This window comes from Chlorocebus sabaeus, chromosome 11 (genome assembly GCF_047675955.1).
Source record: "Chlorocebus sabaeus isolate Y175 chromosome 11, mChlSab1.0.hap1, whole genome shotgun sequence".
Classification (NCBI taxonomy): domain Eukaryota; kingdom Metazoa; phylum Chordata; class Mammalia; order Primates; family Cercopithecidae; genus Chlorocebus; species Chlorocebus sabaeus.
This window is the reverse complement of record NC_132914.1, coordinates 68,494,885-68,566,973: the sequence shown is the minus strand read 5'-3', so window position 1 is coordinate 68,566,973 and position 72,089 is coordinate 68,494,885. Positions and strand designations below refer to the sequence as shown.

The 72,089-nt window shown below is 37.0% G+C and overlaps 1 protein-coding gene, 1 long non-coding RNA gene and 1 pseudogene across 3 annotated transcripts; 2 read left to right on the top strand and 1 right to left on the bottom strand.

Moving 5' to 3' along the window:
- Positions 1-19,043: 19,043 nt before the first annotated feature.
- LOC103238722 (60 kDa heat shock protein, mitochondrial pseudogene) lies at positions 19,044-21,291 on the top strand (annotated as a pseudogene).
- A 612-nt stretch (positions 21,292-21,903) lies between these two features.
- Positions 21,904-23,572, bottom strand: LOC103238721 (protein C1orf43-like). 2 transcript variants are annotated; one of them, XM_008004026.3, is made up of 2 exons: positions 23,347-23,572; positions 21,904-23,244 (listed from the first exon to the last, which is right to left on the bottom strand). In XM_008004026.3, exons 1-2 carry the CDS (start codon positions 23,410-23,412, stop codon positions 22,651-22,653), a joined length of 660 nt encoding a protein of 219 aa, XP_008002217.3. In that variant the 5' UTR covers positions 23,413-23,572; the 3' UTR covers positions 21,904-22,650. The 2 variants fall into 2 exon arrangements, with proteins under 2 accessions (XP_008002217.3, XP_008002216.3); XM_008004025.3 differs by having other exon boundaries at positions 21,918-23,566.
- Positions 23,573-36,086: 12,514 nt separating this feature from the next.
- LOC140712864 (uncharacterized) lies at positions 36,087-62,417 on the top strand. Its single transcript, XR_012094669.1, has 3 exons — positions 36,087-36,318; positions 36,476-36,596; positions 62,332-62,417. It is a non-coding gene; the product is annotated as an uncharacterized lncRNA (long non-coding RNA).
- The last annotated feature ends 9,672 nt before the right edge of the window (positions 62,418-72,089 follow it).

Below are 72,089 nucleotides of genomic sequence, written 5' to 3'. Positions count from 1 at the left end.
GTGAATTAATATGTTCTGAGTTTTTCACATCTTTTAAGTTTATCTTTAAAGTGGTGGAGTTACCTGCTGTTCTTTCAACATGCCAAGATCCCGTGCTGAGCCTCAGGGCTTTGCATTGGTTGTTCTTTCTGCCAAGAATGCCCCTTTCCCAGTCCCATATTAGCTTTTCCCCTTTCTTTATTTCAGTCTTAGCTCAAATATCTTCTCAGAGGCCCTGCCTTGTAGATCACACTATCTGATTTGGTGTTTTCATTAGAGCACTTAGACATAGAATTTGAGATTGAACATCTTTCATTCATTTATTATTTGTTCCTGCCAGTAGAATGTAAGCTCCGTGTAGGCAGGGAATTTGTTCAGCTTAAGACTGTACCACAATCTTGTACACATCATGAGCATGATAAATGCTTGTTAGCAAATCAGTGACTGATTTACAGTAAAGCCAAAATGGTATATGGCTGTTTTACTATAAGAAGGAATCATTTCTTTTCCAAGTTAGAAGCACAAATAATCTGCTTCATTATAATATATGCCAAAATCAGGTGAGAAACTGAAATTGCTTTTAAGTGACACCTGATGATGAGTTGTATGGGAACAAAGACCCAACTGGGGAAAAAAGTTAATCTGTTCCCAAACTCCTGAGATAGAAATTGAAGCAGTTTCTGGATTTAATGCTTCTCATGCAGCCAATCCAGATATTTATCATTACCATATGAACACATATCTATTGCATAGCAAAACTGTACCTTTCTTCTGAGGATACCTACAGGCAACAAGGAAGAAGCAGGTAGTGCCTGCACATGAAAACCAGCACAAAAAAACTGCACAAAGAATACAGGGATATTGGCTCTGAGCCTCATCTCAGTCCCATTTTTGTTAATCCCCCAAGAGCATATGGTGCTGATCACTCACTACTTAAAAATACTCCCCACTCTTTCAAAAAAGTCTAATGTTTATCTATTGCACTGTTTTCTTTAGCAGCTCTTCTTCCTTGTTCTTCTCTTTAAGAATGGATGTTCACTAGAATGCTACCATTTTTTTCTTCTTACTCACACTCTACTTGGCAGCCTCCCTTATCATCTTTATATTTATCATGATGCCTTAACATATGCCTCTAACACTGACCTTTATCCCATTTCCCAGGCTTGAATTTCCAACAGCTCCTGGACATCTTTGCATAGGTTTTCCCCTAGGCACCTCAAGAATATTATGTCACAAACTAAATCTGTTCTACCATTTCTTCTCCTGCTTTCACTATTTTAGTTTTGATTGATCTAAGAAACTATCTTCTGCTTCTTAGGTCACATCTCACTAGCTGTCTTTTTGTTTTTCTCCTCCCTACCATTTCTCTGTCACTGCTCTGTTCAGACCCTCATTGTTTTCCATGTTGGCTGTTGTCATAACTGAAATGGTTTCTTGCCTTGTGTCTCTGGTGTCATCAGTTTATTTCCCTCTTTTACAAACTCCTCAACCTAATTATCATTTCCATAATCACTTCCAGAAGAAATATAATGATTTATTTTCAGAAAAAATTTCCAATTATTTTAATAAAGGCCTAGAAGTTCTGCTGAAATCTGGCCCCCAGATATCTTTCTAGTTTCCTTTGCCTCTACAGTCTTGACACAGCCAGCCCTGTTAGACTGTTTGTTCCCATTGGACACTCCCTGGGCCTCTTCTCTGTGCCCTTAATCATGCTCTGCTGTAAGTCTGTGTTCCTTTTCTCGATTATTCCCATTAAGAAATCCCATTCACCATTTTATTTATTTATGTGTTAATAATATTTAAGAGGAAGGGCAATGCAAATGAGGAAGTCTTTATACACTGAGGTTTGGAGACTATTAATCTTGTCACCCAAATAGTAAACATAGTACCCAATAGGTAGTTTTTCAGCCTTTGCCCACCTCTCTCTCTCCCTTCTCTGGTAGTCATCAGTGTCTAGTATTCCCATCTTTATGTCCATGTGTACCCAATATTTAGCTCCCACTTATAACTGAGGACATGTGATGTTTGGTTTTCTGTGTTTTACATTAATTTTCTTAGGATAATGGTCTCCAACTGCACCCATGTTGCTGCAAAGACCATGATTTCATTCTTTTTTATGGCTGTGTAGTGTTCCATGTTGTAAATGTACCACATTTTCTTTATCCAATCCACCATTGATAGGCACCTAGGTTAATTCCATGTCTTTGGTATTGTGGATAGTGCTGTGATAAACATACAAATGTGTGTGTCTTTTTGGTAGTGCCAAGACCAGCTCGGTCGCTGAGACCCTAACTTAGCAGGGCTAGAGGAATTAAAGACACATACACAGAAATATAGAGGTGTAAAGTGGGAAATCAGGGGTCCCACAGCCTTCAGAGCTGAGAGCCCCAAACAGGGATTTACCCACATATTTCTTAACAGCAAACTAGTCATTAGCATTGTTTCTATAGATATTAAATTAACTAAAAGTATCCCTTATGGGAAACGAAGGGATGGCCAAATTAAGGAGTAGGTTGGGCTAGTTAACTGCAGCAGGAACTTGCCCTTAAGGCATAAATTGCTCATGCTATTGTTTGTGGCTTAAGAATGCCTTTAAGTGGTTTTCCGCCCTGGGCAGGCTGGGTATTCCTTGCCCTTATTCCCATAAACCCACAATCTTCCAGTGTGGGCATTAGGGTCATTATGAATATGTTATGGTGCTGCAGAGATTTTGTTTATGGCCAGTCTTGGGGCCAGTTTGTGGCCAGATTTTGGGGGGACCTGCTCCCAACATGTCCCCCTTCTCTGATTTGCAAATTGATAAAAGCAAAGGCAGCTTTGTCACAGTGAGCTACTTCTCACAGGAGTCAGGATCCGCATTTGCAGACTATACTAGACAAGCAACATAGATTAAAAGCACAATCATCATTGAAATCACAGAACTTCCAAGTGTTTTTATCCATTTTAATGGGTTACTAGCTGTTAATTTGTCTGCCGCTCCTTTAAGCACTTCAGTTCCTGGCATTAAGGTCAGGTGTGCCTGGGATGCTTTAAATATTTGTTCTTTTAATTTTAAATTCTTATGTTCAGCTCCTAGAGCAGGTCATATCATTTGAGGTTGAGGTGCCACTATACTGCCATGGTTCCAGATAATAGGAACTTTTGCCGTACTTCTTATCATTTCTACCATCTGACCATTTTGTTCAGATCAGCTGAACATAGTGTGGCCATGGCATGCAGACTGAGAGGTGCAATTCAAGCTAAACATCCCCTTAGGGGACCAAATAATAATGATTCCATAGGAATTGTTGCACAGCACCTCTGCCTGTTCTGCAAAGCAATCTTCCTAAACAAGTGTGTTCATTTTTTCTAACTGGATCCAATCTTGTTTACAAATAGGTTTTTGAGGGTGGTATGCCTCAATTATAGGAGCAGATTTATTACGGTAAATATTGAGATCAGAAAGCATGTGTAAATGTGTCAGAGTGATTGCATCTAGGCATTATTACCAGCCCTTATTGAAGGAATACTCATGGCAGTGGTGATAACCACTATCATAGCTACCATTAAATTATTCATTGTGACTGGTTGTCCCGCTTTCCTCAGGTTTTCTTCCGCCATCTGTGACAACTTCTTGATCTGTCCCCAAGTGGGTGGCTGTGTTCGACGGGTGTTGCTCGTGACAGTTGGGGTCCTCCTCAGCATCAGTCTCGACATGGCTGCAACCAGCGGGGCAGGGTGTCCTTGGGATCCTCTCAGAGTCTCTTCCTCGTCATCTAGCTCATGATAAGGTTTCAGGTATCTTGATGATATCCAAATCGGCTGTTGATTTTGGCCTGGAGAAACACAAGCATAACCTCTACCCCAAGTTATTATTTTATCTATTTCCCAACTTTTTGTTATCGGATTTCTCCACCAAAGCGGTTGTTCTGTTTTTGTCTTTGCAGCTGGTTTCTGTAGATGCTGTTCAGCTGCTGATAACATCTGGCCTTTGGGCAGGCTCAAAAACTTTAAAGTTAAAAATGCTAGGTTCAGTTGTATCTGTGGGGTGCCGCATTCTCTGTCTCCCTTCTGCTTTTGCAACTGCTGTTTTAGGGAGAGATTCATTCTTTCCACTAGGGCTTGTCCTTGAGAGTTGTATGGGATACGAGTAATGTGTTTAATATTACACATAGACAAAAACATAGCTAGAGCTTGGCTAGTATAGCCTGGGGCATTATCTGTTTTAATAGAAACTGGAATGCCCATCGCCGCAAAACACTGCAAAAGGTGACGTTTAACATAGGCTGAAGACTCCTGTTTGGCATGTAGCCCAGAAGAAGTGAGAAAAGGTATCCACACATACATGTACATAAGCTGGTCTCCTAAACGAGGGAACATGTGTGACATCCATTTGCCAAAGAGAGTTAGGCTCCAATCCTTGAGGATTAACTCCTCCTGTAGAAGATGAGGAATGTACCATTTGGCAAGTTGGGTATTGCTGGATAATAGCTTTAGCTTCTTTCCAGGTAATGCTGTATCTGTGTTTGAGACCAGACGCATTAACATGGGTTAAATTGTGAAAGTGTCTAGCATTAGATATTGCATTAGCAACTAGGTGATCAGCCATTTGATTTCCTTCAGTCAAAGGTCCTGGAAGAGGTGTATGAACTTTAACGTGAGTGATATAAAAAGGATGCATTCGACTTCTAACTGCTGTTTGCAATTGGGTAAGTAAGTCATCAGTTGTTCATCTGTATAAAATTGTAACCGAGCATTTTCAATTTACTGTGTGGAATGAACCATGTATGAAGAATCAGAAATCCCATTAATAGGCATATCAAAAGCGGTCAATACCTCAATTACAGCTACAAGCTCTGCTTTTTGAGCTGAAGTATAGGGCGTCTGGAAAACTTTACTTTTCGAGCCAGAATAAGAAACTTTACCATTACTAGACCCATCTGTGAAACAATGAAAATGCTTAGCAGGCTGCAGGTTGTTTACTGCAGGAGTTGTAAATGCAAACCTTTCACAGTCTTGCTCAACTAAAGGGATAGTAAATAAACAGTCTTTTAAATCTATGACTATTAAAGGCCAGATTTTGGAATTATAGCAGGAGAAGGCAATCCTGGCTGTAATGCTCCCATAGGTTGTATAACTGAATCGATGGCTCTTAAGTCAGTTAACATTCTCCATTTATCTGATTTTTTCTTAATTACGAAAACTGGAGAATTCCAAGGGGAAAATGTTGGAGCTATGTGCTCATTTTCTAATTGTTCAGCAACTAATTTCTCTAAAGCCTCCAGTTCTTCTTTACCTAGCGGCCATTGTTCTATCCAAATTGGTTTATCTGTTAACCATTTTAAAGGTATAGGTTCTGGAAGCTTAACAATGGCCGCCATCAAAAATTATTTCCTAATCTTTGGCAGGAACTTTGTTTTTCTGCTTGAAGTGGTTCTTTCAAACCTTGCAAATATTTTCTAGTCCCATACCAGGGACATACCCCTTTTCATGCATTGTATGTTGACTTTGAGGGCTATATAATTGTTCTGGAATTAGAACTTGTGCTCCCCATTGTTGTAATAAATCTCTTCCCCATAAATTTATAGGTACAGAAGTTATAATTGGTTGAATAGTCCCAGGTTGTCCGTTGGGCCCCTCACAATGCAAAATATAACTACTTTGATATACTTCAGGGGCTTTACCAACTCCAACTATGTTAAATTGAGCAGGTTGAATTGGCCACATGGACAGCCAGTGCTGTAGAGAAATGATTGAAATGTCCACTCCTATATCTACCAAACCTTTAAATTTGTTTCCTTGAATAGATATTTCACAGGTAGGATGTTTATCAGTAATTTCATTTACCCAGTAAGCTGCTTTGCCTTGTTTGTTCGTGCTTCCCAATCCTCCTGTTTGTTTAATTTCACTTTTTCCCATTCCCACATATGGCACAATCAGGAGCTGTGCTATGCGCTCTCCTGGCTCTGCTTTCCAGGGAACAGAGGTAAATATAACAGTTTGAATTTCCCCATTGTAATCTGAATCAATGACTCCTGTATGTATTTGTATGCCTTTTAAACTTACACTAGGCCTTCCTAAAAGTAATCCTATTGTCCCCACTGGCAAGGGTCCACATACTCCTGTTGGGACCTTTTGTGGGGGTTCCCCAGGCAGAAGGTTCACAGCTTTTGTGCAGCATAAATCGTCTGTGGCACTACTGGCTGTGGCAGGGGACAGACATTGTTCAGGGGTGAGGGAATGGCCTGAGCTGAAAATGCCCCAGTTTAGAACGGGGCCTGGGACAGGCCCCTCATGGCATTTCCTGAAATCAGGTTCCCTTCTTTATCAAACTTAGAGTGCCACTGACTAGCCCAGTGTTTTCCTTTTTTACATTTTGGACATTTCAGGCTCAACAGTTTTCTTTTTTCCCCTATCTGGCGGCCTGACTCACTGATTTTTTTTATATTCTTTTTTAGTATGACCATGCTTCCCACAGTTAAAACAAGCTCTGGGAAATGGAGTATTTCCTTTATCCACTCTCAGTCCTGCCATTGCCTATGCCAACAAGGTAGCTTTATGCAGATTACCTCCGATACCATCACAGGCCTTGATATAATCAACTAAATGTGCTTTCCCTCTGATAGGTCACAGAGCAGCCTGGCAATCGGGATTAGCATTGTCAAAAGCTAATAACTGAAGCACTATATCCTGAGCAGCCGAATCTGCAATCATCTTTTTAAGAGACTCCTGTAACTGAGCTATAAAATCAATGTATGGTTCTCTGGGTCCCTGTTTTATAGCTCTAAAGGAAGAGTATTGTTCTCCATCTGACGTGATTTTTTCCCAAGCTCTAATGCACACTCCTCTAGGCTGTTCTGTGGCATCATCCTGCATGACAAGTTGTGCATCTAAACCAGCCCAGCTGCCAACCCCCAAAAGTTGGGCAGTTATATTAATTTGAGGTTGGGCCTGGGCATTGCGAGCAGCCTGAATCGAAGCTTCATCTGCCCACCAAGTTTTAAATTGTAAGAACTGAGCAGGAGTTAGACAAGCTCGAGTAAGAGCGTCCCAGTCAGTAGGAATCATCAGACTGGAAACAGTAACATTCTTTAGCAGTCCCATTTCAAAAGGAGAACCTGGTCCATACTGGCTTATTGCTTGTTTTAATTCTTTGAGTAATTTAAAAGGAAAAGGCTCAAATGTAGTTATAATATTTTCCTCTTGATCTGGGGGGTGTATTCTAACAGGCAACTGCCAAGCCTCTAAATCACCCTCTTGTCTAGCTTACCTAATGCCTGCCTGAATAAAATAGAGCTGTCGCTCGAGGGGCTGCTCGAACAGTCACTGGGGCAACTGCTTTTCGCCCAGTGTCCTCTGGAAAAGAAAGATCTGGGGGGTCATTTTCTTCAAAATAATAAGGAGGGGGTGCAAAAGGGTAGGGATGAACCTCTCCTTCCTTTGCCACTTTAGCTTTAACTGGCAAGTAAACATGCTCTGTAACCTCTTCTGTTACTTCTCTATACTCTTGTTCCTCCTCATTAACGTGTGAAAAAGTTCCAAGGTGAAACGAACCAGACCCCATACCTGTCCCATTGTTACCCTGATGCTTCCGAGCTCCCCTTCTTACTCACCACGGGGATTGCTTTAAGAGTACTTGGGTGTCCTCCAGCTAGTTTTCTGTTCCAACTGTCACTCCGGGGACCCTTCGACCTGGATTTGAACCTCCATGAATGGACACCACTTGCCAAGACCAGCTCTGTCAGGGAGACCCTAACCCAGTGGCACCAGAGGAGTTAAAGACACACACACAGAAATATAGAGGTGTGAAGTGGGAAATCAGGGGTCTCACAGCCTTTAGAGTTGAGAGCCCCGAATAGAGATTTACCCACATATTTCTTAACAGCAAACCAGTCATTAGCATTGTTTCTATAGATATTAAATTAACTAAAAGTATCCCTTATGGGAAGCGAAAGGATGGGCCAAATTAAAGGAATAGGTTGGGCTAGTTAACTGCAGTAGGAACATGCCCTTAAGGCATAAATTGCTCATGCTATTGTTTGTGGCTTAAGAATGCCTTTAAGCGGTTTTCTGCCCTGGGTGGGCCGGGTATTCCTTGCCCTCATTCCGGTAAACCCACAACCTTCCAGTGCGGACATTAGGGCCATTATGAATATGTTACAGTGCTGCAGAGATTTTGTTTATGGGGGCCAGTTTGTGGCCAGAATTTGGGGGGCCTGCTTCCGACATGGTAGAATGATTTATCCTCCTTGCGTATATACCCAGTAAATGGGATTGTTGGGTCGAATGACAATTTTACTTTTAGTTCTTTGTGAAATCTTCAAAATTCTTTCCATGGGGGCTAAAATAATTTACATTCCCCTCACACCCCAACAGTGAATAAGCATTCCTTTTCTCTGCAACCTTTCCAACATCTGTTGCTTTTTGACTTTTTAATAGCCATTCTGTCTGGTGTGAGATGGTATCTCATTGTGGTTTTGATTTGCATCTCTGTGACCATTCGCCATATTAGATCTAGCTTAATGTCTACTGTGAAGCCTCTGCATTCCGAGAACTCATGCTTCTTTCTCCATTTATTTAATTCTACCTGTGTTAGAATGACTTTCTCCCTCACTGACTGCAAACTCTGTTCAGATTGGCTGCTTTACCTGTCCTCTTCATAGTCTCTGTTAGCACCTCCAAGTGTACTGTCTTGAAGGAATACAATAAATATTCCTTAAAATAACTTATGTTGTATGTCTTGGGTTCAGAGAAAACTGACCATTCTACATAATAGATGATAAACAATTGTAAGAGTCACTCTTCTCCTATTCATAGTTTGCCATTCATATGCTATTTATATTTAGAAAAGTGGTTAAGACTTGGGCTTTGATGTGAAGCAGATACAGGTTTAAGTCCTGTCTTTGCAATATACTAATTAGGAAACTTTGGGTAAGTTACAAAATTTCTCTAAGCTTCAATTTATTTGTATATCAATCGGGGAATAATACTTCTTGTGTAATGTAGGATGATTGTGAGGACTGATGAGTTATGAATGTAAGGTGCTTAGCACGGTGCCTGGCATATAGTAGGTTCTCAATTAAAGCTATCTATTATTATACTTATCATTGTTATTCTGATCCTCTATGTAGTCAAGTGCAGTCCTAAGATACCTTCATAACAAATATTAGGTGGAGAGCAAACTTTCCATGTAACTCCTTTATGTCTTTGGAGATAAAGTAGATATGTCTTATGACACAAAGTCTTTGGTTATATAATTTTTCAGTATTCCTATTATCAGTCTTGCCTTTTGTCTATGGAATTTTAAAAAAGAAAGACAAATAACTATAAACATGAATTATGCTACAAAAATTTCTCCTTGTTACTGATATAAAAACAAAACAATTGTAACCTGATGTGAATTAGAAAGATAACACAGTAAAGTCATCAATATTATCCTCTTTACTTTCCTTTTGAACAACCATTGAAAGCTAAATTAATTTAGATTGCTGAAATATAATCTTGGCTATGGTTTTTGTTATCTTAAAGCCAAGAGTAAAATTGCAATTTAATTGGCTTCTCTGATTTTGGCAATAAATGGTATAATAGATTTTACTTAGGAAATTTTGACCTTTTCAAAAGAATCAAGATTTGTTGTTTTACCACTTCTAAGAGTATTTAAAGCCCAAAAGGGGGTGAGGCGAGAAAAAAGAGAGAGAAAGAGAAAATGATAAAAAAAAATATATATCGTGGCCAAGTATAATTTTTGAATAAGAAATTGGACACTAAAGTGATGTTCGTGAGGTAATTTAAGCTTTATGAAAGAAAATTGGCATCACAAATACAGCATTATTATCTGCATGTGTGTTTACGTGACATCCATCAATATGCTAGAAAAATTTAGAAACAGATCTTTAGATAGATGTTATTAAACATGAGGGGTATCAGGTTAATACTCAGAAGAATACTGTATCCTGAAGTTTCTAAGGAAATCACAAAATTGTCTACCCAAAACCTTTCCATTGCCCAGAAATATAACTAAAATATTCAAAGATTGCTTATTTGGTTTCATTTAAAGTCTTTCCGCAGGTAGAACCTGTTACTTGATCTCAATGATCTTTTCTGGGCAAAGAGCTTCTGCTTTCTGAAGATTTTTGCTCTTTTTTGGTCATCATTGCTACGTAGTTGCTATTTTTGCACCTCCTTTATCTAAGCAGCCTGGTCTACTGTTTCTTCTTTGTATGTGCATCTAGAATTTGCTATTCTAAAAATAATGTATGTACATGAAAATAGTTAAAGCTATATATATGAAAGTAAAGTTTTTCTTTTTTTCATCTGGATCTAGCCCCTCAGAGAAAATTTTCTGGTCTCAGGAAGCAAGCTTTATTTTACTTTATTTTTTGTTATTTTATTTTATTATAATACTTTGAATTTATTTTTTGAGGTATGATTGACATACAAAAAGCTGTTATATATGTTTAATGCGTAGTTCATGAATTTGGGGATGAGTATACACTTGTGACAGCATCACTATCATGAAGGCCTTAAGCATAGATAGTAATATTATTTCCCAAAGTTTCTTCCACTCCCTTTATTATTACTATTGTTTTCGTTCTTCATTTTGATAAAAACACTCACCATAAGATTTATTATCTTAGCAAATTTTAAGTATACAATACAATACAATATTGTTAGATATATAGCCACTGTGTTGTATAGATTTCCACAACTAATCATGCATAACTGAAACTTTGTACCTTTTAACCATTACGTCCCTATTTCCCTCACCCCCAAGTCCCACACAATGACCATTCTACACTCTACTTCTATGATTCTATTTCAGAATAGTGGCGGAATATGGCATATATATACAACAGAATATTATTAACCTTAGAAAAGAAGGAAATCCTGGCTTTGTGACAACATGGATGGACCTATAGGGAATTATATTAAGTGACATAAGCCAGACCAAAAAGATAAATACTGTACTTTTTCACATACATGTGAAATCTAAAATATGTTTCCATTTCTTGGCTATTGTGAATAATGCAGTAATGAACATGGGAGTGCACATATCTCATTGGGATCTTGATTTCAATTTCTCTGGCTATAACACTCAAAAATGGGGTTGCTAAATCATATAATAGTTATACTTTAACTTTTTGAGTAACATCCATCCTATTTTCCATAATGTCTGTACCAACTTACATTCTCACCAACAGTGTACAAGGATTTCCTTTTTTTCCACATCTTTTCTAACACTTGTTGTTTTATGTTTTTGACAATAGCCATCCTAACAGGTGTGAGGCGATATCTTACTGTGGTTTTGATTTGCATTTCCTTGATGCTTAGTGATGTTGAGCATCTTTTCATATACCTATTGCCCATTTGTATGTCTTTTTTGGAGAAATGTTTGTTCAGGTCCTTTGTGAATTATAAAAATTGGGTTGTTTGGTTTTCTGCTATGGAGTTGAAGGAGTTCCTTATATATTTTGGATATTAACTCCTCAGATGTATGGCTTGCAAATATCTCCCCCTTCATAGATAGCTTTTTCCTTTTGCCACTTCTTTTGCTGTGCAGAACCTTTTTAGTTTGATGTAATCTCACTTGTTTATCTTTGCTTTCATTGCCTGTGCTTTTCGGGACACATCTTAAAAAATTCATTGCTAATACTAGTGTCTAGGAGCTTTACCCCTATGTTTTCTTTTAGGAGTTTTGTGCTTTCAGGTCTTTTATTTAAGTGTTTAATAGAGTTTTGTTTGTGGCATAAGATAAGGGTTCAATTTTATTTTATTTTTTTTCATGTGGATATCCAGTTTTCCCTACACTATTTTTGGAAGAGGTTATCCTTTTCCCATGGTATATTCTTGGTGTTCTTATGAAAAATTTCTTAACTGTATATGTGTAGGTTTATTTCTGAGCTTTCTATTCTGTTCCATTGGTCTATGTGCCTGTTTTTATATCAGTATCAAACTGTTTTGACTATGATGGCTTTGCAATATAATTTGAAATAAAGAAGTGTGATGCCTCTAGCTTTATTCTTTTTGCTTAAGATTCCCATGGCCATTTGGTGCTTTTTGGTATTCCATATAAATTTTAGGATTGTTTTTTCTATTTCTGTGAAATGCATTGAATCTGTAGATTGGAATTATGATAGAGATCGCATTAAATCTATGGGATCACTTTGGGAAGTAGAGACATTTTAATAACATTAATTCTTCTAATCCATGAAAATGGAATATCTTTCTATTTATTTGTGCCTACTTTTATTAATGTTTTATAGATTTTAATGTACCAGTTTTCATCTCCTTGGTTAAATTTATTCCTAAAATTTTAATTCTTTTGATACTTATGTAAATAGAACATTTTTGTCAATTTGTTTTTTGGATAATTTATTAGCAGGTATAGAAACAACAGATTTTTGTATGTTGATTTTGTATCCTGTAACTTTACTGAATTCATTTATTAGTTCTAACAGTTTTTTAATGGACACTTACAGTTTTCCATATATAAGATTGTGTCAACTGTCAATAGAGACAATTTTACTTCTTCCTTTCTGATTTGAGTGTCTTTTGTTCACTTTTTTTGCCTAGTTGCTCTGACTAGAATTTCCAGTCCTATCTTGAATAGAAGTGCCAAGAGTGGGCAACCTTGTCATGTGCCTGATCTTGAAGGAAACACTTTCAGTTTTTACTATTGAGTATGGCATTTGATGTGGACTTCTCATCTATAGCTGTGATTTTGTTTTGCTAATTTCCTTCTATTCCTGGATTTTGTTTTGTTAATTTCTCTTCTATTCACTCTATTCCTTGTTCTATTCCTGGTGAATTTCCTTCTATTGGAGAGATTTTGTCAAGAACATTTTAAAAATCTTGTCCAACACTTTTTCTGCATCTTTTAAGACAATTGTGATTTTTAAATCCTTTGTTCTGTTAATGTAGTATGCTACATTAGTTGATTTTCATATGTTGAACCATCTTTTAATCCAAGGGATAAGTGCCACTTGATCATAATGTATTATCTTGTTAATGTGCAGTTGAAATTAGTTTGCTAGTATTTAGTGAGGATTTTTGCATCTATGTTCATCAAGGATATTAGGCCCTAATTTTCTTTTCTAGTCTACTTATCTGGCTTTGGTATCAGGGTAATGCTGGCCTCATAAAATGAGTTTGGAAGTATTCCCTCCTCTTCAGTACTTTAGAAGAGTGTGAGAGGGATTGGCATTGATTTTTTAAAACAAATGTTTGGTAGAAGTCATTAGTGAACTTATTTGGTCCTAGGTTTTTCTTTTTTGGGAGATGTTTGATTACTGATTTAATCTCTTTGCTCATTATTGGTTTATTCACATTTTCTGCTTCTTCAGATTTCAGTCTCAGTAGGTTCTTTATGTCTAGGATTTTGTCCATTTCTTCTAATTAACCACCTTGTTGGCATTTAATTGTTCTTAGTAGTCTCATATGAATCTTTTATTTCTATAATATCAATTGTAATGCCTTCTGTTTTACTTGTAATTTTATGTATTTGATTTTTCTCTTCTTTTTTTTTAATTTGGCTAAAGATGTGTCAATTTTATCTTTTCTGTCAGTTAACTCTTTCACTGATTTTTTTTCTATTTTGTTTCTAGTTTGTATTTTATTTTTTTTCCTGCTTTATTTGCTTCTTTCTGCTAACTTTGGTCTTAGTTTGTTCTCTTTCTGGGTCCTTGAGAAGTAAAGTCTTTTTATATTTATTTTTTTCTTAAGGGAGAAGTTTATCACTATAAACTTTCCTCTTAGAACTGCTTTTGCTACCTCCCATATATTTTGGTAGGTTGCATTTCCATTTTCCTTTGCTTCAATATTTTTTTTGTGTTTCTCTTTTTTATTTCTTCTTTGACCCATTTGTTGTTCAAGAGTCTGTTGCTTAGTTTCCACATATTTGTAATTTTTCCAAATTTTCTCCTGTTATTGATTTCTAATTTCATATCTGTGTGGTCAGAAAAGATACTTGATATGATTGATATGATTTCAGTGTTCTTAAATTTGTTAACACTTATTTTTTGGCCTAATATATGGCCTATTCTGGAAAATGTTTCATGTGCACTTGAAAATAATGTGTATTCTGTTGCCATTGGATAGAATGTTCTTATGTATATGTTAGCTCCATTTGGCCTAAAATGTAGCTTATGTCCAATGTTTTTCTATTGATTTTTCTGTCTGGATGATGCATCTGTTGTTGAAAGTGGCTTATTGATGTCCTATATACAATTATTGTATTGCTGTCTATTTCTCTCTTCAGATCTGCTAGTGTTTGCTTTATATATTTGTGTGCCCTGATGTTGGTGGTGTATATATATACACCAATAAATATATATATGTGTATATTTACAATGCCATACCTCTTGATGAATTGATTTCTTTATCATTATATAGTGGCTATTATTTGTCTCTTGTTACAGCTTTTGACTTCAGGTCTATTTTGTCTAATGTAAGTATAGCTACCCCGGCTCTCATTTGGTTACCATTTGCAAGAAATATACATTTTAATCTCTTCATTTCAGCATATGGTGTCCTTAAAAGTAAAGTGAGCCTTTTTTAAGGCAGCATATAGTTTGATATTTTAAAAAAAGTTAACCTATTCAGTTACTCTATTTCTTTAGATTGGTCAATTTAACCTTAAAGTAATTATTGCTAGAGAGGACTTACTATTGCCATTTAAAAAAATTGTTTTCTGATAGTTTTGTAGTTCTTTTTTTCTTTTCTTCTTCTCTTGCTGTCTTTGTGATTTTACTTTTTTTTTTTGTAGTGGTAGCTTTTATTCCTTTCTTTTAATCCTTCATGTATCTATTACAGGTTTTTATTTCTTTGTAAGTGCCACAAGACTTACATAAAACCTCTTACAGTTACAGTAATCTATTTGAAGCTGATATCAATTTAATTTTGATTACATACAAAAATTCTACATGTTTATTCCCTCCGTCACATGTTATATTATTGCTGTCACAACTTACATCTTTTTATATTATGCACTCATTAACAAATTATTCTACTTATAGTTATTTTAATATTTATGACTTTAAACTTTTACAATAGAGCTAACAGTGATTTTCTTTTCTTTTCTTTTCTTTTTTTTTGAAATGGAGTCTTGCTCTGTCACCCAGGCTGGAGTGCAGTGGCATGATCTTGGTTCACTGCAAGCTCCACCTCCTGGGTTCACACCATTCTCCTGCCTTAGCCTCCCAAGTAGCAGGGACTACAGGTACCTGCCACCATGCCAGGCTAATTTTTTTGTGTGTGTATTTTTAGTAGAGGTGGGGTTTCACCATGTTATCTAGGATGGTCTCAATCTCCTGACCTCGTGATCCACCCACTTCAGCCTCCCAGAGTGCTGGGATTACAGGCGTGAGTCACTGTGCCCGGCCTGCTAACAGTGATTTTCACACCACCATTTCAGTATTAGAGTATTCTGAATTTAACCACATATTTACCTATGCTGGTAATTTTCATACCTTCATATGCTTTCATGTTGTTAGCATTCTTTTGTTTCAACTTGAAGGATTCCCTTTAGCATTTTCCATAAGGCTGATCTGGTGGTGATGAACTTTGCCAGCTTTTGTTTGTCTGGGAAACTTTATCTCTCCATTTCTGAAGGATAGATTTGCTGGGTTTATTATTCTTAGTTAGCAGGGGTTTTGTTTTGTTTTGGTTTCACTTTGAAGGTATCTACCCACTTTCTCCTGGCCTTCAAGGGTTCTCTTGAGAATTCTGCTGACAGTCTTATGTGAGTTCCCTTGTATGTGACAAGTCACTTTTTTCTTGCTTCTTTCCAAATTCTCTCTTTTCTTTGACTTTTGACAATTTAATTGTAATGTGTCTCTGTGAAGACCTCTTTATGCTCAACCTATTGAGAATTCTTTAGGCCTCTTGGATGTAGATGTTCATTTCCCTCTTCAGGCTTGGAAATTTTCTTCAAATAAGATTTCTGCCTCTTTTCCTTTCCCTGCTCCTCTGGAATTCCATGATGTGTAGGTTGGTTTGCTTGATGGTATCTTACATGTCCCTTAAGCTTTCTTCATTCTTTTCCATTCTTTTTTCTTTTTGTTTCCCTAACTGGATAATTTCAAATAATTTGCTTTTAGTTTCCTATTATTTCTTCTGTTGGATTGAGTCTGTTGTTGAAGCTTTCTATTGAATTTTTTATTTCAGACATATTCTTCAGCTCCAGAATTTCTGTTTTGTTTTGTTTTTTAAATGGTTTCTATCTCTTTGTTTAACTTCTCGTTTTGTTAATGTATTGTTTCCATAACATTGTTTCATTGTAGCTCACTGAGCTTTTTCAAGACTTTTTTTTTTTTTTTTAAATTCTTTGTCAGGAAGTTCAGAGTCTTTATTTCTTTGGAGATAGCCACTGGAGTTTTACTTTGTTTCTTTGATGGGGCTGTATTTTCTTAATTCTTTGTGTTCCTTGAAGCCTTGCCTTGCTGTCCTAACATTTGAAGAAGCAATCACCTTTTCCTATCTTTACTGACTGACTTCTGGATAGAAAGATCTTCCAAAGTGAACTTGGCCTGAGATTCCAGTGATCTCCCAGACTTCTATTGATGCACTCACTCCATTTCTCTTGTTCCATCTTAAGGGATATGTCTTAGGATTGTATGCCTTCTCTTGATCCTGTAAGGCCAGACTTGGTGCTGAGAGCCTCTTGTTTTCCCTAGGGCAGTGCCCTGAGGCATTCCTTAGGTCAGTGCCCTGAAGTTGTATTCTTTCTCCAAAACTAGCAGAGTCAAGCTGGTGGCTAAGATCTGCCCCTGCTGTTGATATTTGTGGGCTCTCTATGGGACTTTGCATGGGTTGCAATGAAGATGCACAGGGTGCCACCCATGAGTGTTTGAAGGACATATATCACTTAGTGGGAGATATCTTTAGGTGAGGTGTCCTGCAGGGTTCATGGGCAGGCCTCTTGGTAGAAGCAGTTAGCAAGTTTGCAGGATGTGTGGCTGGATGTTAAAATCTGTGCACCAGTTGCTGTGTGCTTCTGTCTCTTCTCTGGGCTCCTAGCTGTCCCTAGATGATTCAGCTGTACTGATCCCCTCACTGTTCTTGTGGGCAGCATAGAAGTGGGCCTCTTGGTCAACTACATTCCACAAGGCCAAGAAAGGTGAGTGCTCACTGCACTCTCACTTTTTCCGATAGGGAATATTGTCGGCAAAGAGGTCCTGTCTCAATACCAAGTTGTGTTGCCTTTGGAGTAGGATAACAATGGTAAAGTAAAAATGTTCTTCATGGGTGGTTGCCAATATCAGAGTTTCTGAAGATAGGTGGTCTGGAACCTCCTATTCCAGCATCTTGCTGATGTCACTCCTATCAGTACTCTTTTAGATTCTAAGAAATTATTGAAGAACCCAAAAAGCTTTTGCTAATTTATCAATATTCATCATATGAGAAATTTAAACTAAAAATTGTAAAATATTAATAAAAACCATAATAACAAACTAATTGCATATTAACATTGAAAACCATAATTGAATAAAATGTATTTTAAAATGTCAGTCATAATTAGAAAAGTGGCATTATTTTGTATTTTTGCAAATCTCTTTAATGCCTGAATAATAAAAGATAGTAGGCTTCAATCTGTTGAGATATCATACATCATGTATCCTGTAGAATCTTGCACTGTACAATGATGTCAAAATGAGAGTTGAAAAGGCAAATATAATAAAAATGATATTATTATAAAAATAGTTTTGACCTTGTCTAGGGTCCTAGGCTGTACTTAGAGAATTGCTGCCTCAAACAAAATTATGTTTGACCATTTCTGGGTTTGACTTTTCTTTCACATGTTAAATAATATGCTTATACCTCTAGTTATTTATCTTCTAGTTAAATTTGTGTCTAATCACTCCCTTCTCTGACTATTTTTCATTCATTTCTTCTTTCCTAATTTTTGTTTTTGGTACTTGTATTGGCTATCTTTATAACTTTAAATAATACCTTTACATTGTCTCCTGGTGAATGTCAGAACATTTTCTTTTCTTCTAATTATATAAAATTGAAAACTTTATTAGACTTTAGTTTGCTTACATATTCGTCTTCATTTCTCTTTCCCCTCTTCTCTTTCAAAATCTGCCAACAGTACCCTCAATTTACATGGTCAAATTTTTCAACAGTTACATTTTTTCCCTTTACTAAAATTATGACTTCCATGCTTTGCCTATAAATTCAACTTAAAATGGAAAATAAGAAGAAGCACTTAAATTGTGATGATTATGTAAATATTTCTACATGTAAAAATTCAGAAAAATAAATAACATTTTACATCTTTAAATCTGTATTGTTTGGAGGAAGATGTTCCAAGCATGAAAGTCAAATAAATTCTCTTGTCTCAGATGCCTGTTGCTCTAAACAATAACATTTTAATATGTTTCTTACTTGGATCCAAATTTTCTTGTATAATTTTTGTTCTTAAGAGTTTGTAACTGCCTTTTGTGTACTGGTATGTGTGTGTTTATAGGAGGAATGTAGGCCTTAAAAATAACTATATGCCTAAGATAATTAAAGTTCTTAATTATACTATTTGTTGGATATACAGATATGTGTCCTAGTCCTGCTGCAGAAGCATTTTTATGGATTCTCTTGGATTTTATGTCTTCCCCTTTGTGGTTTCCACTTTAGTTTAGCTGTAGTGCATCAAGTAACTTCTTTTTTTTTTTTTTGAAATGGAGTTTCACTTGTTGCCCAAGTTGGAGTACAATGGCATGATCTCAGCTCACTGCAACCTCTGCCTCCCAGGTTCTAGCAACTCTCCTGCTTCAGCCTTCTGAGTAGCTGGGATTACAGGTGTGCGCCACCATGCCCAGTTAATTTTATATTTTTAGTAGAGATGGGGTTCCACTATTTTGGTCAGGGTGGTCTTGAACTCCTGACTTCAGGTGATCTGCCCTCCTCGGCCTCCCAAAGTGCTGGGATTACAGCCGTGAGCCACTGTGACTGGCCCAAGTAACTTTTTATAGAAAGGAATATAAATTTGCTCATTACTTGTATGTACAATAATGTCTTTATAATTTTTTCATATTTTGACTGAAACTAGATACAGAATTCTAAGTTGAAAATAATTTCCTACTCTGTCCCTCACTCGCCACTGACGCTTGTCTCCCCGCCCGCACGCCCCGCCGCCGCCCCGCAGAAATGCTTCGGTTACCCACAGTCTTTCGCCAGATGAGACTGGTGTCCAGGGTACTGGTTCCTCATCTCACTTGGGCTTATGCCAAAGATGTAAAATTTGGTGCAGATGCCTGAGCCTTAGTGCTTCAAGGTGTAGACCTTTTATCCAATGCTGTGGCCATTACAATGGGGCCAAAGGGAAGAACAGTGATTATTGAGCAGAGCTGGGGAAGTCCCAGAGTAACAAAAGATGGTGTGACTGTTGCAAAGTCAATTGACTTAAAGGATAAATATAAAAACATTGGGGCTAAACTTGTTCAAGATGTTGCCAGTAACACAAATGAAGAAGCTGGGGATGGCACTACCACTGCTACTGTACTGGCACGCTCTATAGCCAAGGAGGGCTTTGAGAAGATTAGCAAAGGTGCTAATCCAGTGGAAATCAGGAGAGATGTGATGTTAGCTGTTGATACTATAATTGCTGAACTTAAAAAGCAGTCTAAACCTGTGACCACCCCTGAAGAAATTGCACAGATTGCTACGATTTCTGCAAACGGAGACAAAGAAATTGGCAATATCATCTCTGATGCAATGAGAAAGGTTGGAAGAAAGGGTGTCATCACAGTAAAGGATGGAAAAACACTGAATGATGAATTAGAAATTATCAAAGCCATGAAGTTTGATCAAGGCTATATGTCTCCATACTTTATTAATACATCAAAAGGTCAGAAATGTGAATTCCAGGATGCCTATGTTCTGCTGAGTGAAAAGAAAATTTCTAGTGTCCAGTCCATTGTACCTGCTCTTGAAATTGCCAGTGCTCACCGTAAGCCTTTGGTTATAATCGCTGAAGACATTGATGGAGAAGCTCTAAGTACACTCATCTTGAGTAGGCTAAAGGTTGGTCTTCAGGTTGTGACAGTCAAGGCTTCAGGGTTTGGTGACAATAGAAAGAACCAGCTTAAAGATATGGCTATTGCTACTGGTGGAGCAGTGTTTGGAGAAGAGGGGTTGACCCTAAATCTTGAAGACGTTCAGCCTCATGACTTAGGAAAAGTTGGAGAGGTCATTGTGACCAAAGACAATGCCATGCTCTGAAAAGGAAAAGGTGACAAGGCTCAAATTGAAAAACATATTCAAGAAATCATTGAACAGTTAGATGTCATAACTAGTGAATATGAAAAGGAAATACTGAATGAACGGCTGGCAAAACTTTCAGATGGAGTAGCTGTGCTGAAAGTTGGTGGGACAAGTGATGTTGAAGTGAATGAAAAGAAAGACAGAGTTACAGATGCCCTTAATGCTACAAGAGCTGCTGTTGAAGAAGGCATTGTTTTGGGAGGGGGTTGTGCCCTGCTGCGATGCATTCCAGCCTTGGACTCATTGACTCCAGCTAATGAAGATCAAAAAATTGGTATAGAAATTATTAAAAGAACGCTCAAAATTCCAGCAATGACCATTGCTAAGAATGTAGGTGTTGAAGGATCTCTGATAGTTGAGAAAATTTTGCAGTGTTCCTCAGAAGTTGGTTATGATGCTATGGTCGGAGAGTTTGTGAATATGGTGGAAAAAGGAATTATTGAACCAACAAAGGTTGTGAGAACTGCTTTATTGGATGCTGCTGGTGTGGTTTGTCTGTTAACTACAGCAGAAGTTGTCGTCACAGAAATACCTAAAGAAGAGAAGGACCCTGGAATGGGTGCAATGGGTGGAATGGGAGGTGGTATGGGAGGTGGCATGTTCTAACTCCTAGACTAGTAGTGCTTTACCTTTACTAATGAACTGAGACAGGAAGCCCAAGGCAGTGTTCCTCACCAATAACTTCAGAGAAGTCAGTTGGAGAAAATGAAGAAAAAGACTGGCTGAAAATCACTATAACCATCAGTTACTGGTTTCAGTTGACAAAATATATAATAGTTTACTGCTATCATTGTCCATGCCTACAGATAATTTATTTTGTATTTTTGAATAAAAAATATTTGTACATTCCTGATAATGGGTACAAGAGCCATGTACCAATGTACTGCTTTTAACTTAAATCACTGGGGCATTTTTACTACTATTCTGTTAAAATCAGGATTTTAGTGCTTGCCACCACCAGATGAGAAGTTAAGCAGCCTTTCTGTGGAGAGTGAGAATAATTGTGTACAAAGTAGAGAAATATCCAATTATATGACAACCTTTGTGTAATAAAAATTTGTTTAAAGTTAAAAAAAAAGAAAATAATTTCCTGTAATATTCATAGACATTGCTTCAGTAGTATACAATATTCATTGTGGCTAATGAGAAATGTGATATGAATCTGATTTTTGCTTCCCTGTAGTCAACTTCTTTGTGGATACTTTTTGGCTATTTTCTTTTCTTACTGTTCTGAATTTTGTAAGTATGAGCCAAGATGTGGGTATTATTATTATTATTGTTGTTGTTATTATTTTTATTATTTTTTTTTAGATGAAGTCTTGCTCTGTCACCCAGGCTGGAGTGCAGTGATGCAGATCTCGCCTTACTGTAACCTCCAACTCCCAGATTCAAGCGATTCTCCTGCCTCAGCCTCCTGAGTAGCAGAGATTACAGGCAAGCACTGCCACGCCCAGCTAATTTTTGTATTTTTAGTAGAGACAGGGTTTTACCATATTGATCAGGCTGGTCTTGAACTCCTGATCTCGTGTTTACCATATTGATCAGGCTGGTCTTGAACTCCTGATCTCGTGATCTGATCTGCCTGACTCAGCCTCCCAAAGTGCTGGGATTACAGGCGTGAGCCACCACCTATGTGAGTATTATTTTATTTATTCTGTTCTTCGAACAGCAAGACCTTTCAATTTATTTATTTATTTATTTATTTTATTTGATAATAGTTCATTTTATTAAATAATTTATAAAGTCAGACCAGTGCATTGGCTTGTTAGGGGAAATCATTCCTTCCTACCGTCATATAGCCTGGCAGATTATGTCAGGTGCCAAAACATTCCCTTTTATTCAATTTATTCATGAGAGTGTGGAATTAAAGTAGATCCTTGCATGTCAGGAAAGCTGCAACACATCTGGTTTAAGTGGAGCACAAGGGTAAGTTATTCCACATTCACCAACTTCCCCACTTGACCTCCCACCAGTTCCTGTCTTTTTTCATCAATCAACTCTAAGATGCCCTAAACCCAAACAGTTCCCATTCAACTGTGTACAAAGGTATAGATATGGAAGACATCTCTCTCCAACTCTCTCACCTTTGGAATTAAATAAACCTGGAACAGGGAAGGTGAACTATGGCTGAAACCTAGTGAAGATTTTTAAGAAGCTTTGACAGAAACATTAAGGATAACACCTGAATGCAAACTCAGAAAAAAGTGCTACTGGGGGAAAATAGTCTTAGCCAATGTTCTAAAAATGCCCATAAGAAAAGGTTGGGGAATTACCCTTTAGACACAAGCTCTAAGAACTCTGGATACAACGGGAACTTCGATGGATACAGTCTGGGCCTGCTGAGTCAGATGTCCCCAGGGTAGCCCGGTAAGCAGCCTGTCCTGCACACTGCAACTGACTGGCTTCATCTACGGCAAGAGTCCTTCAGCTCCATCACAGAGTACTCTCCAATGTGTTACAGTTATCCTTAAAGCTCTTCAGTTCAAGGAAGTGCTTGGCATGTTTACTCTTCTGACTTGAGGGGAGGTATGTCACCTGGATGGTTGTCGGGGAGACCTCAGGGGACTGAGTTAGGTCTTTGGCTGCTGACTGGTGGTGTCGCTGAGAGCTCCCAATTCGTGCTTTAACCACAGTGGCCAGCTCACTCAGGGCCTCTTGATAGCGTAGGTACTCATTCTGGCCAAAGACCCCTGTCCCATAGCGGGCTGTCTCATAGCCATCCAACAGGGTATCGATGAGGGCTTTGCGTACACCCTTGAAAGGTGTACTAGTGTTTCGCAGATCTAGCAGGTAGGAGCGGAAATTCTTGCCCATTAAAGAACGGGGATGCCGGCCTTCAGAATGAAATGGGATTTCAGAGGTAGGAATGGCATCCAGAGCTTTCATCCTATACAGATAGTTGTAGCAACTTTGATTTCCCTGGGTTTCCAGTTGTAGCAGTCTAGCATCATCATCTGCAAGGAGCTGGGGCTCATACTTGATATCCTGAACCCTGGAGAGTCGAGTATCAATCTCTTCTTTCAAGTCCTTGGGGGCATTGTGTCCCACAGGGACATGAGGTCCCCTTCGAGATTTCATTGCAAAGCGCATGATTTGCCTCTTCACAAAAATAAATAGCAGTACAAACACCAGGCTCCCGTAGGCCATCACCAGCACGACATTCACCCCGGATAGCCAGTTACTGCCGGACGCCATGGCCTCCCTACCTCGCGCAGAATTGTTCGGGTTTACCCCGCTGTCCTGGCTGGTCAGCCCAGGCTCCGCCGCAGCGACGGCGCCTGGGTCCCCTGGAGCTCCCCGGCCATTTCCTTATGGGGGAAGACCAAGCCAGACCCGGCCTGAAAACATGGCGGACGAGACCTTTCAATTTAAATACCTGTTTTCAGTTTTCACAAAGTTTATTCTATTAACTCTTTTATTATTCCCTTTGCTTTGTTTTACTTTTTCTTTTTTTTTCTGGAACTCTTATTAAGTAGATATTGGACATCCTTGATTTTTTCTTTGTGTCTTTTTGTTTTTCTCTCATTTTTAAAATAATTATGCCTTTTATATTTACTGGGAGATGGCCTTAAATGTTTTATTCCAACTTTCCTTTGCAAGTTTTATTTTGGCTGTCACATTATTATTTTCCAAGAACTTTTTCTTTCTTTCTTATTACTCCTTTATGAGATTTCTAAACATGTGTTTTAAAATCTCTTCCAATATTTTTAGTAACATTGATTTAAAATTCTCTTGATTGAAGTGAAATTATTTCTGTTTCCTTTGGGTTCAGTTCTGCTTGGTTGTCTTTGTCCTTCTACTTGGTTTTGATGGGTTTTCTTAAATGTCTGATAGTTCTGGGTTTTATATTCATATTTGTGAATGAAGAATTAGGTTCATTCATTTAGATAACTGCTTTGTTGTTTACCTGACTTTACTAGCCTATGTCATGAATGAGAGAGTTTACTGAGCTCAGTGTAGTGTGGACAGCTTGCTGGCCATTTGACCTTACTGCAGGCTTGGGACAGGAAGGCAGAATCCTCTACTCCCACCTCCACAAGACTTGCCAAAACAATGAGGACTCTATTATGTGGCTTTAGTGCCCTACATGAAAGCCAGAGTTCCTTTGAGGCAGTGTGTCAATCTGTTTTGGGCTGCTATGACAGAATACCCAAGATTTGGTAATTTACAATGAACAAAAATTTATTTGCTCACAGTTCTAGAGTCTGGAAAGTCCAATATCAAGGCAGTCACTGGCGGGTTTGGTGATTCTGATGCCAAGATGATGCAGAGGAGAGAAAGGCTTTGTCTTCACATTGGCAGAAGGTAGAAGGGCAACAAGACAAAAGGGGACCAAACATGTCTTTTTAGAATGGCAGTAATCTCACCCATGAGGTAGGAATCCTTATGGCCTAATCACTTCTCAAAGGTCCCACCTCTTAATACTGTTGAAATGAAATTTCAACATGAGTTTTGGAGGGAACAACCACTCAAACCATAGCAGGCAGATAGCTCAATTACCTCACGTAATTTTTCTGCTTTAAACTTGGGTGCACATGAGAGAGTGGAAAAGTTAGCCAATGCAGGTTTTCTGCAAACAAATCTTCAACCAGTAACCATTTTTCTTCTTATTTACATTTTCTGTTAATTCTTACTCCTGTTCTGTCTTTAACTGCTGCCTGGGGTTGGGATGAGGCTACAAAGAGAGCAATGAGGAACTACTTTCTCCTCTACCGATGTCTTCTCTTATGGATCCCAGTGTGGTAATGACAGCTGTTGTTTAGTAAATGTTGGCTTGAGTTAAACAAGATATTCATTAGTTTACTCTTTAGTCTGGTGCAAATAACAGGTCTGGCCAATTCTTGTGCTTTACTTATACCCTGAGAAGACAGCATTTGAGTCTCATGATAATGGGAATATCATGTAGGGCAAGCTTGTTTAGTTGTTTCACTGAGGAAGTAATTGGTGAAACATCCTGCTGAAGTATTCTTAAGTGGCCTGCTCTTTATGTTTCAAATATTATCTTAGGAAACCTGACCCACAGACCTGTAACTCTGGCTCAAGTTGAGAGAGGTGTGGACTCATCTGAAGGCACACGGAAGCTCCAAAAAGAGTCCTTTGGAATATAAGCTGTGCTTCTGGACAGAGAGAAAAAACCCTGCCTATTAATTAAAATGAAACAGTTTGATTTGATGAATGCATGTGCTTACATTTTTATAGTAACCTTCTAACATGACCCTCCCCATGATGTACATAAGTCTTTATGAACAAAACATGAATGTTTGCCAAATGATATTTTTAGGAAGCATTTAATGAGTGCCAGTATGCCTACAGGACACTGAAAGAAGCAAAACAAATGTTGCATTTCATTGATGTCAGCAATAACTTGTAAACCTCAGACATGATTTCACACCCAGAGATTGCTCCACTGCCCAGAATGAAAAATCATTTTCAAGGGAACTCCTGGCACCACTTTTTAGGGCACTTCATGAATGGCTACACTATAGCCTTCGTGTGAAGGGCAGTGAAACAGCAGCTGTTGAGTACATAAGCCTCTCGCCTCGGGAGGTCTGAGCTCATAATCAGACTTGCTTTGGCCACAAGAAAAAGTTTACTTCGTTCATTCTTGTTCCTACTTAGCCTCATTAGAAAACCACCACACCATTTAGCTTGGTTTGCTCAGTTGGCAGCGTCTGTTGAAGAGGAGGCCAGAGGTTGGGTAAACAGGGCCTGCCTGAGGTGTGTTGGCTCTGCTGAGTGGAATTCTGCCTGCCACCTGCCTGGGCTTGAGCTTTCTTTAGGCCAAGCACTATTAATCCTTCTCTGTCTTGAACACTAAATCCATGTCAAACTTTTTCTGTTTCAATTTAGAACTAATTCATAAGGTATTTGCCCTTCTGAAGTTGGAATCTGTAAAGATTTAAAACATGAGACTGGTAAGTACAACTGTTGGACTGGGATGGGGTCCTAGTTTTGAAAACATTTCGTTTTCATTGCACCAGGGTATTCTTGGCCTCCCCAGCTATTAGTGTATTACTGTCACCTTTTTGTAAGTTGGAAGTGAGGAGTGAACATTTAAGGTTTTCCACATGGGACATTTGAAAATAATGGCAAAAGTAAAAATGGAAGACTTGAGAAATATTGACAAGTTTTACTCTTTCTACAATGTTAACTTTAAGGAACTTCTTTATCCGGTAACAGTAGAAATCCAGCAGATTTGAGAGTTGAGAAAGAAACTTCCCACATGGGGTTTCCTGCTGCTCCACACCAGAGCACCTGCTCAAGCCAAAGCAGGCTTTTCTTTCTTTTGACTGTCATCAACCACACCATCCTCTCTTGCCTTTGCCCAATATGACTGCTGCTCTGGAACATAGCACACTTTTAATTTGAAAAGAAACTGCAAACTAGCTTTAAACTTCCTGAGCTATTTATAAGAATTTAAAAATCTCCTGTTTACATGTGCCATGGTGGTTTGCTGCACCAATCACCCTGTCATCCAGGTTTTACGCCCTGCATGCGTTAGGTGTTTGTACTAATGCTTTCCCTCTGCACATGTATCCTGGAACATAAAGTAAAATTAAAAAAAAAAATTGAAAAAAGACTCCTCTGAAAACAGTGTAATAAATCAGACTTGTCATGAATTCAGACCAAAGAACAGTGGGAAGGAATCTTTTCTAGGTTTGGTGGAAAAATATTCAAAAATAAGTAATAGGAGCTGATTATCCCTTGACAGACAAGTTTTTAGGTGAAGTGTAAATGACCCGCTGTTCACTTGATGGCTGCCCCAATTCTGCCATCTGAGGAGAGAGAGCAGAAACATTTAAGAAGCAGAGATTGTCTGAAGAAGAAAAATCTAACACTCGTTCTGAGAGGGCACAGAACGTCTGAAGCTATATTCTGTTTTCTATTAGAAGCAAAGAAGTAAGAGTATACAGTGCATTTCTACTGGCAGTCTAAAAGACAACAGTGTTTCTGGAGAGGCTTTGATTCTGCTTCTGAATGGTATTTTCAATATCTCACAGCAGAGTAGAGGATGCAGGGGAAAAAATCAGAGTTCATCTCGAGTCTCACTTCCTTCATTAAGCCTTTTATCTTCAGGGAGTAGCAATTATTTAGCAGGTATTCGTGTAAGTTTTGGAGATACAGTGATAAATAAAGTAAAAGGATTTTAGCTTTCAAGGAGCTTACATTTTAGTAAAAGAGACAGCCTGTATGTTCATGATGAGAACTGTGAAGAGGCTGAGTTTCACCCTACTTACAAAGCCTACCACAGTTTCATGAATGCTGTTACAATAGATGAGACTTCTGGGTCAGAAATAAAGGACGATTATTATTAACAGCAATAGCAGTTGCCAGAGAGTCAGCATTTATGTGCAGATGCCCTTAACTCCAGTCCCACAGAGTGACCATGAAGAGGGCCAGAGGATACTCACAAAAGCTGGAGAGGAACTTTAAGTTTAGGAGCCTAAATCCTTAATGGGCAGTAAGCATGCCTCTCCTTTGATTTGATGGGAGACATTACCTTTATTATGCTGGACGGTGAACATGCCTGCCCTTTTCACCAAAGGGGGAGGCATTATCTGTATCTTCCGAGGCTGTTCACCATACAAACTCCTTGCAAAGGTAGTTTTGAATAAAGAGCAGTCAGTGACTCATTTGCAAGACATGCAGAAGCATGAGAGGCCCATAGAGAATTCTTTTCCAGCAGTTCAAAGCGATGGCCCGATTTGTCAGAGTAAAGACAGCTCTGCTTATAGGGTTAAGTAGTAGTTTTTCACATGCTGCCTTCTGGGATTTATGGATGTGACTACAATACCCAAAGGGGCATGTCTTCAGTTGGGACAGAGGAGGAGCAGGGCTGAGCCAAAGAAATTTGCAGTGTGATGATTCTGCTGCCAGCGCCCAGAAAACTTCACAGTCCTATGACAGCATGAAACGTTAGCTATGCACCTCATGGCCAGAAGTGTTGGGCTGCAGGTGTCAGCCAGGCCAGCTACCAGTGTGACCAGGCATCTAGCCAGGAGGGGGCTGAGGGACTTGGAGCAGAGATGAGAGCCAGTCATGGAATAATTGCATTAAAAAACAAAAATACAAAACCAAAAATACCCCATTGTTTTTGAAGTGAATTAGCCTAAATAAGTGTCACCTGTTGGCCAGGATTTATTTTACTTTAGCCTGATATATAAGAATTTAGAAACAGCCATATGAATGTATTGAAAGTTGGTAAAAACAAAATGTGCTTCTAAGCTGTCTGCCATTTCAACCTTAGTTAACTTTTATGGATGATCTTTAAACTCCTAGAAAGCAAATGTGTAATAGAAATGCTGACGTAGACACAGACTTGACTGTAAAAAGATGTAGTGGAAGCTGATATAGAAATCATGGAATTTTACAGGAAGACTTTCATAACAGAGCATTTGGTTTAATAATAAAGTTGAAAATAACAAAATGAAGTAAAAATAAGAAAAAACATTATTACTGGTGGGAGGGTTTTATAAAATAAAGTGTCTCTCAGTCAGAAACCCAGGAATACACAGAATATATCTCCTGAAATGTTTATTGCGTGTGTGTCTGGTGTAAAAAATTGACTTAAGGCAAATTGTCTTTGAATTCTTAGACCCGTGGTCTGGATTCCTCCTCACTAAGAGTGTTAGCAAAAATAGTAGTCGTGTAACGTATTTTCTAGGCTGCTTAGGAGAGAAGCTACTGTGCATTTTATTAGTCTTATGCAATTTTAAAATTTTAATCCCCTTCCTCTGCATACCCTTTCCCCAAACTTGCCATACGTATGATGCAAAAGAGTATTTGTTGTTGAAATTTTCACATAAAACTTTGCGTAATTGTTGTGTGTGACCTCATGTAGTTCTAATGATTACACATCATAGAGTAATTATTATCTCCTTTACAGATGGAGAAACTGAGAAAGAGAGAACTTCAGGAATTGCCTAGAGTCATATAGTGGGGACAATAGATTGTCAAAAAGATACTATGATCTGATTCCTTCTGAAATAATATTGTTTTGCAAATAGCTTGTTTACTTGATGGGATGACAACTTCTGGCTTAAATTACTCTTACAATTTTATAGGAGCTATGTCCATTTAATGAAGTTATCTCCGTTTAAAACTAATACAAATATGTTAGTAACAAACCAATAACACACACAGATATACACGCATACAAATATAAAAAGTGTTTTCTGTGGTTTAGTTTTGTAAGAGGCCAAATTAAACCAGTTCTGCCAATGCCTCAGAAAGGAAGGAAGGGAGGAAATTAAAGGAGAGAAGAATGCCAGGCAATGCCTGAGATTCTTTTGTGGACTTTAACTTCTGGCTTATGAAAATGTCACACATTAGAGACAGAACTGCTGGAAGATTTGAGGTTCAGACAGTGACTTTCTATTTAAAGGAATTTACACAGTCTATTTTGTGAAAAAATTAGGGAAACATTAAAAAGTTTATTTATTCAATAAATGTAGTTTTAGAAAGCAAATGTTTTTGTTAAGGAGATAAATTTAACAATTCAAGACACATTAAATGTATCCAACAACAATTATATCCCATACAATTTTCATTTGTTTCCCTTTCCAGTTTGAAAAGTAATTTTTAGGGCTAATTTTTTAGTAAAGATAATGGAAACTGACATTTTTGTGGTGAAGAAAGCTTCATCATCAAATGGGTATTGTGTTCAGCAGTAACTTAGCAAATAGAATTAGGAAACTGTGTCTGTACTAAGGTAAGCATAGATATTTAAATCTTTATAGTAAAGGTCAAAAGGGATATAATGTAACAGCTATAACCCTTCTTATACACAGAGAATAATGACAGTCATAAAATGCAAAATAGTAGGAGACCATAGAGCCATTCAGCTTATGCTCTGTTTCTGATAGTAATACCAAAGGATGTATCAGCCAAAGTTGTTGTTTTCTGCCCTGCTTGTGGTAAACTTTTAAATAAAAGTCCCTCTCACCCTTCACTTCTCCCTTCACATGCGGACACAGAGAAATGTGAAAGGAATAATTTGTTTCCCCCTGAATTTGTTCTTGGAAAAGTTAGAAGTAGATTGAAATTGAATAAGGCTTATAGGATTTACCAAAGTTCACAAACACTTATGTTTATGGCTATTTGTGTGGTTCCCTGATCCCAGATACATACCTTGCCAGGTACACAAAAGCTTAAAATTTCACCAATAAATTTATTACTTTGAGTTTTATGTGCCTTAGGTCATTGAGAATCTGTCTGTGAGGGATAGCATGCAGCATAGGATCTGACACACTGTGAGTGCATAATAAATGTTTTTGAATGGAGGCTTTATCACCTACTTATGGGGGTCAGTTGACAGTCAAGTGAGGTCACCTTAGGTCCTCAGTTAAGACAAAGAGAGCATACAGAGAGTACCACAGAGGCTGGGAGTGAGGGTATGGCAAATGGAAGAGAGGATCAAGCAACCACTGTTTAATTTATTGATTTGTTGAAGCTTTGTCTTTCCATAAATATTATGCTAGACTTATTTTTTCTCTTCCTTTTACCCTTTCTCCTTTATTGTCTTTCCTCTTTCAGATACTACTTTCCTTCTCCCTTCTTTTCTTTCTCATCTGTCTAGTCTCAAAATGGATTTAAGGTTGTACTAGAAGTCAGCTTTATAAGAATTATAGGTAACATGAAACATAAGTAACTTGTACATATGTCAGATTAGAATTATTTTAATCAGCTGTGTATCAAGTCAATAATTTCTCATCTATATATTTCTATATATTTCTCATGTCTTTACTGTATTTTAGGATATTTGGGGCCATTAAACACATTTTAAAATATTGTGCATTTTACTCTTTAAATTCACAGAGGAGCAGCCAATTTATCTTGCCATCTTTGTTTTTTAATTTCAATGGTTAGCATTAAATAAATCTTGATTGATTGTCAAAGCGGGTGAGATTATGACTTAATATCTGAAATTAAAAGACAAAGCTGAGCTGATTGCTTATAGCAAGGGAGAACTGTGCCATTCAGGCAGTCTCCTGGAGAAGAGTAGACTACTGATTATATACAGGGTTTTTGGACAGCATGGGGCTCAAAGATTAGCATATTTTAAGAGGCATAAGTAGATTGACATAATCTGTTCAAGCATGATTATTCAGCTTAGATTTTTGTCGATTGGTTGGGATTCAGAGGCATGTTTTCTAGAGTGAGTCTATTCCTTATTGGTTGACTTTCAGAAGTGAAGGATGGTTATGGATTGATTGGCTTTAAAAAGCATGTTAATTGAGGCAAAATTGCCATTAATCAATTGGATGGACTTAAAAGTTGTTCTTAGGAGTACTTGCTATCATGGCTAAAGAACAATCACGCTTTTTCCAAAGATTGTATCAATATTTGTATTCTAACTCCTTATCCAGATAAAGCAGCAGGAAGATTGCAAAAATATTCACCCCTGTTGTTTATCTTCATGAAGACAGGAGGTTTCATTTTTAATCAGCATGATTTTATCCTGTTTTCATTTGTGAATCATTTGTTGGACCATCTATTTGGACAGCAGCTATGCAGAAGCTTTCAAGACAATGAACAACAATTATTGAATAACTGTGACAAGAACAAGTTTAAGTATTATAAGTAGGGCCTAGAAGACACTATAGAACCATGACAAAAGATTTCTCAGGCTTGATCAAGAAGATAATACTTCCCCAAGTCTGTTTTAGAAGGCCAGGATGCCTTTTCTTTTAGCTTAGATTATTCTACCTCACCTATAATAAATAACATGAAGTGGAAACATGGTATAAATATCATGAAGTGGAAACATGGGCCAAATCCCCAGTTGGCCAAAATAATTAAATAAAATCCAAGGTTACCTGATTGGGTTAAGAAATTAAACTAGTCTATTGTGCCATCCTTGCCTAGGTTGATTTCTTAACTATGTCAGGGAAGAAAAAAAATATTTTTGAATACTATAACAAGTTATCTATCTCAAATGAATGGGATCTTTAAGGGAGTTATTATTTATCTTCTCAGTTTATTTGATATATTTTATTATTAAAAATATAACAGGTACCTTCCTGGATTTCTGATTTATGAACAAAGAAAAAAATATAATATTAGATATAATAAAGAAAATATAATTATAGATATCATTGAGATTAACAGAATTTTAAGAAATTATGTGGAAGTGTCTGGTTATAAATTAGAAACAAGTTTTATTGAGCAAAATATAAATGCTAGATTTTACCATGTAAAAGAGAAAACCTAAACAGACCAATGGCTGCAGAAGAAATTAGAAATGTTGCTATAAAAGCTTGTTATAGAACTCTTAGTATTTTTAAACTTATTAGGTCCAGATGGTTTTATATCTGTGTCCTAGGTAACATTCAAAAAAAGAAGAGTCATGCATAAAGCAATGACTCAAGATCACAGAAAAAGCACACACACTATTTTACTTAGCTAGCATAACCTTTGTATGGAAATAATACTGACAGTATAAAAATTTTAGACCTAGATCTATGTAAGTAAATCAAATTTAGAGTTTGTTAAAGGAATAACAAAACAAAGCAAGTTGCACTCCAGGAATGCATGGAAGGTTCAATAAGAAAAAGGGCAGCAACATAATTCATCTCATTTTCAAATGAAAGAATAATAAAGCAATATCATTTTATTGGGTCTTAAAAATCACTTAATTAAATTTAGCTGCATTCCAAATAAAACAATAAGTAAAATGGAGACAGAGAAAATGATCCCCACACAATAAAACTATTAAAAATCTCAATAGTGTGTATCATAATAAACAAGAAAATACTAGTTCTTATCAGTAAAAGTGGGACTAACAGAATGGCAATTATGAAAAAGTCGAGAAACAATAGATGCTGGCAAGGCTGCGGAGAAACAGGACTGCTTTTACACAGTTGGTGGGAATGTAAATTAGTTCAACCATTGTGGAAGACAGTATGGCGATTCTTCAAGGATCTTGAACCAGAAATACCACTTGACACAGCAATCCCATTACTAAGTAGATACCCAAAGGAATATAAATCATTCTACTATAAAGACACGGGCACATGTATGTTTATTGCAGCACTGTTTACAATTGCAGAGACATGGAACCAACCCAAATGCCCATCAATGATAGACTAGATAATGAAAGTCTGGTACATATACAGCATGGAATACTATGCAGCCATAAAAAAGAATGAGATACTGTCCTTTGCAGGGACATGGATGAAGCTGGAAGCCATTATCCTCAGCAAACTAACACAGGAACAGAAAACACATCATAAGTGGGAGTTGAACAATGAAAACACATGGACACAGGGAGGGAAACAACACACACCGGGGCCTGTGGGGGGTAGGGGGTGAGGGGAGGGAAATAGAGGACAGCTCAATAGGTGCAGCAAACCACCATGGCATATGTATACCTATGTAACAAACCTGCACATTCTGCACATGTATCCCCCAGAATTTAAAGTAAAATTGAAAAAAAAAAGGTGAGACTAAGATGCTCAGTTATCTTCATTATTAAGTGGTATTTTGAAGGTTCTAAATAAAGCAATGAGACAAGAAAACAAAAAAAGTAGCATAAATATTAAAAGAGACAAACATCTTTATTTTCAAAATTTCATCGTGTTCTTGTTTGTGAATCATTTGTTGGATCATCTGTTTGGGCAGCAGCTATGCAGAAGCGTTCAAGACAATAAACAACAAATACTGAATAACTGTGACATGAACAAGTTTAAATATTATAAGTAGGGCCTAGAAGATACTATAGAACCATGACAACATAGAACATTATTATTTGCATATAATCCAAGGGATATAACTAAAGGTATTATAATTTAATAAAGAAGATATAAGATTATTGGGGAAAAGCAAATAAATTGCTTGTCTTTATATTAGTAATCAGTTAGAAAGGAAGGAATGTATTTAAAAGAAAGCTTCAGGATATGTGCAGACAAAATTATAAAATAGTATTGAAAGCTTTAAATAAATTAAGAGACATGTCTTGTTTCAGAATTTTAAAAATTAGTATTATAAAAATATCAGTCATTCAAAAATGAATATAAAAAGCTTTTATTCAATCAGAATTTTCACATATTGTTAAAAATAGGACAAAACAAAAGTTCATCCAGAATAAATGTTGCAGAATTGCCAACAATTTTTAGAATAATATTAGTAATGGGGTCTTGGTATAACAAAATATCAAAACTTGTTTCAAAGCTGTTATCGTCAAACCTGTATGATTTTGGTACAGAAGTAGATGAGTAGATCATAGAACTAACTAGAGAGTTCATGCATATAGTGGAACCTGATATGAAGATGCCATTTCAATTCAGTAAGGAAAGAATGATATATTTAGTAAATAGTGGTGGCAGAATTGATTTCCCAATCTAGTTGGAAAACACAAATTTACAAAATTATGTTCTTACGTGATGTCTTGTACAAAAACCCCCGCAAATACATTAAAGGGCTAGCTACAAAAGAAAGTAAAAATGAAAAGTTCTTTAGGAAAGAAAGAACAATGAAGACCTTAAAGGAAGAGATAAATGGATGACTATGAAAGAAAATCTTTTTCTATACCTTGAACTACATCATAAAAAGTCAAATGAGAGATTCAGAGAAAATATATTTGATACTTAATGACAGAGAAGGAGTTACTATTTCAAACATGTAAAGCATTACCATACCTTGATTTAAAAAGATAACCTAATTGAAAAATAATAATAAGGTCAAGTGTCCAATAAATATTTGAAAACGTGATTCATCTCACTAGTAGTCAAAAAGTGCTTACTGAAGCAGTAAAAAATATAATTTTCCCCTCATGCTATTGAGAAACATTACAGAATTTGATAGCATCAATATTCACATATACTTGGAGTAAACGCATTTAACTTGTCAGGAAAGTTACTTGACAGAAAATTCCTCTTTGGAAATATGTCCTAGAGGATATTTGCACAGGTGCATGAAAAAACATGCATATGGATGTTTGCAGTGGAAAACATGGAAAAAAATCTGAATGTTCAAGTTAGAGAATGACTGGAAGTATCTTAATACAATCACTTCGCGGATTATTATGCAGCCATCAAAATAGAATAAGATCAATGTATTTATATACAAGCATGTCCACAATACATTTTAAAATGAAATGAAGTTATAATAAAATAATATATTTTGCTTAAATTTTGTCAAAAATCAAGTAAACTAAAATTAATACGTGGGTAAATAGATTGGTGTACACCTCAATGAATATAGAGACGGGTGAGAGAGGATAGATATCAAAAAGGCAACACTGGTAGTCTTTGGATGGGATTGGTTGGGGTTTAGAAGAGATGGAAAACATGAGAAAACTATGAATGTTTTATCAATTTAGAGAATAGAATATTTTAATAGATCTGTGTACTGTTATATAGTGGAATATTAATATGAAATATTAATGTCTCCATAAGAGGTTGGTTGGGGGCTGGAGAAGATGATTAATTTTTGTTTTTCTATGTTTTTATTGTTTAACTCTTTACATTGAGCAGATACTACTTCAAATAATTACAATAGTAGAAAAACTAAAATTGATTTTAATTCATAAGGCAAGTAGATAATGTAAAATGTTAAGATTTTAGAACTCTTAGAAAGTTAGAAACTCTAGGGAAAATAATAAATTCTAGAAACTCAACAGGTACACTAAAAGTGTCACAAGAACCAAGAGAAGGAGGAGATAAACATTCTATGAACTTTTGGAAGTCTTGGAAGACATAGCTCTAAAAATATCATAACACTAGATAACTAGGATTATTTTAGGTATCAGTTGTGTCACATACATATATATGTATATATACACATATATCCTTGGTCAGCTTGAATTAGTATTTAAAAATGAGCAAGCAACAGGCAACAATAGCCACACAGACTGACTCTGGTGATTTATGTAACAGCAGAGATCTGGAAGTATTAGTCCTGACTCTTGGGTGAGAAATGTAACCTCTGGTCAATGGGCCTCTTTTTTTTTTTTTTCCTTGGCTTTCACCCAGCTTTGCTGCTCTTATACAGATGTGACATTATTCCCTGAATCACCAGCACATGAACAAAAGAATTTCTATGAGAAGTTAACAAAGGGGAAACTGTGACTTGGGGAGTTTTTAACTTCCCAAAGTTCAGGTGAGTCAGTGATGATGTTGAGATGGGCCCCAAACAATCATTTTAAGTAGAATTCTCCCTATCCTTCTTCTGCATTTTAGGTACTAAGATTAGCTCTTATGAGAGTATGCCTTTTCCCCCAGCAAACCATGAATAATGCTTTTTTTTTTTTTTTTAGATGAAGTCTCACTCTATCACCCAGGCTGGAGTGCAGTGGCATGATCTCAGCTCACTGCAACCTCTGCCTCCCGGTTCAAGTAATTCTCCTGCCTCAGCCTTCTGAGTGACTGGGACTACAGGTGTGTGCCACCAAGCCCGGCAAATTTAAAATCAAAATGAACACATGTGATAAGATTGTACTTGTTTTATTTTTTAAAATAAGTGAAGATTGTCTCATTATTTATAGTTTTGGTTTTCATTTTCCTTTTAATAGCTGATATATAAACTTACTAGATTAGGAGATATTTAAATCTCACAGATATCCTGTTCCTGTTTTTCTTATATGACATTTTGCAGGAGACAAGGCCAGAGATGACAGAAATGCAGCATAAATAATAATGTGGATGATTATCTGAACTTTATAAACATATATGGTTAATTCATTTCAATTATATGTATAAGTTTAAAATAAACAAAATATATATCATGAAATTTAGTTTCAGGAAGATCCTGATGCATATTTTATGAACCTTATATTTATGGAATAACCATTGATTTTCCAATAAAATATCATTTAGAGGAAGAAATGATTAAGTTCAAGGGACTAGATCCATTAACAGAGTGCCCTTTCCTAAATCATATCTGCAGTAAAGACCCTCATGCTTGTATTATGATGCAGGCATATCAGGTTAACCATAGGAAGCTGAAAATAAGAATATAGTTACCATTTTGTATGTATTTTGAATTTGGTTCTATCAATTTGGTAGTTTTGGAGAAATGACTTTAGATTCAATCTTATCAGAAATAATTGAAAGTGGCTCTGTATGGAAACATTCTCAGATGATTGTAGCATGGACTGGAACCTAGGGGGTCGACAAATTACAGCCCACTTATTTTTGTAGGAACTGATTTTTACATTTTTAAATGGTTGAAAGACATTAAAAGAATATTTTATTACACATTAAAGTTATATGAAATTTAAATTTTAGTGTTCATAAGTCTCACAGACACATGCATTCATTTTTGCAGTATCTGTGGCCATTTTCTCATTACAATGGCAAAGTTGAGTGAACATGAGACTATATTCCCCTCAAACCCAAAAATATTTACTATCTATCCCTTTATAGACAAAGTTTGCTGATCCCTAGATTAGGAAGTCTCTGAGTATATTTACTGGAAGGACTTGTATATGTTATGTTTCTTTTGTGGTAGGCCAAATGACATTAATTGATTAATTAATTAAACCTTTTATTCATAAATTCAATAAAGCCTTTTTTGAGTATTGACACTGAAACAGCATTCGGAATAGAAAGATATGTAAGACAAACTCTTTGTCCAAGAGGAGATTATATGAAACGATTACATGTCATTAAGACAGTCATACTAAGAATGTTTACAAATAAATGCCTTAGTGGACAGAGAACCATGGTAATTTCAGGTCCTACAAATTCTTTCCTGAGAAGAGTTCTATCACAGGGTTTGCTGCAATGCTTGCTGACTGTGAACATTTCTCTCTACCCTCTTAAACAGTGTCCTGAACTTCCATTTTCCTGTTCATGTGTTTACGTGGGTTCCCTGGTATCTTGAGATAAACACTGTGTTTCCCAGTCATGACAGTCTTGGAGGTTCCGATTGGCAGCCACCATCACTGAACACTTTTTGTGTGACAAGTATCGTGCTAGGGTGCCTGCATTGTTGTCATTTCACTCCTCATACTCTGTGAGGTAAACGACATCAGCCCCGTTTCTGTAAATGAGGAAACTGAATTTCAGAAAGGGCAAGTCAACTTCTAGAAAGCGGCAGAGGAAGAGCCTCAAACGTAAAGATGCCAGTTTCCAAAGCCAATTCTTTCTATGCCAATTTATGACTTTTGTCTTTCTTTTAGAGTCAAATTCTTCTTCTCCTCCATCATAGTGCTGCTGTCTTTGGTTACTCTTGAGGTGATGATTGTTAGATGAGTCTTTCAGGCTGTGGCTATGGGACAAAAATATAATTGGCAGGAAGTATGCTGTTTCTATGTTTGTGGATGGCAGTGTGTTTTCACAAGAACTAGTTCCAGCTTGCATTCCCCTTTTGTTCTTTCCTTTGTTTTTAAAGCATTTGTGTTTACTAGACTGAGGAGAATATTCCAGGTGGTCAGTAACTGGCCCTAGGTTATAGCCACAGGGTAGGTATTGTGAGATAGCAAAGAGAACTCCAATTTGGTGGCGGAAGAAACATAGGTCCAAATTTTGAGTCTGTCACTTTCTTGATATGATTCTTGCCAAAATCACTTGACTTTCTAAGCCTCAGTTTTCTTATTTGTAAAATAATTCGTGGTGGAACTTTAGATAGGTATCTCTCTATTCCCCATAGGTATATGGCCATCTTTGGAATCAGTTTTCACCCAAAACTATCAATAGTGATGATCCCTTTGGCTGATACAATTATAGAATCACAGAATTAGGAGGAGCAGATAATGTATAATCTTTGGAGACAAGTGGACTGAGGTCATTACTAGGTGAAGGATCTGAGACAAACTGACTTCATTTCCTTGAGCCTCAATTTCTTTAAACGTACAATGAAGGAACTATAGTATTACCTCATAGTAATCATAATATTGAATATTTACTGTGTGCTAGGAACTGTTCTAACTACTTTACGTGAATTGACTGATTAAATCTGCATTACAACCCTATGAGGTCATTACTAATATAAGTCCCATTTTGCAGAAGGGGAAATTAAGATAGAAGAGTCAGGAATTGAACCTTGGCAGCCTGATTTTTGAGCCCAGGTTCTTAATAATTATGCCATAACTCCTACAGAACTCTGTTACATCTTAATTAAGAAAAATAAATAGGCCGGGCGCGGTGGCTCAAGCCTGTAATCCCAGCACTTTGGGAGGCCGAGACGGGCGGATCACAAGGTCAGGAATTGAGACCATCCTGGCGAACACGGTGAAACCCCGTCTCTACTAAAAAGTACAAAAAAACTAGCCGGGCGAGGTGGCGGGCGCCTTTAGTCCCAGCTACTCGGGAGGCTGAGGCAGGAGAATCCCTTAAACCCGGGAGGCGGAGCTTGCAGTGAGCTGAGATCCGGCCACTGCACTCCAGCCTACACGACAGAGCGAGACTCCGTCTCAAAAAAAAAGAAAGAAAGAAAAATAAATAAAGCCCTTAATACAGAGTAGGAGGAGAGTTTGGTTGCCCTTCTGTGAAGAATGTTTTAAAAAATATGACTCACATTCACATGCATTGGAATCACGTAGGGTGGAGAGGGAAAAGGAGTGGATTTGTCTTAAATGCTGATTCTTGGACTTCAATCTGGACTTACTGAATTCTGGGAATTCCACATTTTTCTAAACAAGTTGTCTGACTGACTTTTTGTACACTAAATCTTGAGAGATTCTATCCTCAGAATCACTCCAGTTCAGTTTGCTAACAATGCAGAAATCCTTTCATGGCATTGGAGACGAATTATTCCCAGGCTTTATAAAAGTTCCTAGTGACAGTGAACTTCACCTCTCACAAGGAAGCTTATCCTGTTTTTTAAAAAGTTTGGACTATTGGAAACATCTTCCTTGTAACTGAATAAAAGAAAAAAAAAAAGAAAAAGAAAATGCTTCTCCACTTAGGTTCTCTTTACATGATCAGTTAAGCGTTCTGAGTCACAGAGATTATCAGCATAGGAAGGCACCGGAAAAGCCACCGTGGGAACGTATGGGACCTGGAGATGAGTTATGTTCATGAGCCTGGCATGTGGAACATAGTCTCCAGGGTCAATAGTGACCCATGAAGGAGGTCCTCAAGATTATGTCTGTCCCAGCACAGTGACAGGAAGCCTTCAGAAGGATCAAACTCAGAAATCCCGGGCAGGAGGCAGGCAGGTGGCAGCATCGTCAGGAAGATGATCAAAGCATGGAGAACAAACAACTCAGATGCTGAAATGGGAAATGGGGAGATTGGTCACAGGGGCGAGTCCGTAAAATTAATATGAGATCACCAACAATTTCACTTGGCCCTGACACAACTGAGCTGTTGCAACTAAATGTGACATCCAAATGTGTCACAACTAAATCAGGGTTATTTGGTTTTTCCTTTAGTAGGAACAGGATTCATGTCTCTAGGTAGTGTGCATTAGAGATATTTAATGACAATAAAAATGGTAGTCAGATGGTCCTATTCATGGAAGTTGCAAGGTAAGGAATGGGGCACATTTTCTACATTCAGTTATTAAAATATTCAAGGAAAACCTTTCCTTCTCCAGCCTAAATATCTCAAGTTTTTTCAGGGTCCAGCATAGGAGCATAGTGTTTGGTTTCTGGAGATTCTTCCAATTGGCAGGAGTCATCATCAGATGCTGCGGTTTTTCAACATCCCTCTTAAATGTGGTACCTAGAGCTGATCACAGTGCACTGACATGGCATAACAATGCTAAGTGCAGCAGGCCCGCTTTCTTGTTCTATGTGTTACACCAAAACTAATAGCCACTTCAAACCACTTTCTAATGAGGCAGGCTGCAAATTGTAAATAGCACACTTCAGCTAAGGTAGCCTAAGATCACGTTAGCTTTTCTAGCAGCCAATCGTGCACTTGGCTTGTACCAAAATTTCTGTCAGTAAAATCCCTGAAACTTTGTCATATAAAGTAGCGCTAAACTGAGATAAAGTTGGCTTGTATTTGTGCGACTGTTTGAACCTAAGTGCAGGATTTTACATTTGTTTCTGCTAAATTGCATCCTATTTGGGGCCCAATAGTCAAACCTATAGAGATATATTTTAATTCTGTTTCTGTCATCTAACATATTTAGCTAACCCTTCCATTCTTGTGCCATTTAAAAATATTATCAACCCTCTGTATCATCATCCAAGTCACTAATAAGAAATATTTAACAGAAATAGGCTTGTTGCATGTTCCTAGGATCTTTCTCAAGATGACATTACTGTATTTGTCAAGATTGTCTTAGGCACCTACTATATGCCAAATGCCATACTATGTCCTGGGGATGACAGTATAAACATGGACTAGTTCCTGTTCTCAAGAGATTCACAGCCTAATAAAGAGACAACAAATTAGTAGACAAATGTAATGCTGTGTGATGAGGGCTGTAATAGAGGGATGTACAAGGGATAATGGTAAAATCAGGACTTTGGTAGAATAATCACAGAATGATGAAAATCCATTTGGAGTGAAGCAGACCTGAATAGTTTAGAGACACTTGTCTCATTTACTTCCAATCTTATAAGCCTTTTAAAAAAATGCTCTTATGCAATACTTAAAAAATTACCACTACTGTGTTTTTATTAACCATTAAGTTGAAGGCCCAGCTGTGGTATGCTGCTGTCAACTCTGCTTTTTTATTGTGCCTGAATGCTCTTACCAGCCAGTTAAAAACAACCACTTAATTGCCCTCCTGTGAAGAATATTTTTGACCCTTTTTCTTTTACATAACTTATCTATGCTTCCCCTATCCCCTCAATTCTGCCCCCGTACCGATGATGAAGGACACTTTACTGAGACACAGATGGCAACAGTTAGCTGTTTCCATTTCAAATTACAGTTGTGTCTGTGTGTGTGTTCTTAAAATGCTAGTGCCTGCAGGGGCCCACCCTGCTGTCTTAGCCTAAGTTGGGTTACGATGCCAAAGCCAGTATCGAATAGTTCTAATCGGGTCTCCCACACAAAACAAAATAGTTAGAGGACTAGGTAGCCTGCTGCGCCTCACACGCTCAACACAATCAGGCCCAGAATCTTGCTTCAAGATTCCATGGAAAATATTAGTTATTTTTGTATACACAAGTCAGTTCTGAATTAGTTTAGACATGGATTTTTTTTTTTTTTTTTTTTTTTTAACTATAAAATGAGGCTTGGAGAACTACCCAGATGGAAATTGGGTTAATTCAGTATATGCAACTTGGGCTGTTTCTAGTCGTTCCATGTATTGAAAGAAAAGACACTGAATAGTGGTACTGGGGGTGTTAACATCAAGTACAATTTAACCTCATCCAGCAGCTCATTTTTAAAAAAATTCCTCTCTTTGTATTTTTGCCTCTAAGTTTTCTCCTCAGGTTTCCTTTTATGTTGCTGGTTTGGGGGTGGGGGCCCGTGTGCATTAAGGGTTTGTTTCTGAAGTTAGAGGGACCTGGGTTTGCATTCCGCTTCTTTGTAGTTATGTGAACTGGGTGGGTCACAACTTCCCTCTGCCTCATTTTTCTGGAATGTAAAATGGTGACGATCAACAGTGTTTTTATTAGTGGGCCATTGGGAGGATTAAACAATGTATGAAAAAAACTCTGGATAGCAGAGACCATATAAAGAAACAGCTCAATACATGTGATCTATTTTGTTGCTAATATTAACATAATGCTTTGAGGATTTGGATGATGATGCTGACCAAAAAAATGAAACCATTGTATTCCTATATATGTAGAATATTTCTTACAATGACTCAGGGATGTTGTTTTCTGAGCTATTGACATATTGAACCACATGATTTTAGTGCTTTTTTAGGGGTGGTGGTGTTGCTGTGCTGTGTATTATACATAGCAGTGTTTCTGGTTTTTACCCACTAAATGCCAATAGCACCTCTTCTCCTCCCAGTTGTGAAAACCAAAAATACTTGCAGAAATTGCCAAATGTCTCTTGGGATGCAAATGGCCCCTAATTGGGAGCCAGGATTTTACGCAACTAATGAACATAAGACACTTTCTTCAGCCCTAGGATCGTATAGTTCCCTTTATCTTTCTCGAGAGCTGTGAAATTGAGTTGAAAGGAATTCCCATGGCTTTGTTGGGCTGGATCCCTATAACATTTAAGTAGAAATGACAGTAATATTTTTGTATTGTGGACAATGTACCCATCTTAAGCCAATGCAGTACTCCAGTGGTCTCCTGATGTATTTCTGGAGTGAGGAATAACGGTTCATTGCATTTGCATGATATTCCACTTACTAGTTTTGATCTAGCACTGAATTTTGCAGGAAGAAGGAAGGAGTTTTCATTAACAGTAAATGCCATTTTCAATATTCTTAAGGCTCATTAAAGGCAAACATTTAACTAGGGAAAATAAATGGCAGAAAAATTCTGTCCGCATAAAATAAATGTGCTAATTGGCATGAGTGGTTCAAGAGGGTTTCTCTGCTCTCCAGACACTTTCAATTGTTCCCACTTTTTTCCTTGGCAGTGCCGTGTAAAAAGGGATTCCTTGAGCCTTTCGATGACATTTTGTTGGATTAGAAGGCATATTGGGTTTAGATTTGTGATCTGCAAGAATTCCATCTGCATCATTCATTGGAGGCGATGCCACTGATGATGAGTCCAAGTGGTCTAATCTTATTGCTTATTTACCTGCTTTATAAGAACAAATTAAACTGAAAGGACCATTTAATCTGATGTGGATAATTTAGTCAATTATTTTATTTCTCAGAATAGCTTGTGTGGGACAAAAAGTGGTCCACAGTTTGTATAGAGGCAGTTAATTTTATTTTCTTCCTGAGTAAGTATCCAAGATTTGTAAAGAAATCTATCAAAGGACATTCTTAGCAGGTGAGTGCTAGAGGTAAATAGAATAATAAAACCCACAATTCTTTTAAGTCAGTTACTTTTTGCCTTCATCCCAACCAAGTTAATGATGTCACTGAATTTAATGAATTGACATTGTACCATTTTCTAGATGTTGTGATTCTTTGAGGGCAGGATTCTGTGGGAATAAAACATGTTTCTGGTTCAACCTTGGGGGACCAATTATGGAGATTCAGTTGGGGGCTATTGTCATGGACACTTAAGTGTCAAGGCTTTTGATACTCATTTGTAACCATAACCATACATTTAAAAATACGACTACTTTCTTTGGCAGCCATCCTAACCTAATTAGGAACTGATGCAGACTTGTACATTTCTTGTAAACACATCAGCCGACCATAGGGATCTGGCCAGGGCTAGAACATGATTTGAGTTTGATTGACGGGTTTATCTTTTTCTTCTTTCCTATAATGCACTTTCAGGTCTGGATTATATTCAGCAGAGCTGCTTCTCCTTTTATTTCCCAGTTTTGAATTTTAAATGGATTTACTGTCTTATTCTCTTGCTGTTACTCTTTTCTGGCATGGTTTCTTTTTCTCCTTCTTCTTTATTTTGTCCTTCTTATTATGATGATGATTTTGTTGTTACAACTTTAGCATTTAACCATTTACCTAAGACCTAGTCTGATATCTTCCAGGCTGGAAGAAACAAGGTTTAATAATGACATCAGAGATGATAATATTTTTTTTCAGTGACTGTGTATTACAAGTTTGATTTTTAAAAAACCCTTTGTTTTGACAGGAGGGCTGCTTTATTTTCTGCACAGTTCTAGTGGTAGCCTGTAATTCAGATGAGCACACAGAATAAGGTGAAAGCCATAGTGAAATGGGTGCTTGCAAGTGGTCATACAGTTTTACCAGAGATGAGTTGCAGGGGACCGTGAAGTTTAGATTTTGCATGTCACCCGTGGTAAGGATATATCAACTTGGGCTCTAAAAATAGTAATGTTAATAGCTAATTTTAACTGTCTACTATGTGCCATGTTCTATGCTAAGTACTTGACATGTTCTTCATATAATTTTCACAACAGTCTTATGGAGATGAAAATTTTCACACCATTTTGAGATGAAACTAAGTGTGTTTTCATACAGTTGCACAGATAGTAAATCTGATTCCAAAGCTTATTTTATAAACCACCACATTTTGTCTTTCCATTAATTTGAATGTATTTTTATTATCCTCTATAAAAAGTATGACAATTATATTAAATAAGATAGATATAAGCAAACATTGTCTCTGGTAACTATCTACTTTGGCTAAGAAAAATCTTGTTGAGTACTGGCATTTTCTATGCCTCATATTACTCCATAGGTGTACTAACAGCTTGTAGTAAATAATAATGGGTCAATGTGGCTTTTCTTTTAAGTTTTGTTCCATTTTATCCACTAAACTTCTACTTTCAGACTATTTTTATACCATTTTTGGAAATAGAAATTATGTTTGGCACAGAGATGAGCATACATGCAAATAATACATTTCCCTTTGGCCTTTAGTTTTGAGAGTAGATTTTCAGCTAATGGGAAATGATAAATAAGTAATGGGGCTAGAATAAGAACACAGTTAATGAATTGCAAATGGTGAATCAGATGCTGTTCCTGTTGGCCAAATGATTCTTCAGGTTTTGGCTTTTAAGATAAAAATGTTTTATGACTGAATAGAGACTTTACATGAAAGTAATAAATAAAGTCAAAATTAGATTTTTTTGGGGGGCAGTCAAGTGGTGAGATTTACATGATGAGAATCTTTGGTACAGATAATGAAGAATCAAGTCTTGAATGCTGCCTGTGTGGCTCAGTAATGCTTGTATGAGGGACAGGTGGTTGCAAAGAGAAAGCAAGGGAGCAGAGAAAGTATTAAGAGAAGAGAGCAGAAAAAGAGAAGATGGAAAGAGGAATGCAGGCCTGGAAGGAAGTAAGACTGATTAGATAAAAGGAGACCAATGGAAGAAAACCATCTTCATGGTGAGAACAACTAACTGTTGTCTCAGGCAAACATGAATGCCAGTTTAATTTCTATAAACACTAGTGTGGTAGAATGTATTTGAACATTAATGAATAATATCTTTGTCCATTTGTACTACTGTAACAAAATCATCACACACTGGGTAATTTATAAATAATAAAAATTTATTCCTCATGGTTCTGCAACTTAGGAAGTCCAAGATTAAGGTGCTAACAATATTGGTGTCTGGTGAGGACTTCTCTCTGCTTCCAAATGGCACCATGTTGCTGCTCCTCTGGAGGAGAGGAACATTTTGTCCTCACATAGCAGAAGCAATGGAAGGGCAGAAGGGGGAAAAATGCTATGTCCTCAAATGGCATAAGAGTGGAAGAGCCAAAAGGGCCTAAGCTAGTTCACTCCGGTCCTTTAATTTTTTATATCTACATTTTTTATTTCAATAACTTCCGGGGTACAAGTGATTTCTGGTTACATAGATGCATTGTGTAATGGTGAAGTCTGAGATTTTACTGCACCTATCACCCAAGTAGTGTACATTTTACCCAATATGTAGTTGTTTGTCTGTCACTCCCCTCCCACCCTCTCCTCTTCTGAGTCTCCAATGTCCATTATACCACTCTATGCTTCTGCATACTTACAGTTCAGTTCCCACTTGTCAGTGAGAACATATAGTATTTGGTTTTCCCTTCCTGAGTTCCTTCACTTAGAATAATGGCCTCCAGCTGTGTGTTCAACTGTCAGTCTCTCCAATTTTAAGGGCAGTGGTTTGCCCTATGACTCCCACGTCTCTGATGAATCTGTGAAGATTTGTTGATACTTTAGTTTGTTTAGCTTTTTACTTGTTAGGACAGAGGGCTGACTTCCAGCATCTTACATAGCAAATGAAAAATCTGCCCCTTGCTTTTTACACATCATGATATGTCTTGGAGATCTTCTATATCAAAACACTGAGGCTTTCTTAGTTTTTTGTTGTTGTTGTTGTTTTTAACATAATGGCATATTAATCCTTTGGTGATATACGCCTGATATGATTTGGCTGTGTGTCCCCACTCGAATCTCACCTTGAATTCTAATAATCCCATGTGTCATGGGAGGGACTCGGTGGGCAGTAATTGCATCATGGGGGCAGGTTTTTCCCATGCTGTTCTCATGATAGTGAGTCCATTAAACCTCTTTCCTTTATAAATTGCCAACCTTTGGTTATATCTTTATTAGCAGCATAAGAATGGACTAGTACAGTAAATTGGTACCCGTAGAATGGGATGCTGCTATAGAGATACCCAAAAATGTGGAAGTGGCTTTGGAATTGGGTAACAGGCAAAGGTTGGAACAGTTTGGAGGGCTCAGAAGATGATAGGAAAATGTGGGAAATGTTGGAACTTCTTAGATACTTGAAGAGCTCAGAAGACAGAAAGATGTGGAAAAAGTTTGAATCTTCCTAGAGACTTGCTGAACATTTTTGACCAAAATGCAGATAATGATATGGACAATGAAGTTCAGCTTGAGGCAGTCTCAGATGGAGATGATGAATGTGTTAGGAACTGGAGCAAAGGTGACTCTTGTTATGGCTTTAGCAAAGAGACTGGTGGCATTTTGCCCCTGCCCTAGAGATCTGTGGAACTTTGAACTTGAGAGAGATGATTTAGGGTATCTGGTGGAACAAATTTCTAAGCAACAAAGCATTCAAGAGGTGACTTGTATGGTGTTAAAAGCATTCAGTTTTATGTATTCACAAAGATACGGTTTGGAATTGGAGCTTACGTTTAAAAGGGAAGAAAGAATAAGAGTTTGGAAAATTTGCAGCCTGATGATGTGATAGAAAAGAAAAACCCGTTTTCTGAGGAAAAAAATCAAGCTGGCTGCAGACATCAGCATAAGTAATGAAGAAACAAATGTTAATTTCCAAGACAGGAAAATGTCTTTAAAACATGTCAAAGATCTTTGCGGCAGCCCCTCCCATTGCAGGCCCAGAGGCCTAGGAGGAAAAAATGGTTTAGTGGGCCAGGCCCAGGGTCCCCCTGGTTGGTGCAGCCTAAGAACTTGGTGCCTTGCATCCCATTTCAACTGTGGCTAAAAGGGGTCAAGGTATAGCTCAGGCTGTGGCTTCAGAGGGTGCAAGCCCTAAGCCTTGGTAGCTTCCATGTGGTGTTGATCCTGTGGGTGCACAGAAGTCAAGAATAGAGGTTTGGGAACCTCTGCCTAGATTTCAGAGGATGTATGGAAACTCCTGGATGTCCAGGCAGAAGTTTGCTGCAGGGGCGGGGTTCTCATTGAGAACCTCTGCTAGGGCAGTGCAGAAGGGAAATGTAAGGTTGGAGCCCCCAAATAGACTCCCAACTGGGGCACTGCCTAACAAAGCTGTGAGAAGAGGACTACCATTGTATAGACCTAAGAATTGTAGATCCACAAACAGCTTGCATTGTGCACCTGGAAAAGCCACAGATAATGCCAACCCATGAAAGCAGCCAGAAGGGAGGTTGTACACTGAAAAGTCACAGGAATGGAGCTACCCAAGACCATGGGAACCCAACTCTTACATCAGTGTAACCTGGATATGAGACATGGAGTCAAAGGAGGTCATTTTGGAGTTTAAGATTTGGGTGACCCCTGGATTTCAGACTTGCGTGGGACCTGTAGTCTCTTCATTTTGACTAATTTTTTTCATTTGGAACAAGTGAATTTACCCAATGCCTGCACCCCCATTTTATGTAAGAAGTAACTAACTTGCTTTTGATTTTATAGTAGGTAAATGCAGAAGGGACTTGCTTTGTCTCAGATGATACTTTGGACTGAGGACTTTTGAGTTAATGCTGAAATGAGTTAACACTTTGGGGGACTATTGGGAAGGCATGATTGATTTTGAAATGTGAGGGCATGGAATTTGGGAGGGACCAGGGGCAGAGTGATATGATTTGACTCTGTGTTCCCACCCAAATATTACCTTGAATTGTGAGAATCCCCACGTGGTGTGGGAGGGACCCAGTGGGAGGTAATTGAATCAAGGAGCCAGGTTTTTCCCATACTGTTCTCATGATAGTAAATAAGTCTCACAAGATCTAAATGGTTTTGTAAAGGGGAGTTCCCCTGTACATGTACTCCTGCCTGCCTCCATGTAAGATGTGCCTTTGCTGTTCCTTCACCTTCTGCCATGATTGTGAGGTCTCCCCAGTCACTTGGAACTGTGAGTCCATAAACCTCCTTCCTTTATAAATTATCCAGTCTCAGGTATGTCTTTATTAACAGCATGAGAACTGACAAATACAACACGAGAGTATTTGTTGGTTCTCTGTATTGTTTCTAATCTTCATCTATTCCAAACAATGGTGCAATGATCAATATGATACATGCTATGTTGTACATAAACGGATTTATCTATGGGATGGATTCCCAGACACAGGATGACTGAGTTACAAGTGAATGCCAAACTGACCTCCATTGTGTGCTACATTTCTGGACTTCTAACGGCAGTATATGACTATTCTTTTAACCCATTGTGTTAATACCAATGAGAATAAACATTTAATGAGGGCTTACTGTTTGGCATACATTGTTCTAAGAGTTTGAAATGCCTTATTGCATTTTGTTGGTCCTGTGATATAGGTACTATTGTTTCTACTATAAACTTAAGAAAAATGAGACACAAAAAGATAAATAACTTGCACAATGTCAAAAATATTGCAATGATTCAAACTCTGAAAGCCTGATTTCAAACCCTGCATTTTTTATTTTCATAGTCTGGTACTCCACTGAAGCTAGGCAGGTCACAAATGTCCTCTTTGTTTCCAAATCCAAACACTTTCAAGTCTCATCTTCATCTTTTTCAACCTCCTAGCTACATTCAATGCAAGGAACTATCTTTGAAGAACCATTTCTAAATTGCTCCTCATTATGGCTGTTTTTTAGGCCTTCAATAAAAGTGAAAGACAAGAAAGGAAATGTGTCATTTCACAAATGATTTAGAAAGAAAATTGTCATGTAATACATATCAGTTTAGAGTTGATAAAAAGACCCTTGAATTAAAGATTAAAGAGTTATCAAGAAGTCTTGTAAAACGTTCTACAATTTAGTAATAATAGAAAAAATTTTAAGTCCCTACTAAAGTTAAGGGTTTAAAAATTTGAAAATATACTATTTATCTGATTTATTTAATTGAAGGAAATTTTCTAGCACATCCTTAAATATGTATACTTTGTTTTTTATATGATTAAATAAGAAATAATTATTTGTAACAGTAAAATTTTTGACAGTATATAAATATATAGCAACTTTTTGTTCTGGCCTTGAGAATTCAAAGTAATAATTAGGATAATAAATCATACTATTGCTGATTGTAATTTAATTTCAACACATAAAAATGAATTTGTGAATAAATATAGCATATATTGATATTTATCTTATTTGTACCACTAAATTATATACATAAATAGAGAGACTGATAGTTCCATGATTGGGTGGAAAATAGAGGAAAGAATAACATCTAGTTATCAGACAAACAATATCTTAATTGCCAATTAAAAAACAGCCCTAGTTTTTGAATGAATTGTTTTTTTCTGTTTTGAAGAAGGCAAATTAACTCCTTCTGGAAATGTAAAATATCCCTTAACTAGTTGCTGGGGGTGAATGATGTCTCAGTTCTACCCATGCCCTTCTCTATATTTCTCTCTACTTTTGGTGCTGAAAACCTGATATGGTTTGGATTTGTGTTCCCGTCCAGTCTCGCATCTAATTGTAATCCCCAGTGTTGGAGGTGAGGCCTGGTGGAGGGGCTTGGATCATGGAGATGGTTCTTCACAAATGGGTTATCATTATCTGCTGGTGCTGTTCTTGTGATAGGAGTGAATTCTCCTGAGATCTGGCTTTTAAAGGTATGCAGCACCTCCTGCCTCACTTTCTTTTCTTCCTGCTGTGGCCTTGTAAAGTGCCAGCTTCCTCTTCACCTTCATCTATGACTGTAAGTTTCCTGAGGCCTTCCCAGAAGCTGAGCAGATGCCAGCATCATACTTGCTGCACATCCCATGGAACCATGAGCCAATTAAACCTCTTCTCTTTATAAATTACCCAGTCTCAAGTATTTCTTTATAAGAGTGTGTGAACAGACTAATACAAAGTCTATGAACTATTTTCCCTGGACTCTTTCACCAGTTGCCTTTCTGACAGGTTTTGCAAACAGGAGTTACTGGTAGGTAATTGTAAGTTGGAGAGAGTTGTCTCCTGAATTGTGGCAGGTGCCTCTGGCAGCTGAGTCCACTGGCCTGTGGGACTTCTGTATTCTTGCTCATTCAGTGTGTCCCTAAGAACAGTGGCAGTGGATGTTTGAGTAGCCCCTGGTGGCAGAGGCTCCAACAGCAGCATTGGCAGTAAGAGGGTGCTCTGTAGCCCCACAGTTCTGGGTACTCCTATTTTCCTTTTCATTCCTCTGGCCTTAGGCATGGCGATGACTCCCTGTGGATACTGATCTTTGGATAAACTTATCATTTCTTTGGCTTATGTAGCTTTTCCAATATCCTTTAAATGAGTTTCTTATTTTAAATTCCCAGTGTTCAAAGTGCCTAGAGTTGTTTCTGTTATCCTGACTGGACACTAACTGATATATTTTATGGGATTTCTTCTCTGATCCATGAACTAGAGCCTATTTTCTTTAAGATAGTGGCACACACGAGTCAGTCAGGAAGGTGTCACATTTTTGTGTTAATGGAAATAATTTATGGTATATCTGACAAGCTAAGTCAGGTGACTCTAAAACTAGAGTGAAAAGAAGCAGATTGTCCTCGATATATTTTTGTACGTATGCCAGTGCTGTACTCCTTTTCATATAATCTTACATTAAACCTTCATATATTGGTAAAATAGTTGATACAACACAAAAATAGACATTTTCCCTCTCCATCTAAAGGGAAATAAAGTTGGGAGGGACCCACTGGTAGTCATACTACTTTCTACATTTCGTGACCACATGTTTTATTATTAGAGCTCATCAACAATTATAGTACAAAATGACTGTCAACTACTTTGGAAATATCTGTATGAGAAATTATTGACAAACTTTTAAGGCAGACATTTGTCTCACTTTTTAAATGTTCATTATGCTTTATAAAATGAATGTTCTACTTTTGGTCTACAAACTGTTGTGGGTCCACTAGAAGATAAGACACCGATGTCAGAATATAAATGTAGTATGTCGTTAATCACACAGACTTAGTTTATCAGCTTTTTTGGTAACAATACTTTGGTTATAATTTTTTAAAATAATACTTTTGTTTCTATTTTTTGTGACAATACTCTCTTTTTAAAGTTACGATTTAAAAAAAATTTAAATTATTTTATTTTAAAATTTTGTCAGTACATAGTAGGTTTATCTGTTTATGGGGTATATGAAATGTACCCTATGATACAGACATGCAATGCAAAATAAGCACATCACACTGAATGGGGTATCCATCCCCTCAAGTGTTTATCCTTTGAATTGCAACCAATCCAATTACACTTTTTAAGTTATTTTCAAATGTACAATTAACTTATTATGGACTATAGTCAGCCTGTTGTGCTATCAAATATTAGTTTTTACTTATTCTTTCTAATTATTTTTTTTTACTCATTAACCATCCCCACCTCCCTCCAAACCCCACACTACTCTTCCCAGTCTCTGGTAACCATCCCTCTACTCTCTATGTCTGTGAGTTCTATTGTTTTGATTTTTAGATCCTGCAAATTAGTGAGAACATGTGATGTTTGGCTTATTTCACTTAACATAATTGTCTCCAGTTCCACCCATGTTGTTGTAAAAGACTGGATCTCATCCTTTTTTATGGCTGAATAGTATTCCATTGTGTATATGTTCTACATTTTTTGTTTTGTATCTATTCATCTATTAGTGAACAATTAGGTTGCTTCCAAATCTTAGCGATTGTAAGCAGTGCTTAGACAAACATAGGAGTGCAGATATCTCTGTGATACACTGATTTCATTTATTTTGGGTATATATCCAGCAGTGGGATTGATTTTTTCCTATACAGTTTGAGCCTCTTATATATTCTGGTTATTGATTCCTTGTCAGATAGGTAGTTTGCAAATATTTTCTCCCATTTTGTGGGTTGTCTCGTCACTTTGCTGATTGTATCCTTTGATGTCCAGAATATTTTTTGTTTGTTTGTTTTTGACAGAGTCTCGCTTTGTCACGCAGGCTGGAGTGCAGTGGCAGGATCTTGGCTCACTGCAAGCTCCGCCTCCCAGGTTCATGCCATTCTCCTGCCTCAGCCTCCTGGGTAGCTGGGACTACAGGCACCCACCACCACACCTGCCTAATTTTTTTTGTATTTTTAGTAGAGACGGGGTTTCACCATGTTAGTCAGGATGGTCTCGATCTCCTGACCTCATGATCCAGCCGTGTCAGCCTCCCAAAGTACTGGGATTACAGGCGTGAGCCACTGTGCCTGGACAGAGTTTTTTTTAACTTTATGTGATCTCATTTGTCTATTTTTCCTTTGGTGGCCTGTGCTTTTGCCTGGCCAAAGAAGACATTTTTGCCCAGATCGATGTGCTGAAAACTTTCCTCAATGTTTTCTTGTAATAGTTTCATAGTTTGAGGTCTTCGACTTAAATCTTTAATCCATTTTGAAAAACTGGTTACAGAAGAAACATAACTCAGCATAATAAAAGCTATATATGACATACTCACAGCTAGTATTATACTGAATGGGGAAAAACAGAAAGTCTTGCCTCTAAGACTTGAAACATAACAGGTATGCCCACTGTCACCACTATTATTCAGCACAGTACTGGAAGTCCTAGCTAGAGCAATCAGACAAAAGAAAGATATAAAGTACATTCAAACTAAAAAAGAAGTCAGATTATCCTTATTTGCAGATGATATGATCTTATATTAGGAAAAACCTAAAGAATCCACCAAAAATATATTAAAACTGATAAATTCAGTAAAGTTGCAGGATACAAAATCAATATACAAAAATCAGTTGCATTTCTTTCTGTATGCCAATAGTGAACAGTGTGGAAAAAAAATTAAAAAGTAATCCCATTTACAATAGCCAACCAAAAAACTGAATACCTAGAAATTAACTTAACCAAAGAAGTGAAAGATCTCTTTGATGAAAACTATAAAACACTGATGAAAGAAATCGAAGACTTCACCAAAAAATGGAAAGATATTTCATGTTCATGGATTGAAAGAATCAATATTGTTAAAATGTTTAAAGTACCCAAAGCAATCCATAGATTCAGTGCAATCCCTATCAAAATACCAAAACATTTTTTCACAGAAATACAAAAAAAAAAAAAAAAAAAGTAAAATTCGTATGGAACCACAAAACACCCAGAATAGCTAAAGCTATCCTAAGCAAAAAGAATAAAATTGGCAGAATCACATTACCTGACTTCTCATTATACTACAGAAGTATTAGTATCCAAAACAGTCTGCTACTGGAATAAAAACAGACACATGGACCAATGGAACAGAATAGAGAACCTAGAAACAAACTGATGTGTTTCTGTGTACTATTACCGGTGAGTTTTGTACCTTCAGGTGATTATTTCTCATATCGTAAACATGCTTTCCTTTCACACTGAACACAGTCAAAGGAATAAAATAAATCTCCAGTAATTGGCCCCAAAGAAATTCAGATTTCTGAATTGCCTGACAAAAATTTAAAATAATAGTCTTAAGAAAGCTCAGTGAGTTATAGAACACAGACAGAAAACTAAGTTAATTCAGAAAAGTGTTATATGAACAAAATCAGAATATCAACAGATAGAAATTATAAAAAAGGGCCTAAAACAAATTATATCTAAAGAATATGATAACGGAACAGAAAAATTTACTAGTGGGCTTCAACAGTAGACTTTATCAAGCAAAAGAGAGTCAACAAACTTGATGACCAGTCATTTTAAAGTATCTAATCGTAATAACACAAGGAAAAAAAGAATGAATAAGAGTGAAGGGAGTCTATGGGATTTATGGAACAATCTAATCGTCATAACACAAAGAAAAAAAGAATGAAAAAGAGTGAAGGGAGTCTGTGGGATTTATGGAACAACATCAAGTGAACCAACATTTGTTATTGGAGTCCCAAAAGAAAAAAAGAGAAAAAAAGGCAGAAAAAAATTTAACAAACTAATGGCCCCAAACTTTCCAAATCTGGTCAGAAAAATGGACATTCAGATTAAGGAAGCCTAAAGGACAAATGCAGAATACTGTAATATAGTAATGGTGGTGAGTAAATCACTTTTAATTCTAGCTTAAAAGTTAAAAGACAAAAGTACTAGGAATAACTATAACACAAAAACTTGTCAATAAATATACAATATTAAAAGGTGTAAATTGTGACGTCAATAATATAAGAGTGAGTATGTGTGAAAGTAAAATTGTAAAGCTTTTGTGGGTGATCAAAGTCAAGTTGTTATCAGCTTAAAATATATTGTTATAACTATTAATATAACATGTTTTATGTAAACATCATGGAAACCACAAAGAAAATACCTATGAAAGACATACAAAAGAAAATAAGAAAGGAATCAAAGCATATTGCTACAAAAAGATCAACAAATTACAAAGATAGACAACAAAAGAGAAAAAGAGACAAAAGAAATACAAGTAAGACGGAAAAATTTTGAAAAAATGGCAATAGTAAATTTTACTCCATCAATAATTACTTTAAGGCCAGGAGCGGTGGCTCACACCTGTAATCCCATCACTTTGGGAGGCCGAGGTGGGCGGATCACTTGAGGTCAGGAGTTCAAGACCAGCCTGGCCAACATGATGAAACTCCATCTCTACTAAAAATACAAAAAGTAGCTAGGTGTGGTGGCACATGCCTGTAATCCCAGCTACTCAGGAGGCTGGCACAAGAGAACTGCTTGAACCTAGGAGGTGGAGGTTGCAGTGCGCTGAGTTCATGCCACTGCACTCCAGCCTGGGTAACAGAGTGAGACTGTCTCAAAAAAAAAAAAAAATTACTTTAAATGTAAGTGGATTAAACCATTATTCAAAAGATATAAAGTAGCTGAGTGGATAAATAAAAACAACATCAAACTATATGCTGTCTACAAGAGATTCACTTTAGATTTAAGAACACACTGTAAGTGCAGATATTCCATGCAAATGGTGACCAAAAGAGAGCAGAGGTGGCAATATTCATATCAGACAAAATTGACTTGAAGGCAAAATTGTCACAAAAGACAAATAAGGTCATTACACCATAGTTAAAGGGTCAATTCACCAGAAAGATATAATAATTATAAATGTATATAAACCTCAAATATCAGAGCACCTAAATATATGAAGCAACACTGACATATCTGAAGGGAGAAATAGACCACATTAAAATACTAGTAAAATACTTCAATACACTCCCTTCCTTCCTTCCTTCTTTTCTTCCTTCCTTCCTTCCTTCCTTCCTTCCTTCCTTCCTTCCTTCCTTCCTTCCTTCCTTCCTTCCTTCCTTCCTTCCTTCCTTCTCTGTCTTTCTTTCTTTCTTTCTTTCTTTCTTTCTTTCTTTCTTTCTTTCTTTCTTTCTTTCTTTCTTTCTTTCTTTCTGTCTGTCTGTCTGTCTGTCTGTCTGTCTTGACAGAGTCTTGCTCTGTTGCCCAGGCTGGAGTGCAGTGGTGCAATCTCAGCTCACTACAAGCTCTGCCTCCCGAGTTCATGCCATTCTCCTGCCTCGGCCTCTGAAGTAGCTGGGACTACAAGTGCCCGCCACTACGCCTGGCTAACTTTTTTTGTATTTTTAGTAGAGATGGGGTTTCACCATGTTAGCTAAGATGGTCTCAATCTCCTGACCTCATGATCCGCCCGCCTCGGCCTCCCAAAGTGCTGGGATTACAGACGTGAGCCACTGTGCCCAGCCCAATACACCACTTTCAATAATGAGTAGAACAGAAACCTAGTAGGGAAATAATGGACTTGAACAATGTGCCAAAACTATAGAGTGCAGCAACAGAGAGCCATTCATAGTGATAAATGCATATGTTAAAAAAGAAGAAAGATCTTAAACGATCTAGCTTTATTTTTCAATGAACTAGAAAAAGAAGAACAAAGTAAGGGAGGAAATAATAAATACTAGAATTTGAAATTGAGACTATAAATACAATGGAAAAAAGTCAATAAAGACTTGGTTTTTTGAAAAGATCAACAAAATTTAAAAACCATTTGCTAGACTATCTGAAATAGAAATAGAAAAGATTCAAATAAATAAAATCAAAAATTAGAGAGGAGACATTACAACTGATGCCAGAGAAATAAGAAAGAGTATCAAAGAATACTATGAACAATTATGCACCAACAAATTGAATGACCAGAAGAATTCCTAGAAATATACTACCTACCTACCAAGAGTAAATTATGAATAGAAAATGTGAATTGACCAATAATTAATAAGGAGACTGAATCAGTAATAAATGCTCAACAAAGAAAAGCTCAGGACCAATTGGATTCACTGCTGACTTCTATCAAACATTTAAAAAAGAATTAACACCAATTCTTCTTAAACTTTTCCAAAAAGTCAAGAAGAGGACATGGTTCCAAACTCATTTTATGAAGCCGATGTTACTTTGATACCAAAGCCAGGCAAAGATATTACAAGAAAAGAAAGCTACAAGTCAAGACCCCTCATGACATAGATGTAAAAATCCTCAATAAAGTGTAAGAAAACCAAATTCAACAGCACATTAAATGGATCACACACCACGTCTGAGTGGGATTTGTCCCTGGGATGTAAGGATAGTTCAACATATGCTAATCAATTAATATGACATACCACATCAACAGAATGAAGGATAAAAAAACTGCATGATAATCTCAATAGATGTAGAAAAAGTGTTTGAAAAAAACAATGCCCTTTCATAATAAAAACTCTGAACAAACTAGATGTAGAAGGAATTTATCTCAATGTAACTAAAATAATATATGACAAGCTCACCACTAACATCACACTCAACGAGGAAAAACCAAAAGCTTTTTTTCTAAGATGACAAACAAGGCAAGGATGGCCACTCTTGCCACTTCTATTTAATATACTATTGGAAATCCTATGGAGAGCAATTAGGCAAGAAAAAGAAACAGAAGAGAGCCAGTTTGGTAAGGAAGGAGTAATGTTTTCTCCGTTTTCAGACGGCATGATATTAAATGTAGATCTCAAGACTTTGAGAAAAAATACTGCTAGAACGCATAACAAATTTCCATTTACAAAAACGTTGAAAGAATAAAATATTTAGGAATGAATTTAACCAAGGAGGTAAAAAACTTGTACACTGAAAAGTGTATAATTTTGATAAAAACACTTTTAAAAGACACAAATAAATTTAAAAATGTCTCCGGTTCATAGATTGGAAGGCTTAATATTGTTAAAAATGTCCTTAATACTCAAAGCAATCTATAGATTCATTAACATTCCTATCAAAATCCCAATGGCATTTTTTACAGAATTGCAAAAACAATCCTAAAATTCAGATGGTACCACAAAAGGCCATGAATAGACAAAGCAATCTTGAGCAAGAAGAACAAAGCTGAAGGTATCACACTTCCCGATTTCAAATATTACAAAGCTATACAAATTAAAATGTATAGTATTAGCATAAAAACAAATATATAGACCAATGGAACACACTATAGAGCTCAGAAATAAACTCATTCATAAATAGCCAGTTGATTTTCAACAGAGATGCTAAGAATAGACCATGCAGAAAGGAGTCTTTTCAACAAACAGTGTAGGGAAAACTGGATATCCACATACAGAAGAATGAAGTTAGCCTTGTCTTACATCATACACAAAAGTAAACCCAAAATGCATTGAAGATTTAAGTGTAAGACTTTAAACTGTAAAACTCCTGGAAGAAGACATAGGGTAAAAACTTCATGACATAGGTTTAAGCAATGATTTCTTACATGCAACACCAAATCAGAAACAACAAAAGCAAAAATAGGCAAGTGTGATTATATCAAACTAAAAACTACACAGAAAAGGAAACAATCAACAAAATGAAATGCAATCTGCAGAATGGAAAAAATATTTACAAAACATATATCTTGAAAGGGGTTAATATCCAAAATATATAAGGGACTTTTATAACTTAATATAAAATAAACTAATAACCTAATTAAAAATGAGCAAAAGACTCAAATAGATATTTCTCCAAAGTTTACATACAAATGTCCAATAGGTATATGAAAAGAAGCCCAACATCACTAATCATCATGGAAATGCAAATCAGAACTACGATATTATCTCACATCTGTCAGGATGACTGTTTTAGATAAAATGAGCTAACGAGGGTTGGTAAGAATGTGGAGAAATGGAAACTTTTCAATACTGTTGATGGGAATGTAAAATGGTGCAGCTGCTATGGAAAACAGCATGGAGGTTCCTCAAAAAATTAAAAATAGAACCACCATGTGATCTAAAAATCTCATTTCTGGGTATATGTCCAAAGTAATTAAAATCTGGATCTTTAAGAGATAGCGTACTGATGTTCTTTGCAAGACTATTCACAATGGTCACAATACAGAAACAACCTAAATGTCTACTGATGGATGAATGGATAAAGAAAATGTGCTAACTACATGTAATACAATGGAATACTATTCAGCCTTAAAAAATAAGGAAATCCTGCAATATGCAACAATATGGATGACTCTGGAGGATGTTGGGCAAGGTAAAATAAGTCGATCATAGAAGGACAAATACTGCATGACTTTACTTATGAGGTATCTAAAATGGACTCATAGAAACAGAGAGTTGAATGGTGGTTGGCAGGGGTCAGGGTAAGGGAAAATTGAGAGTTGCTGTTCAATAGGTATACTGTTTCAATTATACAAGAGGAACAAGTTCCAGAGATCTGTACAACATTGGGCACATAGTTAATACTGTAGTGTGCACTTACAATTTAAGAAGGTAGATCTCATGTAAAGTGTTCTTACATGAGTTGGATTGTAGATGATTCCCTAGGTTCCTTCCAGCAGTAGCCAGTGGCCCCTCCCCACAACTGCCTGGGGCCTAATGAAGCCCACCTCTACATTCCTGCACCTTCTGAGGGTTTTGGTACGCGTGGTGGTGGTCCTGGAGCTGGCCAGCCTGCACTAGGGTCAAGGCGGGAAATGTACCATGCTGGCAATTCAATAAGTGAATGGGTTACGGTCCCAAGGAAAGGGTACCTGGGCCAAGTGGGGCTCACAGATGTCAAAGGAGAAGACCAGTTCAGGCAGAGCCAGGCAGTGCTGACAGAGGGCAGACATGAGCAATTAGCCAGGGGCTTGGACAATCATCAGGAAGTGCCTTTACATTAGCGAATACCTACTGTATGAAAGGCCCTTCATTTCTCTGGATCCCAGTTTGTTTTACCACTATAAAAGAAAAAATACATACATACATAAATGAATATATAAAGATGCATATATTTTCAGTTTTTAGGGAATGAAAGGCTAGTTAAGACATAAAATATCTGAAGATAAGAGAATAAAACTAGTGACATATGAGGGGCAACTCAAGAAGAGTTTATTTTTAAATGGATTATTTGCAAGGGATAGTGCAGGAACCAGGAGCTAATAATAGCAACTCAATTGTTTACCACTCATAAGCACAAAGAACTGAGGCAGAGAGTAGTTACTGGAACAAGAAGAAACCAGAATATAGAAAGATTTGTGTTGAACTGTTTTGAGAAGAGCAATGTTTTTTGGTGAAGGAGTCTGTGAAGTCAAGACAGCCTACCAGAAGGAAGACAAGGGAATAAATACCCTAGCCTCCCTCTCCTCTTTTCCTCTGATTTCCTGGAAGCTTACCATTGGCTGAATCCAACCAGAGCCCAGAAGGTGTAGAAGTCCTATTGATGCAGTTGATTCAGGTTAGCCACCCAAGGCACAGAGCGGGGTGCAGAGTATGGCAAGCAGAATGGAAGATACCCAGCACATGTATTATGTACAGCTACAACTTTCTTTTCAAGAGATTTCCTTTTTGATATAGTGGAGAAAAGGATTTCTAAAAGACAGACATGAGAAGAGAGACATAGGGTATTTATTTGAATGGAAATGTGTATATTTGTGTGATTATCTATCTATATCTATCTATCTATCTGTCTATCTATGGCATTACCATCTAGTCTGAAACTACTTAATGATTTCTTCATTTTAAGAAGTTTTCAGGTTTGTGGAGAAAGAACAGTAACGTACTGTCACAGAACTAATAAATAAAATATTATGAAAAACAGATTGATTCCCTTAGATATTCTCCCCATTCATATTTCCTCCATCCTGTGCAGAGGTAGCCAGCATTTAGAATCAGGTGGTTATCATTCTCATTCATGTCTTTAGGATGTTACTACATATCTTTCCCTACTGAGAAAATATATAGAATTATTTTGTGTGTCTTAAAACTTTATATAAATGGTATCACACTGCATGTAGTATTTTATAACTTGATTTTTTTTTTTCATTCAACGTTTTTACTTTTTTGAGGATCTGCTCAGGTCAATACATTTAGCTCTTTATTTTCCATTCCTTAGTCTGTAGTATTCTGTGATTTAATGATGTAAGTCTACTTACTGTTTATTTAACATTAGAATCCTGTGATTTTCAGAAGGAAACAACAGACACTGGGGCCTACTTGAGGGTGGAGGGTGAAAGAAGGGAGAGGATCAGAAAAAATACCTATTGGATATTATGCTTAGTACTTGGGTGATGAAATAATCTGTACAATAAACCCCCGTGACATGAGTTTACCTATATAGTAAGCCTGCACGTGTACCCCTGAACCAAAAATAACAGTTAAAGGAGAAAAAAAGAATCCTGTGATTTTAAAACTTGGGATTTTTATTGTATCCATTCTTTCTTTATATTAGTTCATTTCCTTATCAAGTTATATTCTTCAGTAGTGGAGATTAGAGAATCTGAGTTATTTTCTTTTTAAAAATTACTTCAGAAAAGAGGAAGCCCTAGGTAAATTTTATCTTTCACTATCCTTATCTTTACTTCATACTGCATATGTGTTATCCTAGTGCTCGGAAGGGAACCTGGCACAGTGTAAGTGCTAAAGAAGTGTCATCGCATAGGCACGAAGACACTAGGGTTAGGGGTACAGACTGGAGCCTGACCATCTGGGTTTGAATTTCAACTCTGCTACTCACCAACTGTGTGACTTTGAGCAAATTACTCAGCCTTTCTGTACCTCAATTCCCTCCTTTATAAAATCAGGTATAATAACAATCCCTACATCATAGATATTGAACATATGTGTGTGTGTGTGTGTGTATACATATATGAGATAGAGAGTTGTTTTGAGGAGTAAATGAATGAGTGAATATGTAGATGTAAAGAACATAGAACACACCCAGCAAGTAGTAAGTGGTTGCTCTTATTTCAGGTCCAGTGTGCTTGTTGCTCGAGACCTCATGCCTTCTGGACCCTGACATCTCTGCAATCTTGGAACTGGAATACACCGCTTCTTGTCAAGGTACTAGCGAGTTGATAAGTAACTCCTCTCAGTGGTATTTCTTTGAAACACTCATGCTGAATACCCCTGAAACATCACATGTCCTTCTCCCACCACACCCCCCACCGAGGGTAAGCACACCTTCCTGGCATGGCTTCAGGGACACTATACTTCTGTTTCCAATTGTGGCTAGAATATCTGCATCTCTCCACCTTCTCTTGTAAGGACAAAAAACATCTTCAGATACATGTTATTTTCCTTTTTCCATGAGTCTACACTTTCATTGAAAAGGTTGCTAGGAGCTGAATTAGAGATATGACTTGAATTTTTTTAAAGTTTTGTTTTTTTCCTTTCAGCTTGAGGCTTCTTACTCATACAACCTATGTTTCCTGTAACTGGGGGTGGGGGTGGGAATCTGTCCTTTGAGCATTGTTTGGTTGGAAAGCTAGTCTTTCTCACTTCATTGAGCTTTCACCAGGGAAAAGGCCAGGAGGATCTCCTTTGTAATTGGAGCAGTTGCCTCTCCAGCTGATGCTCTCTGCTCTTGTGTCTGCTGTTCCAAGAGCCCCTCCACCTCCATCCCCCACTCTTTTTTTTTGCAGTGAGCACCATTGATCTGCTGCCATCCTCACTGTCTGGATCTCTGGACCCCTAATAGCCCTCTGGACCTCTGCTCCCCTCCGCCCGGGCTCAAACTCAGGCTCGAACCCAGGCTTGGACCCAGTAGTCAGACTCAGTCCCTGGAAGGCTGGCTTCCTTTTATGCTCACTTTGCCCACTTGGCCAGGCTTTGCCTCCTCTCAGGCAGTTTTTCTTTCAATATTCCACTGTTTCTTCCTCCAATCTGGTCTCTTTTAGGGAATCCTTGTCCCACAGAATCAGCACACATGCAAACCTAAGTTGCTGGACAGGTTTAAATTATTTTCCACAGTGCTCCTGAGCCTCAGATAGATCATGGTCTCTGGACATTCCATGTCAGGAAACAGTTTGGACCACTCAGAACACAGAGGAAACTTCTAGGGGGTGGCGTGGCCTGACTCTTGAAGTCACCCTAAAGGATGCTTATCTTGAAGCCAGCCTAGAATACTCTACTCCACCCAAGTTAATAGCAATTGCTTGAGTTTCCCTGTGGGAGTGGCAGTCACTTTGAAAGCAGAAAGCCGAGAACCTGTGAAACTTAAAAACTGACAATTATTTGCGTATTCAAATATAAATGTTTCTTGTGAAACCACCATGAACGAAATATATCAGTGATGAAAATTTTAAGAATCACTGTTATATAAAAATGCCGTTCTGTCTCTAATGTTTGAAAATAATGTTGCAGTCCTTATGATTTATAAATATCTAAAAAGACCAATTGAACACTGTTCCTTTCATAATGTTGCATATTAACAAAGTGCAGTCATCTTTCAGTTTCCGGGGGAATTGCTTTCAGTTTCCTCTTCAGATACCAAAACCTGAGATGCTCAAGTTCCTGATGTAAAATGGCCTAGCATTTGCATATAAGCTACGCAACATTCTCTTGTATAATCGAAATCATCTCTAGATTATTTATAATATCTAATACCATGCAAATGCTATGTAAATAGTTATTACAATGTAGTGTTCAGAAAATAACAGGAAGAAGAAAGTCTGTACCTGTTCAGGACAAATGCAACTTTTTGGAATATTTGCGATCTATGATTGGTTGAAACATGGATGCAGAACCCACAGATACAAAGGACTAATTGTATTCTTTTGTGCCACAAACATTATTGAGACTAGTACTGATTATTGCCAGGCATGTTCTGCGAACTAGGATTTAATGATGGACGTGACAAGGAAGCTCCTTGCTGTTACAGAGTTCAAGTTCTGGTAGTTTTAGGATTTGAGTAGATTACATTTTAGGAGATTTGGACACCTAATCATTTCACATCTATAAAAGGGGAATCTTCCTAGTATGAAATAATGTATTATCAAGGATAACTGTCTGTTTGAGAACAAAGGGTAAAAAGAATGTTCAGAATTGAATGGGAAAGTCAGGTGTGGGTATAGCTAAAATATAATATAGAAAATACTATGATAATATATGATAGCATGTAAGTAGAATACAGCTTAGAATAATGGGCATTAATCAGATTTCATGAGAGGCATTAATAACAAGCTAATAAATAGTTCTGAAAAAAACCACAACGCAGGCTAGATCAAACTAGAGACTTGCAGGGCTGAGAATCAAGGAGACTCTAGGGGGTAATTGCAGAAGAGTTCAGGACCTCTGAAATGTAGGAGAGAAATCTCAGATACCAGATATGATACAGTATGGCCTTCCTCCCTGTAGATCAGAGATAAAACAGGCTGTCTCAAGGCCAATGTATCTGGAGAGAGGCATTTTTAGAATAATAAAATAGCCAGGAGCCCTGGCTTATAGCTTGAGAAGCTTTGCTTTTTTTGTTGGGCTTTGCTTCATTGCAAAACAGAAAGAACAAGTGATTAAAGTAATTCAAATTCCGACTGAAAGTAATCATTAATAATGACAGAAATATCTTGTAATTCAAGGTTTTTTTATATAAACATTATTCAATAATTGGTAGGATTTGGAAGGATAATATATGGTTCCTTTTCCAATTGCCAATCAAGAGAAGTATTTAGGCAAGTTGAATGAGATTATAATAGGGCAGCTAAACTCTATTCAGCTCAAGAATAAGCTCAATTTAGTTGCAAAATTACCATATCTTTTGTGTATAAAGATGAAACTGTTTAACCACCATAAGGAGGAAATATCTTTGAAGGTTCCCCCAGTTGCCCCCTCAAAGGTGAGATAATTAGGTTAATGCCCTGCTCTCACTCAATGGCTAACAGTGCTTGCTACCAAATATAAAACAGTGTGCAAGATATTGGCACATACAGTCATAAGATATGGTGTATGGTCTTGATCTTCATAGAACTTAAAATCTTAAAGAAGGACATAAGTAAGAAAAGCAATACTAGTTGTAATAGAGTCGAGGTTCACACTAAGGCCTTGGATTGGAGATCAGCTGCAGTGTCTGTACACAAACCTAGAACCTTAATAGAAGAAGTGTGTGTAAGTAACTGAGGCCAGACATTTTTCCAAACTGGAAACAGGACAATTTACTGAAAATTAGTTTCCAAAAAGTCAATTTGCCATCAGTTGATGAGTTATAGACAGAATATTTTTTTTCAAAATGTTTTAATTTCACTGTAGTCTTTTTGCCTCGGTCATTTTCCTAAGCTGTTACTGGTTTGACTTAGCTGGATGCAAATTTTATGCAAGTTTTAAAATTTGGATGACTAGTATTCCTCAAATCTTTATGCTTTATTTGTGAATGAGTGGTAATTTTCTTAAATGCAATTTATAGCCTTTTATATATTGGTGGGGTTGTATTCACGCCTGAATCTGTCCTCAAATGGTTGCAACAAAAGTTCTTACGGCTTTAGGATATTGATCTGACATTTTTCCTCCAAATGATCTATGGGTGGGTTTGCTATGTAGCGAAATGGCTTTGAATAAATTTATTTTCAGTACATTAAAACCCAGAATAGTTCAGATTAACTTAGAGCACTCTAAACTATGTCTTCACTTTCTATCCCTTTAACTGAAATCTTTATATCTCTGAGTTAGGCAATTAGAAACCGCCTAACTTATTTTTTTTTACTGACATTTAACAACTTTTTCATTATCTTTCCTCCAGTATTGATGATAAATAGTAGTAAAAACAATTCTTAATATTTTCTTAAAGCTTACCTTTTAATCTCTTCAAGGGAAAGTATCTTAGATCTAGCATAGTCTAAACAAATACTGAATTGGTATCAGGAACTTAGATGCCAGTCCCAAATCTCTTAAGTAAATTTCTTAACTCCTTATTACTCAAATGTTTACTTCTGTAAAGTACAAATAAGACATCAGCCTCTACTTTCCTCATAAATAACATAGTAAAGTAATTTGAGGTGATAAAGTAACTACTGTGATCATTTATGAAGTAAAGAGTAGATTAACTAAGCTTCATTAATAATGGTCACAAATTTAGTGTGTTCTAATTTGATGTTAACCTAGCACCTCTGCTTAAGAAATGGTGCAATGTACTAGGGAAAATTAAAAAAAAAACAAAAAAACAAAAACAAAAAACATGGCCAAGACTTTGTTCTGACCATTAAGGAGCAGTCATTTTTTGTCAGATGAATAAAATAAATAAACGCAAAGACAGAGCAGAGAACAATAAATGCTGAAAGAATAGAAATGAAATACATTGTTGATTCTAAGAAGACAAAGTAATGTGGGAGACATGACTAGAAGACTGAAAAGGTTTGAGCAGACAGAAAATGGGAAGGACATTGTGGAAAGAACTGCTTGAACCAGGACATGGAATTGAGAAACCATAGCTCCCATTCATAAACAGTGTGTTTAGGGGGAAATGGGAAATGGTAAATGATAGTGGAGATAGATTTGAGGTCATATTGTGCAGGATTTCTGCTGTATTTGGTAGGTAATCAAACACTGGAGATTTAAAAACAGATATGTGAGAGAGAAAATACACAAATATAGATAATCTGACAGTGGTATTTGGCATGGAGTGTGAGACTGGGGGTATAGCCTGGAATGAAAGAAATTTCAAGTATTGGAAAGCAGAAACCTGAGGAGCAGACAGAACCTGGAGTCACTTGCCTGGGGTTCTTCAGAAGTCAAATGACTAGTCACAGACCAGCAGTGGGCAGGGCAAAGTGTAGGCACACACATACTAGCAATACTGTTACAGTAGATATACTGCAGTATGTTCCATATTTTAAATGTAAGTGCTAAAGCACTTCAAAACAGAGGGATGGCCCATGGTGGCCTTAGTCAGGAAAGGCTTCATTCACATTAGCTGAAACAATCCAGGAGAGGGGGATTTAATGCTTAAAACAGAGAACAAAGAAAAGAATAATGTCAAAGAGAACTATTTAAGGTTGATCTGTTAGTGGGACATGAGGGCTTATTTTCCTTCAGATCCATCCTCATACTTTCTAAGATCTAAGTGTGAGATCAACATACCATACAGGGTCCCTTATAATCTGGCTCTGGCCATCTTCTTAGTTTCACCTCTCACCATTTCTCAAGATGCTTCTCTGTAGCTTTGTGGAAACACGCACATTACCTAACCATTCCATCACAACCTCAGTACCTCCTTCTTTGCTTTGCCTTCTGCCTGGAGCACTTTGTCCCTCGTGTCTTTTGCCTCATTAAGTTCTACTGGTCCTCCTGTTTCCACTCTTTCCTTCTTCCACCCTCATTTTACACTTACTTAGCGGGTTCTTCTTTTTAATTACATGCTTCTTGCAGATTTTGTATTCTGTGTGTCTATTTTCTTGTTTTTCTTTTTTTTTCTTCTCTCCAGACTATTAACTGCTGGGAGATAAGAACTTTTGATTTATCCCTGTACATACAGCAGCTAGCACAGTGAGTGACACTGAATAGGTGAACAATAAATGTTGGATGAATGAATAAATGATCAATTCAGTAGAATACCTCAAGTATTTATTTGGTAATAGTTGCCTTCTCACGATTTGTATAAGTAGTAAGCAAGATGCGAAACAAACGACCCTTCTTTGGGAGGCCGAGATGGGAGGATCACGAGGTCAGGAGATCGAGACCATCCTGGCTAACACAGTGAAACCCCGTCTCTACTAAAAATACAAAAATCTAGCCGGGCGAGGTGGCGGGCGCCTGTAGTCCCAGCTACTCGGGAGGCTGAGGCAGGAGAACGGCGTAAACCTGGGAGGCGGAGCTTGCAGTGAGCTGAGATCCGGCCATTGCACTCCAGCCTGGGTGACAGAGCCAGACTCCGTCTCAAAAAAAATAAACAAAAAACAAAAAAAGAAACAACCCTTTACTTGATGAGTCAAAACAATTATCTGCACATACACATATCTAGCAATATTATTTCAGCAGATGTACGTAATATGTTTCATAGTTTAAGTGTAAATGCTAAAGGACTTCATAGCAGGGATGGCCCATGGTGGCATTAGTCTGGAAAAACTTCACCTCACCTAAAGCAATCCAGGGCAGGGGCAATTAATGCTTAAAAAACAACAAAGAATAAGGTCAAGAGGAGAACTATTTAAGATTTATCTGTTAGTGGGACATGAAGGCTTATTTTCCTTTAGGTGCCTCCTCATATTTTCTGAGATCTAAGTGAAGAAAGGAAAGGTCAAAATGGGAAAGGGAAAGCCTATTTGAAGCCATGAATCAGACATCACAGAATTTTTTTAAGCAATGTTTTATTACCAGAAAAAGATTCAAAAGATAAATCAGCATGGGATGCCTGGAGAATATGCTATGAGAATCTTGATTATCAAATAACTAAGTAGTACTCCAAGAGGCATAGTTGTAGTCATTCTTTGCTAGGGATGAAAGAGAATGATGTAAGCTTTAAGAGTAAAGTAATGTGATATATTTTGGAAGAAATAACTGGAAAAAATAACAAGAACTTCTGGCTTGATGTTCTAGGAATACAGCTAAGCAGTCCAAGAGTTTATTAAAAGAAAAAAGTGCATATTATAGAAATGAAAAGACAATATTGCATGGATAGAGAGACACTGTGATGTTTTAAGCTGCTTGAATAAAACCGAATATGGCAATGGAAATATGAATAAGAGGGATACAAAAATAGAGTTAGAAAAACCATATGTAAAACATTCTTTTCTGGGAGCAGTTAGAAATTAATACTGATAAATGAAATCACTGTGAACCTGCCCTGATAAGTGAATTTGTGAATATTGAGGAATTTGTTAACCTGTGCTCGCATGATCAGAATATTATGAAAATTGCTTTACTGCAAGTACAAAAATCTTAACCTTAAGGAGAACATATTTATTTAGGCTTTTAACATATTTACATAGAAAACATTAAATAAAGAGAAGATAAAAAAATTAGAGGTAAACAAATTTTATCCTACCTGTATTTTGCAGAAGCAGATAAACTGTCTCTTAAAGGGAAACAAGAAGTATTTTTATTAATTAAAGAGAGAACAGTTATTCAGAAGGATTGGAAAACATACGATATGAAAAAACATTTTCAAGTATATATATGATATCAGTCTGATTCTTACGTGGTAACCACAAACCTTCTAGAAGTTAGTATCTGTTTTAACATGCTTTTAAATTTTTATTTTATTTTTAGCTACTAGGAGAACTAAAAGGATATTTCTATGACTCAATTCTGATGGCAACATAATTTTAGGACATGAATTTTAAAAATTATATACAGCAAGGGCAAAAATCCATGAAAATAAGATAAGATATGAAAAGAAGAGAGAGGCCAGGAGCAGTGGCTCTGGCCTGTAATCCTAGCACTTTGGGAGGCTGAGCGGGTGGATGACCGGAGGCCAGGAGTTTGAGACCAGCCTGGCCAACATGGTGAAACCCCATCTCTACTAAAAACACACAAAATAGCTGGGTGTGGTGTCATGCGCCTGTAGTCCCAGCTACTCAGGAGGCTGAGGCAGGAGAATCGCTTGAACCTGGGAGACAGAGGTTGTGATGAGCTGAGATGATGCCACTGCACTCCAGCCTGGGTGACAGAGCGAGACTGTGTCTCAAAAAAAAAAAAAAAAAAAAAAAAAAAAAAAAAAAAAAAAAAAAAAAAAGGGTGGGGGAGCGTGTTGTGCACAAATAACAAGGAAAATGGACACCATAACTGTGTTCAGAATAGCACAATGAAAGCAAGAGTGAAGCCCTGGGAAAAGCACTCTGACTGGGCCTCAACTGCCAGAGCAAAGGCTTTAGAAAACCTGGAAGGTGGCGCCGGAATGATGGGTCAATTCTTATCTGCTATCCGGATGTGTAGACAGCAGCAGGTAGTAGAAAGTTTCAGCATCTTTATATTTATATTTTTTCTATTTTTAACAATAGAAAACCACTTTCTAGGGGTGACTTAGCATAAGATAATGAATTATAATAGATACATTTTGTATTCTTTTCTCTTAAGTTTTTGATATATTTTTATGTTCCGTGGGAACACTGACTTTCATATAATACAAAAGTAAAATATGTTTGATATGTTCAAATTCACATATCACTTGTATCTATAATAATAGCTAAAGCATTACTGGGTGCTTGCTGTGTGCCAGGCACCATGGTAACTGCTTTCTGTATATGAACTGATCTAATCTTCATAGCAGCTCTATGAGGATGGTTCTATAACATTCATCACTTTACAGATGAGTAACAGGCAGAGAAAGAAGTAACTTACCATAAGGTAAGTGAGTAAGTGATGGAGCCAAGATTTAGGCCCAGGCAGTTTCATTTAGAGATTTAGAGGTTATTTATGATTTAGAGCTTCTGTTGAAGCTGTATCATTTTTGCTTTTTGAAATATTAATCTTTGATGTACCAAATGACCTGAGAAATTCTTTTCCAATAACAAAAATGTGTTGGTGTATTAGGTATACATGAACAAAAGATTTGCTTTTTCTCATGACCCTTTTGTGTCTATTTATATTGAAATAGCAGTAGGTCAATAGAGGACAAGCAAAAACTACTCTGGGTAGGTCCAACTTGATAGCTTAATTGGGACCCGCCCAAAAAAAATCCAAACTCAAGCAGCTCTGTGGCACTCATTGTCCTAAAAGAATACATGTTGTATGATTATATTGATATCAAAGTCTAGAACAGAAAACACTGATGGTAAAAGAAACCAGAACAGTGGTTGCTTCTAAAGAATTTTTATGATTTTTATTGGGTTTATTCATCACTATTCAACTTCCTACACATCTCACTGTGTTTTTTGGAAGATGTTTCATATGGGTGGCAATAAATAGACAGAAGATAAGTAGACCTTTAAGAGAGTCTTTATTGGGACTAAAATTACTTCGTTAAGCCCCAACCTGAACCACTACAACTCTATCTCTATCTGTAGGAAATCATGGAATAAACATCATGATTTACTGTTTAGATCTTAGATCTTAACTCCTTTAGATCCAGATCTTAAGCCTCCTGGGGAAATGAAAAAGGTGCTTTCTCAAGATTATATTCTTCTTGGGAAGCACTTTATCCTGTAATTATGGCATAGCTTTTCTTACCATGAAAATGTAATTCACATTAAAGACTCTTTGGCAGAAACATTTTCTCTTCACTAAATAATTGTATGGTACAATTCTCATTATCCTTTTAGTTTAAGAAGGACAGCCTTATGGATATGGCAAGGATAATGCTTAATGACAGAACTCGATATTCTTGCCCTGCCTTTCAAGTATATATACTCTTTGAAGGAATTCTATGACTGATCAAGTAGAAGACATTTCTATCTAAATCATCTGCAAATAAATGGAGAGTGCTTATATAAAGAAGAGAAAATAGCTCGAGTTTCCATTTTGAACAGGCAGAACAACTGGGTATCTAGGTTAGCACCTTTAAGTTCCTATGAGATTAGGCAGGTAATAAAGAACAAATATACTCAACAGTGACGGAACCTAAGAGAAACCAGAAAGGAGAGAGAGAGTCCGTGTGGAAAGGGTGGGAATGAGAAAGGTATTGCCAGTGAGAATCAAAATTGCCCACATCTTTTTTCTGTTTTCAGGTCAGTCCTTAGAGGGTGAAGTAGATTCTTTTTTTTTCTTGTCCTTCTCATTTTTCTTATCCTAAGGATTTAATGAATTTGAATTCAATTCATTTTATAGGAATGAATTATTTTACAAAAAAAAAAATCACGTCACCTTTC

What these genes read in the sequence shown, in the direction of transcription:
- LOC103238721 (XM_008004025.3), bottom strand. Translation starts at nt 23,412, where the DNA reads ATGGCGTCCGGCAGTAACTGGCTATCCGGGGTGAATGTCGTGCTGGTG.